This window comes from Ranitomeya imitator, chromosome 5 (genome assembly GCF_032444005.1).
Source record: "Ranitomeya imitator isolate aRanImi1 chromosome 5, aRanImi1.pri, whole genome shotgun sequence".
Classification (NCBI taxonomy): domain Eukaryota; kingdom Metazoa; phylum Chordata; class Amphibia; order Anura; family Dendrobatidae; genus Ranitomeya; species Ranitomeya imitator.
Window position 1 is genome coordinate 685,330,820 of NC_091286.1, and position 72,089 is coordinate 685,402,908.

General features: G+C 45.2%; 1 long non-coding RNA gene across 1 annotated transcript; it reads left to right on the forward strand.

Moving 5' to 3' along the window:
- The first annotated feature begins 31,504 nt into the window (after nt 1-31,504).
- On the forward strand, nt 31,505-54,958 carry LOC138638804 (uncharacterized). Its single transcript, XR_011312549.1, has 3 exons — nt 31,505-31,700; nt 36,369-36,560; nt 54,646-54,958. It is a non-coding gene; the product is annotated as an uncharacterized lncRNA (long non-coding RNA).
- The last annotated feature ends 17,131 nt before the right edge of the window (nt 54,959-72,089 follow it).

Sequence of the window (72,089 nt, forward strand, 5' to 3'; positions counted from 1 at the left end):
CTTGTACATAGGATCAGTATTATAGTAGTTATATTCTTTTACACAGGAGCAGTATTATAGTAGTTATATTCTTGTACATAGGAGCAGTATTATGGTAGTTATATTCTTGTACATAGTGGCAGTATTATAGTAGTTATATTCTTGTACATAGGATCAGTATTATAGTAGTTATATCATTGTACATAGGGGGAGTATTATAGTAGTTATATTCTTGTACATAGGAGCAGTACTATAGTAGTTATATTCTTGTACATAGGAGCAGTATTATAGTAGTTATATTCTTGTACATAGGAGCAGTATTATAGTAGTTATATTCTTGTACATAGGGGCAGTATTATAGTAGTTATATTCTTGTACATAGGGGCAGTATTATAGTAGTTATATTCTTGTATATAGGGGCAGTATTATAGTAGTTATATTCTTGTACATAGGGTCAGTATTATAGTAGTTATATTCTTGTACATAGAGGCAGTATTATAGTAGTTATATTCTTGTACATAGGGGCAGTATTATAGTAGTTATATTCTTGTACATAGAGGCAGTATTATAGTAGTTATATTCTTGTACATAGGGGCAGTATTATAGTAGTTATATTCTTGTACATAGGGTCAGTATTATAGTAGTTATATTCTTGTACATAGAGGCAGTATTATAGTAGTTATATTCTTGTACATAGGGGCAGTATTATAGTAGTTATATTATTGTACATAGACAATTATATAGTAGATAATACTGCCCCTAAGAGTCACTTCCGTCTTTCTGTCCTTCTGTCTCTCTGTCTGTCACGGATATTCATTGGTCGCGGCCTCTGTCTGTCATGGAATCCAAGTCGCTGATTGGTCTCGCCAGCTACCTGTCATGGCTAGCGCCACCAATCAGCGACGGCCACAGTCCGATTAGTCCCTCCCTACTCCCCTGCAGTCGGCACCCGCTCCATACTCACACAGGGTTAATGCCAGCGGTAACGTTACCCGCGTTATGCCGCGGGTAACTCACTCCGTTACCGCCGCTATTAACCCTATGTGACCAAGTTTTTACTATTGATGCTGCCTATGCAGCGTCAATAGTAAAAACATCTAATGTTAAAAATAATTTAAAAAATAACAAATCATTATATATTCACTTTTCGCGATGCTCTGGTGACCGCTCCATGCAAGCGGCAGGTTCCGGTGCCAAAAATTTTATGGGAGAAGGACCTGCCATGACGTTTATTTTTTTAACCTGTGACATACGTGGCTGGGCAATATACTACGTGCCTGGGCAATATACTACGTGGCTGGGCAATATACTACGTGGCTGGGCAATATACTACGTGGCTGGGCAATATACTACGTGGCTGGGCAATATACTACGTGGCTGGGCAATATACTACGTGACTGGGCAATATACTACGTGGCTGGGCAATATACTACGTGGCTGGGCAATATACTACGTGACTGGGCAATATACTACGTGACTGGGCAATGTACTACGTGGCTGGGTAATATACTACGTCGCTGGGCAATATACTACGTGGCTCTGTGCTGTATACTACGTCACTGGGCAATATACTACGTGGCTGGGCAATATACTACGTGGCTGGGCAATATACTACGTGGCTGGGCAATATACTACTTCTCTGGGCAATATAGTACGTGGCTGGGCAATATACTACGTGGCTGTGCAATATACTACGTGGCTGGGCAATATACTACATCGCTGGGCAATATACTACGTCGCTGGGCAATATACTACGTGACTGGGCAATATACTACGTGGCTGTGCAATATACTACGTGGCTGGGAAATATGCTATGAGGACATACATATTCTAGAATACCCGATGCATTAGAATCGGGCCACCATCTAGTAGTAGTTATATTCTTGAACATAGGGGGCAGGATTATAGTAGTTACTAGATGATGGCCCGATTCTAACGCATCGGGTATTCTAGAATATGTATGTCCACGTAGTATATTGCCCAGCCACGTAGTATATTGCCCAGTCACGTATGTCACGGGTTAAAAAATAAACATATACTCACCTTCCGATCCGAGGGCCCCTTGTAGTTCTGTCGCCAGCTTCCGGTCCCAGGGTGTGATGACGTCGCGGTCACATGACCGTGACGTCATGGAAGGTCCTTGTCGCATACCATGCTTAGCACCGGAACGTCGCGAAGAGCGGGAAAGGCGCCAGAGGGTGAGTATATGATGATTTTTTATTTTTTTTTAATTATTTTTAACATTAGATCTTTTTACTATTGATGCTGCATAGGCAGCGTCAATAGTAAAAACTTGGTCACACAGGGTTAATAGCGGCGGTAACGGAGTGAGTTACCAGCGGCATAACGTGGTCCGTTACCGCCAGCATTAACCCTGTGTGAGCGGTGACTGCGGGGAGTATGCGGATGCCGGGCAGTGTCTGCGGGGAGGAAGAAGCGGCCATTTTCTTCCGGACTGTGCGCGTCGCTGATTGCTCGTGGCTGTTTTGCCGCGACCAATCAGCGACTTGGATTCCATGACAGACAGAGACCAATGAGGGGCAATATTATAGAAGTTATATTCTTGCACATACTGTAGGAGCAGTATTATAGTAGTTATATTCTTGTACATAGGGGCAGTATTATAGTAGTTATATTCTTGTACATAGGGGCAGTATTATAGTAGTTATATTCTTGTACATAGGAGCAGTATTATAGTAGTTACAGTGGGGCAAAAAAGTATTTAGTCAGTCAGCAATAGTGCAAGTTTCACCACTTAAAAAGATGAGAGGCGTCTGTAATTTACATCGTAGGTAGACCTCAACTATGAGAGACAAACTGAGAAAAAAAAATCCAGAAAATCACATTGTCTGTCTGTTTTTTTAACATTTTTTTGGCATATTATGGTGGAAAATAAGTATTTGGTCAGAAACAAAATTTCATCTCAATACTTTGTAATATATCCTTTGTTGGCAATGACAGAGGTCAAACGTTTTCTGTAAGTCTTCACAAGGTTGCCACACACTGTTGTTGGTATGTTGGCCCATTCCTCCATGCAGATCTCCTCTAGAGCAGTGATGTTTTTGGCTTTTCGCTTGGCAACACGGACTTTCAACTCCCTCCAAAGGTTTTCTATAGGGTTGAGATCTGGAGACTGGCTAGGCCACTCCAGGACCTTGAAATGCTTCTTACGAAGCCACTCCTTCGTTGCCCTGGCGGTGTGCTTTGGATCATTGTCATGTTGAAAGACCCAGCCACGTTTCATCTTCAATGCCCTTGCTGATGGAAGGAGGTTTGCACTCAAAATCTCACGATACATGGCCCCATTCATTCTTTCATGTACCCGGATCAGTCGTCCTGGCCCCTTTGCAGAGAAACAGCCCCAAAGCATGATGTTTCAACCACCATGCTTTACAGTAGGTATGGTGTTTGATGGATGCAACTCAGTATTCTTTTTCCTCCAAACACGACAAGTTGTGTTTTTACCAAACCGTTCCAGTTTGGTTTCATCAGACCATAGGACATTCTCCCAAAACTCCTCTGGATCATCCAAATGCTCTCTAGCAAACTTCAGACGGGCCCGGACATGTACTGGCTTAAGCAGTGGGACACGTCTGGCACTGCAGGATCTGAGTCCATGGTGGCGTAATGTGTTACTTATGGTAGGCCTTGTTACATTGGTCCCAGCTCTCTGCAGTTCATTCACTAGGTCCCCCCGCATGGTTCTGGGATTTTTGCTCACCGTTCTTGTGATCATTCTGACCCCACGGGGTGGGATTTTGCGTGGAGCCCTGTTGTGAATTCTGTGGCTGAATTCACTCCTGTGGTCACAAGTGGTACTGCAGCTTCTGAGCTTCCTCCCTCAGGTGTTCTGGTGAGCTCGTTAACTGCTTCATTACTTAACTCCGCCTGATGCTGCTATCCTTGCTCCTTGTCAATGTTTCAGTGTTGGATCTGAGCTTCTCCTGATTGTTCCTGTGACCTGCTGCTCTGTATAGCTAAGTGCTTTTTGCTTTTTTGTTGCTTTTTTTCTGTCCAGCTTGTCTTTTGTTTTGCTGGAAGCTCTGAGACGCAAAGGGTGTACCGCCGTGTCGTTAGTTCGGCACGGTGGGTTTTTTTGCCCCCTTTGCGTGGTTTTGCTTTAGGGTTTTTTGTAGACTGCAAAGTTCGCTTTACTGTCCTCGCTCTGTCCTAGAATATCGGGCCCCACTTTGCTGAATCTATTTCATCCCTACGTTTTGTCTTTTCATCTTACTCACAGTCATTATATGTGGGGGGCTGCCTTTTCCTTTGGGGAATTTCTCTGGGGCAAGTCAGGCCTATTTTTCTATCTTCAGGCTAGCTAGTTTCTTAGGCTGTGCCGAGTTGCCTAGGTAGTTGTTAGGCGCAATCCACAGCCGCTTTTAGTTGTGTTTAGGATAGGATCAGGTGTGCAGTCTACAGAGTTTCCACGTCTCAGAGCTCGTTCTTGTATTTTTGGGTATTTGTCAGATCACTGTGTGCGCTCTGATCGCTAAGCACACTGTGTTTCTGGATTGCCTTCATAACACCTGTCATTAGCAAACATAACAGTACAAGGAGCCCAAACTAATGATTCTCAATAGAGGGAAAGAAAAAGTTCTGACATCATTTTTTTTTTTTTTTCTGCTCTGTGTTCACTTTTTTCTTTCCCCTAGACATTTGGGTGATTCTGGACACAGGTGTGGACATGGATATTCAGGGTCTGTGCTCTTCAATGGATAATCTCGTTATAAATGTACAAAAAATTCAAGATACTATTGATCAGAAATCTATGTTAGAACCAAGAATTCCTATTCCTGATTTGTTTTTTGGAGATAGAACTAAGTTTCTAAGTTTCAAAAATAATTGTAAGCTATTTCTGGCCTTGAAACCTCATTCTTCTGGTAATCCTATTCAACAGGTTTTGATTATTATTTCTTTTTTGCGCGGCGACCCTCAAGACTGGGCATTTTCTCTTGCGCCAGGAGACCCTGCATTGAGTAGTGTCGATGCGTTTTTCCTGGCGCTCGGATTGCTGTACGATGAGCCTAATTCAGTGGATCAGGCTGAGAAAAATTTGCTGGCTTTGTGCCAGGGTCAGGATGATATAGAAGTATATTGTCAGAAATTTAGGATATGGTCAGTACTCACTCAGTGGAATGAACCTGTGCTGGCAGCTTTGTTCAGAAAGGGTCTCTCTGAGGCTCTTAAGGATGTCATGGTGGGATTTCCTATGCCTGCTGGTTTGAATGAGTCTTTGGCCATTCAGATCGGTCGACGCTTGCGCGAGCGTAAATCTGTGCACCATTTGGCGGTACTGCCTGAGGTTAAACCTGAGCCTATGCAGTGCGATAGGACTATGACTAGAGTTGAACGGCAGGAATACAGACGTCTGAATGGTCTGTGTTTCTACTGTGGTGATTCCACTCATGCTATTTCTGATTGTCCTAAGCGCACTAAGCGGTCCGCTAGGTCTGCCGTCATTGGTACTGTACAGTCCAAATTCCTTCTGTCCATTACCTTGATATGCTCTTTGTCGTCGTTTTCTGTCATGGCGTTTGTGGATTCGGGCGCTGCCCTGAATCTGATGGATTTGGATTATGCTAAACGTTGTGGGTTTTTCTTGGAGCCTTTGCGGTGTCCTATTCCATTGAGAGGAATTGATGCTACACCTTTGGCCAAGAATAAACCTCAATACTGGGCCCAGCTGACCATGTGCATGGCTCCTGCACATCAGGAAGTTATTCGCTTTCTGGTGTTGCATAATCTGCATGATGTGGTCGTGTTGGGGTTGCCATGGCTACAAACCCATAATCCAGTATTGGATTGGAATTCCATGTCGGTATCCAGCTGGGGTTGTCAGGGGGTACATGGTGATGTTCCATTTTTGTCGATTTCGTCATCCACCCCTTCTGAGGTCCCAGAGTTCTTGTCTGATTATCAGGATGTATTTGAAGAGCCCAAGTCCGATGCTCTACCTCCGCATAGGGATTGTGATTGTGCTATCAATTTGATTCCTGGTAGTAAATTCCCTAAAGGTCGATTATTTAATTTATCCGTGCCCGAACACGCCGCTATGCGCAGTTATGTGAAGGAATCCCTGGAGAAGGGACATATTCGCCCATCGTCATCACCACTGGGAGCAGGGTTCTTCTTTGTAGCCAAGAAGGATGGTTCGCTGAGACCGTGTATTGATTACCGCCTTCTTAATAAGATCACTGTTAAATTTCAGTATCCCTTGCCATTGTTATCTGACTTGTTTGCTCGGATTAAGGGGGCTAGTTGGTTCACTAAGATAGATCTTCGTGGTGCGTATAATCTGGTGAGAATCAGGCAAGGAGATGAATGGAAAACTGCATTCAATACGCCCGAGGGTCATTTTGAGTATCTAGTGATGCCGTTCGGACTTGCCAATGCTCCATCTGTGTTTCAGTCTTTTATGCATGACATCTTCTGTGAGTATCTGGATAAATTCCTGATTGTTTACTTGGATGACATTTTGATCTTCTCAGATGATTGGGAGTCTCATGTGAAGCAGGTCAGAATGGTTTTTCAGGTCCTGCGTGCTAACTCTTTGTTTGTGAAGGGATCAAAGTGTCTCTTCGGTGTGCAGAAAGTTTCATTTTTGGGGTTCATCTTTACCCCTTCTACTATCGAGATGGATCCAGTTAAGGTCCAAGCCATCCAGGATTGGATTCAGCCGACATCTCTGAAAAGTCTGCAAAAGTTCCTGGGCTTTGCTAATTTTTATCGTCGCTTCATCTGTAATTTTTCTAGCATTGCCAAACCATTGACCGATTTGACCAAGAAGGGTGCTGATTTGGTTAATTGGTCTTCTGCTGCTGTGGAAGCTTTTCAGGAGTTGAAGCGTCGTTTTTGTTCTGCCCCTGTGTTGTGTCAGCCAGATGTTTCTCTTCCGTTCCTGGTCGAGGTTGATGCTTCTGAGATTGGAGCAGGGGCGGTTTTGTCACAGAGAGGTTCTGATTGCTCAGTGATGAAACCATGTGCTTTCTTTTCCAGGAAGTTTTCGCCCGCTGAGCGTAATTATGATGTGGGCAATCGAGAGTTGCTGGCCATGAAGTGGGCATTCGAGGAGTGGCGTCATTGGCTTGAAGGAGCTAAGCATCGCGTGGTGGTATTGACTGATCATAAGAACTTGACTTATCTCGAGTCTGCCAAGCGCTTGAATCCTAGACAGGCCCGTTGGTCGTTATTTTTTGCCCGCTTCGACTTTGTGATTTCGTACCTTCCGGGCTCTAAAAATGTGAAGGCGGATGCTCTGTCTAGGAGTTTTGTGCCCGACTCTCCGGGTTTATCTGAGCCAGCGGGTATCCTCAAGGAAGGAGTCATTGTGTCTGCCATCTCCCCTGATTTGCGGCGGGTGCTGCAAAAATTTCAGGCGAATAAACCTGATCGTTGTCCAGCAGAGAAACTGTTCGTCCCTGATAGGTGGACTAATAAACTTATCTCTGAACTTCATTGTTCGGTGTTGGCTCGTCATCCTGGAATCTTTGGTACCAGAGAGTTAGTGGCTAGATCCTTCTGGTGGCCATCTCTGTCACGGGATGTACGTACTTTTGTGCAGTCCTGTGGGATTTGTGCTAGGGCTAAGCCCTGCTGTTCTCGTGCCAGTGGGTTGCTTTTGCCCTTGCCGGTCCCAAAGAGGCCTTGGACACATATTTCGATGGATTTCATTTCTGACCTTCCCGTTTCTCAAAAGATGTCAGTCATTTGGGTGGTCTGTGATCGCTTTTCTAAAATGGTCCATCTGGTGCCCTTGGCTAAATTGCCTTCCTCCTCTGATTTGGTACCTTTGTTCTTTCAGCATGTGGTTCGGTTGCATGGCATTCCTGAGAATATTGTTTCTGACAGAGGTTCCCAGTTTGTTTCAAGGTTTTGGCGAGCCTTTTGTGGTAGGATGGGCATTGACCTATCCTTTTCCTCGGCTTTCCATCCTCAGACTAATGGCCAGACCGAACGAACCAATCAGACCTTGGAAACATATCTGAGATGTTTTGTTTCTGCAGACCAGGATGATTGGGTGTCCTTTTTGCCGTTGGCTGAGTTCGCCCTTAATAATCGGGCCAGCTCGGCTACCTTGGTTTCTCCATTTTTTTGCAATTCTGGGTTCCATCCTCGTTTCTCTTCAGGACAGGTTGAGTCTTCGGACTGTCCTGGTGTGGATTCTGTGGTGGATAGGTTGCAGCAGATCTGGACTCAGGTAGTGGACAATTTGATCTTGTCCCAGGAGAAAGCTCAACTTTTTGCTAATCGCAGACGCCGTGTGGGTCCCCGACTTCGTGTTGGGGATCTGGTTTGGTTATCTTCTCGTCATATTCCTATGAAGGTTTCCTCTCCTAAATTTAAACCTCGTTTTATTGGTCCGTATAGGATTTCTGAGGTTCTCAATCCTGTGTCTTTTCGTTTGACCCTCCCAGACTCCTTTTCCATACATAATGTATTCCATAGGTCGTTGTTGCGGAGATACGTGGCACCTATGGTTCCATCTGTTGAGCCTCCTGCCCCGGTTTTGGTGGAGGGGGAATTGGAGTATATTGTGGAGAAGATTTTGGATTCTTGTGTTTCTAGACGGAAACTCCAGTATCTGGTTAAATGGAAGGGTTATGCTCAGGAAGATAATTCCTGGGTTTTTGCCTCTGATGTTCATGCTTCCGATCTTGTTCGTGCCTTTCATGCGGCTCATCCTGGTCGGCCTGGGGGCTCTGGTGAGGGTTCGGTGACCCCTCCTCAAGGGGGGGGTACTGTTGTGAATTCTGTGGCTGAATTCACTCCTGTGGTCACAAGTGGTACTGCAGCTTCTGAGCTTCCTCCCTCAGGTGTTCTGGTGAGCTCGTTAACTGCTTCATTACTTAACTCCGCCTGATGCTGCTATCCTTGCTCCTTGTCAATGTTTCAGTGTTGGATCTGAGCTTCTCCTGATTGTTCCTGTGACCTGCTGCTCTGTATAGCTAAGTGCTTTTTGCTTTTTTGTTGCTTTTTTTCTGTCCAGCTTGTCTTTTGTTTTGCTGGAAGCTCTGAGACGCAAAGGGTGTACCGCCGTGCCGTTAGTTCGGCACGGTGGGTTTTTTTTGCCCCCTTTGCGTGGTTTTGCTTTAGGGTTTTTTGTAGACTGCAAAGTTCGCTTTACTGTCCTCGCTCTGTCCTAGAATATCGGGCCCCACTTTGCTGAATCTATTTCATCCCTACGTTTTGTCTTTTCATCTTACTCACAGTCATTATATGTGGGGGGCTGCCTTTTCCTTTGGGGAATTTCTCTGGGGCAAGTCAGGCCTATTTTTCTATCTTCAGGCTAGCTAGTTTCTTAGGCTGTGCCGAGTTGCCTAGGTAGTTGTTAGGCGCAATCCACAGCCGCTTTTAGTTGTGTTTAGGATAGGATCAGGTGTGCAGTCTACAGAGTTTCCACGTCTCAGAGCTCGTTCTTGTATTTTTGGGTATTTGTCAGATCACTGTGTGCGCTCTGATCGCTAAGCACACTGTGTTTCTGGATTGCCTTCATAACACCTGTCATTAGCAAACATAACAGAGCCCCAGATCGAGGGAGATTATCAGTGGTCTTGTATGTCTTCCATTTTCTAATTATTGCTCCCACTGTTGATTTCTTCACTCCAAGCTGGTTGGCTATTGCAGATTCAGTCTTCCCAGCCTGGTGCAGGGCTACAATTTTGTTTCTGGTGTCCTTTGACAGCTCTTTGGTCTTCACCATAGTGGAGTTTGGAGTCAGACTGTTTGAGGGTGTGCACATGTGTCTTTTTATACTGATAACAAGTTTAAACAGGTGCCATTACTACAGGTAATGAGTGGAGGAAAGAGGAGACTCTTAAAGAAGAAGTTACAGGTCTGTGAGAGCCAGAAATCTTGATTGTTTGTTTCTGACCAAATACTTATTTTCCACCATAATATGCAAATAAAATGATAAAAAAACAGACAATGTGATTTTCTGGATTTTTTTTTCTCAGTTTGTCTCCCATAGTTGAGGTCTACCTATGATGTAAATTACAGACGCCTCTCATCTTTTTAAGTGGTGGAACTTGCACTATTGCTGACTGACTAAATTCTTTTTTGCCCCACTGTATATTCTTGTACATAGGAGCAGTATTATAGTAGTTATATTCTTGTACATAGGGGCAGTATTATAGTAGTTATATTCTTGTACATGGGAGCAGTATTATAGTAGTTATAATCTTGTACATAGGGGGCAGTATTACAGTAGTTATACTCTTGTTCATAGGAGCAGTATTATAGTAGTTATACTCTTGTACATAGGGGCAGTATTATAGTAGTTATATTCTTGCACATAGGGGCAGTATCACAGTAGTTATATTCTTGCACATAGGAGCAGCATTATAGTAGTTATATTCTTGTACATAGGAGCAGTATTATAGTAGTTATATTCTTGTACATAGGGGCAGTATTATAGTAGTTATATTCTTGTACATAGGGGCAGTATTATAGTAGCTATATTCTTGTATATAGGGGCAGTATTATAGTAGTTATATTCTTGTACATATGAGCAGTATTATAGTAGTTATATTCTTGTACATAGGGGCAGTATTATAGTAGTTATATTCTTGTACATGGGAGCAGTATTATAGTAGTTATACTCTTGTTCATAGGAGCAGTAATATAGTAGTTATACTCTTGTACATAGGGGGCAGTATTACAGTAGTTATACTCTTGTTCATAGGAGCAGTAATATAGTAGTTATACTCTTGTACATAGGGGCAGTATTATAGTAGTTATACTCTTGCACATAGGGGCAGTATCACAGTAGTTATATTCTTGCACATAGGAGCAGCATTATAGTAGTTATATTCTTGTACATAGGAGCAGTATTATAGTAGTTATATTCTTGTATATAGGGGGCAGTATTATAGTAGTTATATTCTTGTATATAGGGGGCAGTATTATAGTAGTTATATTCTTGTACATGGGAGCAGTATTATAGTAGTTATATTCTTGTACATAGGGGGCAGTATTACAGTAGTTATATTCTTGTACATGGGAGCAGTATTATAGTAGTTATATTCTTGTACATAGGGGGCAGTATTACAGTAGTTATACTCTTGTTCATAGGAGCAGTATTATAGTAGTTATACTCTTGTACATAGGGGCAGTATTATAGTAGTTATACTCTTGCACATAGGAGCAGCATTATAGTAGTTATATTCTTGTACATAGGAGCAGTATTATAGTAGTTATATTCTTGTATATAGGGGGCAGTATTATAGTAGTTATATTCTTGTATATAGGGGGCAGTATTATAGTAGTTATATTCTTGTACATGGGAGCAGTATTATAGTAGTTATATTCTTGTACATAGGGGGCAGTATTACAGTAGTTATACTCTTGTTCATAGGAGCAGTATTATAGTAGTTATACTCTTGTACATAGGGGCAGTATTATAGTAGTTATACTCTTGCACATAGGGGCAGTATCACAGTAGTTATATTCTTGCACATAGGAGCAGCATTATAGTAGTTATATTCTTGTACATAGGAGCAGTATTATAGTAGTTATATTCTTGTATATAGGGGGCAGTATTATAGTAGTTATATTCTTGTATATAGGGGGCAGTATTATAGTAGTTATATTCTTGTACATGGGAGCAGCATTATAGTAGTTATATTCTTGTACATAGGAGCAGTATTATAGTAGTTATATTCTTGTACATAGGGGCAGTATTATAGTAGTTATATTCTTGTACATAGGGGCAGTATTATAGTAGCTATATTCTTGTATATAGGGGCAGTATTATAGTAGTTATATTCTTGTACATAGGGGGCAGTATTACAGTAGTTATACTCTTGTTCATAGGAGCAGTATTATAGTAGTTATACTCTTGTACATAGGGGCAGTATTATAGTAGTTATATTCTTGCACATAGGGGCAGTATCACAGTAGTTATATTCTTGCACATAGGAGCAGCATTATAGTAGTTATATTCTTGTACATAGGAGCAGTATTATAGTAGTTATATTCTTGTACATAGGGGCAGTATTATAGTAGTTATATTCTTGTACATAGGGGCAGTATTATAGTAGCTATATTCTTGTATATAGGGGCAGTATTATAGTAGTTATATTCTTGTACATATGAGCAGTATTATAGTAGTTATATTCTTGTATATAGGGGCAGTATTATAGTAGTTATATTCTTGTATATAGGGGCAGTATTATAGTAGTTATATTCTTGTATATAGGAGCAGCATTATAGTAGTTATATTCTTGTACATAGGAGCAGTATTATAGTAGTTATATTCTTGTACATAGGGGCAGTATTATAGTAGTTATATTCTTGTACATAGGGGCAGTATTATAGTAGCTATATTCTTGTATATAGGGGGCAGTATTATAGTAGTTATATTCTTGTACATAGGGGCAGTATTATAGTAGCTATATTCTTGTATATAGGGGCAGTATTATAGTAGTTATATTCTTGTACATATGAGCAGTATTATAGTAGTTATATTCTTGTATATAGGGGCAGTATTATAGTAGTTATATTCTTGTACATAGGAGCAGTATTATAGTAGTTATATTCTTGTATATAGGGGCAGTATTATAGTAGTTATATTCTTGTACATAGGAGCAGTATTATAGTAGTTATATTCTTGTACATAGGGGCAGTATTATAGTAGTTATATTCTTGTACATAGGGGCAGTATTATAGTAGTTATATTCTTGTACATAGGAGCAGTATTATAGTAGTTATATTCTTGTACATAGGAGCAGTATAATAGTAGTTATATTCTTGTATATAGGGGCTGTTTTATAGTAGTTTTCTTTTTGAACATGTGGGGTTGTATAATATGTACAGTTTAGTTCTTGGAGGATAGTTTGGCAGTAGTTACATTTTTATCCATGGAGGTAGTCAGGTATTTTGGGTAGGTAGGTAAATTGAATCATCAGGCCCAATATTTGCATTTTTGGTTAATATTATTCAGTTTTGTAGGATCCGTTTTACTATGCTATGATGAAGACAGGTTCTGTGAACATTTAGTGTCTTCCACAATAATCCCTGGCAGTGCAGAGTAAAGCCATTAAATGTCATGGCTGCTGGACGGAGAAAGCACAGGTCACCGTTTCGCATCATACCTGAAGAATACAAAGTGAGCACAGACATTCCCTATTCATTCTGTATAAGAAAATGTGAATGGTTATAAATATAGCCTCAGTATAATGCACACGGGAACGTCGGGGAATTATTCCAGGGATCGTTTTAAAAGCTTCACGACAATAAAAACGATTTTTAAAGAAATCAGTAAGTAGAATATTGACATTTATTTTGCTCAGTTAACCATAAAATGGCCAGCCGGCTGGATCTTATGTGATTTACGCTCCACAGACCGAATGACATCGTGGGAATAACCTGCTTACAAATATGGAGGATAGCTGACTTCTAGGGTCGTCCACTGAAAAGTGTCTCAGTGACAGGTCAGAAAATGACCATATGGGATGGGTCCGTGAGCTGCGATTTCCCCAAAGGCCAGGCATTCATGGTTCACAGGACTTGGTAATGAGCAAAAAGCGCTTTGGGAAAATCCAGAACTGAGATTTTCCGAATATTCTTTGCTGATGACATATTTTCAATTTCACATTTGCAATTTGTTAACCTAATCTTAAGTCAAACAATGATAAAATGTTCTGCTTTGCAACAGACTGTAAAGTGTGATAGTCTTGTTTTCAGTACGCAAATTATACTGACATCTAGTGGCCAATATGACATTTGCAATATCCTAAAATGTCATTTAAATTCAGGATTTTTAATTAATTATCGTGAAGTGAAAATAAAATTGGCCATCACTTTATGATCAGTGGTGGCCAGAACTCTACTACACCACAATTCTGAAAATGAAGGGACCGCAACGCCAATTTAGCTCAGCATCGTCTTCTGAGTTTTCCTGCATTGCTTCCACCAAGCTGTGCAGGGAACTACAGCATGGCCAAATTCAAGTGCGTGCCTGGGGCCCCAATGTGCAAAAAATGCAAAGTCATCCTCTGTATATTATATGGATGATGGTGGCCTTTGCAGGAGCTGGAAGTCGCTTGTATACTGCTTTTGGCTACTTACATATAATTTCATGCTTATCAGTGATGGTAAGCAGCATAGGAATCGGGAGGAAGTAAATGTACTACGTATGTATTTTTTGAAATTCTGTGCCCTTTTTTCTCCACACATACTTGTGATCATTGTGGCCAAAGAGTTCTATTTCACCTCATCAGTCCACAGGATTTGTTTCCAGAATGCATCAGGCTTGTTTAGACGTTCTTTTACATACTTCTGACGCTGAATTGTATGGTGAAGACGCAGGAGAGGTTTTCTTTTGATGACTCTTCCATGAAGGCCATATTTGTACAGGTGTCTCTGAACAGTAGAACAATGTTCCACAACTCAAGAGTCTTCTAAACTTTTCTGCAGGTCTTTTGCAGTCAGGCGGAGATTCTGATTTGCCTCTCCTGCAAGCAGCTCTCACTGAAATTTTGCTTGGTCTTCCAGATTTTATCTTGACCTCCACTGTTCCTGATAACTGTCATTTCTTAATTTTGTACTGAGGTAAGGGCAACTTGAAAACACTTTGCTATCTTCTTACAACCCTCTCTTGCTTTCTGGGCCTCCACCATTTTCATTTGCAGAGTTCTAGACAGCTCCTTAGAAGAACCCACGGCTGCTGTTTTTTGGCACAAGGTTAGAGGAGACTGGGTTTTTTTAAAGCTGGGAAATCTGCATCACTTGGCCTTTCCTAACGATGAGAGTGAACAAGACATAACACTAACAGGCTAATTAAGGTCTAAAACCTTGGTCAAAGTTATCCGAGCACACAAATCTACAAGGGTGCCCAAACTTTTGCATCAGACTATTTTCCTTTTGGTAATTTTGAAAATTTTGAGGTTGAAGGGTATTTTATTTTGCTTTTGAATCCCTCCTGTGCTATATATGCTCTTACTCTGTGGGGTCGGGGGACTCTTTAATTCCAGAATTTAGCTGTGCGGAGCGGCCCCTCTGTGGCACATTAGCCATGGTAACACCTTATTACCCATCACCTGTGATAAATGATCAGTCCCTGTAAATCCTTCACCTCTCGCAGGATCTTAAGCAACACAGAACAAAGGAGAATGGCAGAAATTAAATATTTCATTAACGAGGTGAATGGCTGCATTGATTTCTTCTCTGCCTCCATTCAGTGTTCAGGCAATTAAACTTTCATGATCGGAGCTCTCCTTGCTGCCTGTCACCCTCCGCTGTGAGCGCTGGGCTGGAGGACGACTGGACGGTGTTCTGTGCAGCCACTTAATGGCAGGAAAATTATTTTCCAGGTGTTAGTGGTTCCCTTAAAGAAAACCATTTTGTAGTGGACAGACATGACTGTAATGACGCTGTAATACTGATTACATTGATGCCTTTGGTGAAGAAATTTGCTTTGTTGTTCTTTGTTAATAATCACCATTTCAAGTTTTATGCTAATTAAATTTTGGTGCACAGGGGCCGGACTGTGCACGGTGTCTTATCCTCTCTGTCTGTGGTCCCCGACCCCTCCGCCTGCCTTCCGTCTGATTCCTCAGCCCCTCCGCCTGCCTCCGGTCTATGATTCCTCAGCCCCTCCGTCTGCCTTAGGTCTGTGATCCCCTACCCCTCCGCCTGCCTTAGGTCTGTGATTCCCGGCTCCTCTGCCTGCCTCTGGTCTATGATCCCCGACCCCTCCGCCTGCCTTAGGTCTGTGATTCCCGGCTCCTCTGCCTGCCTTAGGTCTGTGATCCCCGACCCCTCCGCCTGCCTTAGGTCTGTGATTCCCGGCTCCTCTGCCTGCCTCTGGTCTATGATCCCCGACCCCTCCGCCTGCCTTAGGTCTGTGATCCCCAGCCCCTCCGCCTGCCTCCAGTCTATGATTCCCCAGCCCCTCCGCCTGCCTTAGGTCTGTGATTCCCGGCTCCTCCGCCTGCCTCCAGTCTATGATTCCCCAGCCCCTCCGCCTGCCTTAGGTCTGTGATCCCCGGCTCCTCTGCCTGCCTCCGGTCTGTGATCCCCGACCCCTCCGCCTGCCTTAGGTTTGTGATTCCCGGCTCCTCCGCCTGCCTCCAGTCTATGATTCCCCAGCCCTTCCGCCTGCCTTAGGTCTGTGATCCCTGGCTCCTCTGCCTGCCTCCGGTCTGTGATCCCCGACCCTTCTGCCTGCCTCCGGTCTGTGATTCCCGGCTCCTCCGCCTGCCTCCGGTCTATGATCCCCGACCCCTCCACCTGCCTCCGGTCTGTGATCCCCGACCCCTCCGCCTGCCTTAGGTCTGTGATTCCCGGCTCCTCCGCCTGCCTCCAGTCTATGATTCCCCAGCCCCTCCGCCTGCCTTAGGTCTGTGATCCCCGGCTCCTCTGCCTGCCTCCGGTCTGTGATCCCTGACTCCTCTGCCTGCCTCCGGTCTGTGATCCCCGACCCTTCTGCCTGCCTCCGGTCTGTGATTCCCGGCTCCTCCACCTGCCTCCGGTCTATGATCCCCGACCCCTCCGCCTGCCTCCGGTCTGTGGTCCCCGACCCCTCCGCCTGCCTTCCGTCTGATTCCTCAGCCCCTCCGCCTGCCTCCGGTCTATGATTCCTCAGCCCCTCCGTCTGCCTTAGGTCTGTGATCCCCTACCCCTCCGCCTGCCTTAGGTCTGTGATTCCCGGCTCCTCTGCCTGCCTCTGGTCTATGATCCCCGACCCCTCCGCCTGCCTTAGGTCTGTGATTCCCGGCTCCTCTGCCTGCCTTAGGTCTGTGATCCCCGACCCCTCCGCCTGCCTTAGGTCTGTGATTCCCGGCTCCTCTGCCTGCCTCTGGTCTATGATCCCCGACCCCTCCGCCTGCCTTAGGTCTGTGATCCCCAGCCCCTCCGCCTGCCTCCAGTCTATGATTCCCCAGCCCCTCCGCCTGCCTTAGGTCTGTGATCCCCGGCTCCTCTGCCTGCCTCCGGTCTGTGATCCCCGACCCCTCCGCCTGCCTTAGGTCTGTGATTCCCGGCTCCTCCGCCTGCCTCCAGTCTATGATTCCCCAGCCCCTTCGCCTGCCTTAGGTCTGTGATTCCCGCCTCCTCTGCCTGCCTCCAGTATGTGATTCCTGGCTCCTTCGCCTGCCTCCGGTCTATGATCCCCGACCCCTCCGCCTGCCTTAGGTCTGTGATTCCCGGCTCCTCCGCCTGCCTCCAGTCTATGATTCCCCAGCCCCTCCGCCTGCCTTAGGTCTGTGATTCCCGGCTCCTCCGCCTGCCTCCAGTCTATGATTCCCCAGCCCCTCCGCCTGCCTTAGGTCTGTGATCCCCGGCTCCTCTGCCTGCCTCCGGTCTGTGATCCCCGACCCCTCCGCCTGCCTTAGGTTTGTGATTCCCGGCTCCTCCGCCTGCCTCCAGTCTATGATTCCCCAGCCCTTCCGCCTGCCTTAGGTCTGTGATCCCTGGCTCCTCTGCCTGCCTCCGGTCTGTGATCCCCGACCCTTCTGCCTGCCTCCGGTCTGTGATTCCCGGCTCCTCCGCCTGCCTCCGGTCTATGATCCCCGACCCCTCCACCTGCCTCCGGTCTGTGATCCCCGACCCCTCCGCCTGCCTTAGGTCTGTGATTCCCGGCTCCTCCGCCTGCCTCCAGTCTATGATTCCCCAGCCCCTCCGCCTGCCTTAGGTCTGTGATCCCCGGCTCCTCTGCCTGCCTCCGGTCTGTGATCCCTGACTCCTCTGCCTGCCTCCGGTCTGTGATCCCCGACCCTTCTGCCTGCCTCCGGTCTGTGATTCCCGGCTCCTCCACCTGCCTCCGGTCTATGATCCCCGACCCCTCCGCCTGCCTCCGGTCTGTGATCCCCAGCCCCTCCGCCTGCCTTAGGTCTGTGATCCCCGGCTCCTCTGCCTGCCTCCGGTCTGTGATCCCCGACCCTTCCGCCTGCCTCCGGTCTGTGAATCCCGGCTCCTCCGCCTGCCTTAGGTCTGTGATTCCCGGCTCCTCTGCCTGCCTCCGGTCTATGATCCCCGACCCCTCCGCCTGCCTCCAGTCTATGATTCCCCAGCCCCTCCGCCTGCCTTAGGTCTGTGATCCTCGACCCCTCCGCCTGCCTCCGGTCTGTGATCCCCGACCCCTCCGCCTGCCTCCGGTCTGTGATCCCCGTCCCCTCCGCCTGCCTTAGGTCTGTGATTCCCGGCTCCTCTGCCTGCCTCCAGTCTATGATCCCTGTTATGACCTAGTGGTCAGGACAACAATGGACCTAGTGGTTAAGAGCACACGGAATGACCTGATAGGTACTGATAATATAGGACGAGCTCTGGGACGTGGGAACTCTGCTGACCGCAATCCCTAATCCTATCACACACACTAGAAATAGCCGTGGAGCGCTCCTGACGCTCCCTATGCGCCTCGTCACAGCCTAAGAAACTAGCTAGCCCTGAAGATAGAAAAATAAGCCTACCTTGCCTCAGAGAAATTCCCCAAAGGAAAAGGCAGCCAACCACAAATAATGACTGTGAGTAAAGATGAAAATACAAACACAGAGATGAAATAGATTTAGCAAAATGAGGCCCAACTTACTGAACAGACCGAGGATAGGAAAGGTAGCTTTGCGGTCAGCACAAAAACCTACAAAAAGACCACGCAGAGGGCGCAAAAAGACCCTCCGCACCGACTCACGGTGCGGAGGCGCTCCCTCTGCGTCCCAGAGCTTCCAGCAAGCAAGACAACAAAATATAGCAAGCTGGACAGAAAAATAGCAAACCAGAGAAAAACAAACAGGCACTTAGCTTCTGCTGGGAAGACAGGTCACAAGAACGATCCAGGAGTGAACAAGACCTATACTGGAACATTGACTGGTGGCATGGAGCAAAGATCTAAGTGGAGTTAAATAGAGCAGCAGCTAACGACTTAACCTCGTCACCTGTGGAAGGAAACTCAGAAACACCCACCAGAGGAATTCCATGGACAGAACCAGCCGAAGTACCACTCATGACCACAGGAGGGAGCCCGACAACAGAATTCACAACAGATCCCCGACCCCTCCGCCTGCCTTAGGTCTGTGATTCCCGGCTCCTCTGCCTGCCTCCGGTCTGTGATCCCCGACCCCTCCGCCTGCCTTAGGTCTGTGATCCCCGACCCCTCCGCCTGCCTTAGGTCTGTGATCCCCGACCCCTCCGCCTGCCTCCGGTCTGTGATCCCCCGACCCCTCCGCCTGCCTCCGGTCTGTGATCCCCCGACCCCTCCGCCTGCCTCCGGTCTGTGATCCCCGACCCCTCCGCCTGCCTCCGGTCTGTGATTCCCGACCCCTCCGCCTGCCTCCAGTATGTGATTCCCCAGCCTCTCCACCTGCTTCTCTCTTTTTTCTTTACTTTTTACCTTTCTTTTCTCTTTCCTTCTTTCCCCTCTCTTTCTTTTTTTCTCTTTTTTTCCGCTCATTCTTTTTTTTCTCTTTCTTTCCTCTCTTTCTTTCTTTTTTTCTGTTTCTTTCTTCTTTTTTTATCTTTCTTTCTTTCCTTACACAGACTCTACAAAAGGAAAGCAATTTTTAAGATTATTCAATCATTAATGAATTCTATTATACTTATATGATGAGTGAACGTGCTCGCCACTGTTTGTTACTCGCCCAAGTATCGGGGCACTCGGGGTACTCGGCGAGCAGCGAGCATTTCCAGGATTATTCGGCGGTAACTGCAGTCTCCACCCCGCGTTTTTGGCAGACTTTAGAAACCCAATCACGGTGCAGGGATTGTCTGCCAAGCAATGAAACGCCGCAGTCATCTTTGTTGTAGTCGTGCAGTGATTGGCTGCATCCCGAGTATAAGAGACCTGGCGCCGCCCTGCTCGCAGCATTCTGTTCCTGTTTCAGCGAGAGTAGGGAGAGCGGCTGCCCAGATAAGGTCAGAATCGTGGTTTTAGAGTTAGTGTAGGTCTGCATCTCTCACATCCACAACTCATGAGAAACCAACAGTCCTTTTTAGGGCTAATTCGTGGGTTCCGATATTGCAGCGCTAGGCAGGCAGGGCACGGCATATCCACATCAGTGCAAGGCCTGCAGGCACTAAGTGCGTACATTGCTCCCACTGCATCCCTCCAAAAGCTCCATAACTGTCTGCTGCTGCTTATTTACTGTCTATATACTTTATTTCTTTTTCCAAAAAAAAAAAAAAAAAAAATATGCAGTCTGTTCTGTCAGACTGAGGCCTGTTGAAAAGTGATAGTTTGTCAGGCATTCGTAGCATAGTTGTATGTGCTACCCTTGTGCCACCCCTTTTTTTTTTTTTGTGGTGTTTTAAATTCACTGAAAAAGGCCTCATATATCTCAGTGGCTCCTGTCTGCTTCCTGGCAGGAACCCTCTGGACTGACCTCCCTACAGACCACCAGTTATATCTATAATATAACGCTGGGAGCGTCACTCTGTCCGAAGCCTTTATAGACTGCGCAGGCGCAAGCGCCGGCGCAGTCTGGCCCCCACAGAGTGACGCTCCCAGGAGATCGCGGTATGCGTAAGCACTGAACGCATACCGCGATCTCCACCGGAGAGTCAGGGACCGTGGACGCGCCAGGAGGGAGGGTAAGTATATTCACCTGTCCTCCGTTCCAGCGCTGCGTGCGGCTCCGTCTCCCAGCTCCTCTGCTGTGACAGAGGAGCCGGAGTGTGTGTTCAAGAAAATGGCGCCGGAAAGCGCGGACTGCGCAGGCGCCGATTCCTGCTGCCGGAATCGGCGCCTGCGCAGTCCGTGCTTTCCGGCGCCATTTTCTTGAAGACACACTCCGGCTCCACTGCAGGTGTGTCTTCAAGAAAATGGCGCCGGAGAGCGCGGACTGTGCAGGCGCCGATTCCTGCTGCCGGAATCGGCGCCTGCGCAGTCCGCGCTTTCTGGCGCCATTTTCTTGAAGACACACCTGCAGTGGAGCCGGACGATAGGCGAGTATGGTTTTTTTTTTTTATATGGCAGCAGCATACGGGGGCATACACACTGGAGCGTCTTATGGGGGGCATATAATACAATAGTGGCGCAGGATGGGAGCAGCACATGACAGAACGGGCGCAGGATGGCAGCAGCACATGACAGAACGGGCGCAGGATGGCAGAAGCGCATGACAGAACGGGCGCAGGATGGCAGCAGCACATGACAGAACGGGCGCAGGATGGCAGCAGCACATGACAGAACGGGCGCAGGATGGCAGCAGCACATGACAGAACGGGCGCAGGATGGCAGCAGCACATGACAGAACGGGCGCAGGATGGCAGCAACGCATGACAGAACGGGCGCAGGATGGCAGCAGCACATGACAGAACGGGCGCAGGATGGCAGCAGCACATGACAGAACGGGCGCAGGATGGCAGCAGCACATGACAGAACGGGCGCAGGATGGCAGCAGCACATGACAGAACGGGCGCAGGATGGCAGCAGCACATGACAGAACGGGCGCAGGATGGCAGCAACGCATGACATAACGGGCGCAGGATGGCAGCAGGATGGGAGCAGCACATGACAGAACGGGCGCAGGATGGCAGCAGCGCATGACAGAACGGGCGCAGGATGGCAGCAGCACATGACAGAACGGGCGCAGGATGGCAGCAGCACATGACAGAACGGGCGCAGGATGGCAGCAGCACATGACAGAACGGGCGCAGGATGGCAGCAGCGCAAGACAGAACGGGCGCAGGATGGCAGCAGGATGGCAGCAGCGCATGACAGAACGGGCGCAGGATGGCAGCAGGATGGCAGCAGCGCATGACAGAACGGGCGCAGGATGGCAGCAGCACATGACAGAACGGGCGCAGGATGGCAGCAGCACATGACAGAACGGGCGCAGGATGGCAGCAGCGCATGACAGAACGGGCGCAGGATGGCAGCAGGATGGGAGCAGCACATGACAGAACGGGCGCAGGATGGCAGCAGGATGGCAGCAGCGCATGACAGAACGGGCGCAGGATGGCAGCAGCACATGACAGAACGGGCGCAGGATGGCAGCAGCACATGACAGAACGGGCGCAGGATGGCAGCAGCACATGACAGAACGGGCGCAGGATGGCAGCAGCACATGACAGAACGGGCGCAGGATGGCAGCAGCACATGACAGAACGGGCGCAGGATGGCAGCAGCACATGACAGAACGGGCGCAGGATGGCAGCAGGATGGGAGCAGCACATGACAGAACGGGCGCAGGATGGCAGCAGGATGGCAGCAGCGCATGACAGAACGGGCGCAGGATGGCAGCAGCACATGACAGAACGGGCGCAGGATGGCAGCAGCACATGACAGAACGGGCGCAGGATGGCAGCAGCACATGACAGAACGGGCGCAGGATGGCAGCAGGATGGGAGCAGTACATGACAGAATGGGCGCAGGATGGCAGCAGCGCATGACATAATGGGCGCAGGATGTCAGCAGGATGGGAGCAGCACATGACAGAACGGGCGCAGGATGGCAGCAGCACATGACAGAACGGGCGCAGGATGGCAGCAGCGCATGACATAATGGGCGCAGGATGGCAGCAGGATGGGAGCAGCACATGACAGAACGGGCGCAGGATGGCAGCAGCGCATGACAGAACGGGCGCAGGATGGCAGCAGCGCATGAAAGAACGGGCGCAGGATGGCAGCAGCGCATGACAATGGGCGCAGGATGGCAGCAGGATGGGAGCAGCACATGACAGAACGGGCGCAGGATGGCAGCAGGATGGCAGCAGCGCATGACAGAACGGGCGCAGGATGGCAGCAGCACATGACAGAACGGGCGCAGGATGGCAGCAGCACATGACAGAACGGGCGCAGGATGGCAGCAGCACATGACAGAACGGGCGCAGGATGGCAGCAGCACATGACAGAACGGGCGCAGGATGGCAGCAGCACATGACAGAACGGGCGCAGGATGGCAGCAGCACATGACAGAACGGGCGCAGGATGGCAGCAGGATGGGAGCAGCACATGACAGAACGGGCGCAGGATGGCAGCAGGATGGCAGCAGCGCATGACAGAACGGGCGCAGGATGGCAGCAGCACATGACAGAACGGGCGCAGGATGGCAGCAGCACATGACAGAACGGGCGCAGGATGGCAGCAGCACATGACAGAACGGGCGCAGGATGGCAGCAGGATGGGAGCAGTACATGACAGAATGGGCGCAGGATGGCAGCAGCGCATGACATAATGGGCGCAGGATGTCAGCAGGATGGGAGCAGCACATGACAGAACGGGCGCAGGATGGCAGCAGCACATGACAGAACGGGCGCAGGATGGCAGCAGCGCATGACATAATGGGCGCAGGATGGCAGCAGGATGGCAGCAGCGCATGACAGAACGGGCGCAGGATGGCAGCAGCGCATGAAAGAACGGGCGCAGGATGGCAGCAGCGCATGACAATGGGCGCAGGATGGCAGCAGGATGGGAGCAGCACATGACAGAACGGGCGCAGGATGGCAGCAGGATGGCAGCAGCGCATGACAGAACGGGCGCTGGATGGCAGCAGCACATGACAGCACGGGCGCAGGATGGCAGCAGCACATGACAGAACGGGCGCAGGATGGCAGCAGCACATGACAGAACGGGCGCAGGATGGCAGCAGCGCATGACATAATGGGCGCAGGATGGCAGCAGGATGGGAGCAGCACATGACAGAACGGGCGCAGGATGGCAGCAGCGCATGACAGAACGGGCGCAGGATGGCAGCAGCGCATGAAAGAACGGGCGCAGGATGGCAGCAGCACATGACAGAACGGGCGCAGGATGTCAGCAGCACATGACAGAACGGGCGCAGGATGGCAGCAGCACATGATGGAGACCATATACCAATATAAATGCTCGCCACCCGGGCGTAGAACGGGCTCAATAGCTAGTATATATATATATATATGGGGAGTCACCTAGTAAATACGATCAAAAGCTCCCCCTGGTGGCCTGGAGTGTGAATGCGTTGCATGTTTGTGGTACCTGGTTGCAGTTATCCCTTCTTGCCTTCAAGCGTAACATCAGTCTCCCCGTGGGGAAAGCAATGCTACTGTAACGACCAGGACCCTGGGGCGCCACATGTACTTATTAAGCTGTGTATGTTAACACATACAAACGTGTACGCACTCACACTATTCAATCATACTATTCCTTGAATTTTGCAGTTTGCAATAAAATTGCCTTGTATTGCAAGTATTTGCCTTTTCTAAAGCCGTATGTGAACCTTAGTGTTAAAAACATGTCAAATAAAATTGCAAAATTCTCCTGTAAATAATTGTGCAAAGAGGGAACCATCATACCATTAAAAAATACGAGTGAATTTTCCTGGGCCCATCCAGTCTGTGGGTTCCAAGGCCTAATGGGGGGCATATGACTATGCAATGGCTCGCCTTCCTGCCAATGTATAAAACAATGGAGTACGCAGTACAAAATGCATATTGTGAAGTGGATTTTCCTGGGCCCATCCAGTATGTGGGTTCAAAGGCTTATTGGGGTGCATATGAATTGGTAGCAGGGCAATGGAACACTTTTTCAGGAGTCCCCCCTGGACATCTTATGATGGGTATTGTGGTGCATTGTAATTCTTGGCAGCCCATCCACTCACAGCTTAGGAGAACCACTGCTTCAAAATGGCCCTTTAAGAAGAATAATGCCATCTGATGCACCAGTAAAAATAGGCTCTGTGACTTTAAGAGTCCCTCCTTCATAAATTAACTCCTTAGTGACAGAGCCAATTTGGTACTTAATGACCGGGCCAAATTTTACAATTCTGACCACCGTCACTTTATGAGGTTATAACTCTGGAACGCTTTAACGGATCCCGCTGAATCTGAGATTGTTTTTTCGTGACCTATTGTACTGCATGTAAGTGGTAACTTTTCTTCGATATTACTTGCGATTATTTATGGGGAAAAAACGGAAATATGGCGAAAATTTTAAAAATTTTGCAATTTTCAAAATTTGTATTTTTATGCCCTTAAATCAGAGAGATATGTCACACAAAATACTTAATAAATAACATTTCCCACATATCTACTTTACATCAGCACAATTTTGGAAACAAAATTTTTTTTTGTTAGGGAGTTATAAGGGTTAAAAGTTGACCAGCAATTTCTCATTTTTACAACACCATTTTTATTTAGGGACCACATCACATTTGAAGTCACTTTGAGGGGTCTATATGATAGAGAATAACCAAGTGTGACACCATTCTAAAAACTGCACCCCTCAAGGTTCTCAAAACCACATTCAAGAAGTTTATTAACCCTTCAGGTGTTTCACAGCTATTTTTTGAATGTTTTAAAAAAAAAATGAACATTTAACTTTTTTTCACAAAAAATTTACTTCAGCTTCAATTTGTTTTAGTTTACCAAGGGTAACAGGAGAAATTGGACCCCAAAAGTTGTTGTACAATTTGTCCTGAGTATGCCGATACCTCATATGTGGGGGTAAACCACTGTTTGGGCGCATGGCAGAGCTCGGAAGGGAAGGAGCGCCGTTTGACTTTTCAATGCAAAATTGACTGGAATTGAGATCGGACGCCATGTCGCGTTTGGAGAGCCACTGATGTGCCTAAACATTGAAACCCCCCACAAGTGACACCATTTTGAAAAGAAGATCCCCCAAGGAACTTATCTAGATGTGTTGTGAAAACTTTGAACCTCCAAGTGCTTCACTACAGTTTATAACGCAGAGCCGTGAAAATAAAAATTCTTTTTTTTCCACAAAAATTATTTTTTAGCCCCCAGTTTTGCATTTTCTCAATGGTAACAGGAGAAATTGGACCCCAAAATTTATTTTCCAGTTTGTTCTGAGTATGCTGATACCCCGTATGTGGGGGGAACCACCGTTTGGGCGCATGGCAGAGCTCGGAAGGGAAGGAGTGTCATTTGGAATGCAGACTTAGATGGATTGGTCTGCAGGTGTCACATTGCATTTGCAGAGCCCCTAATGTACCTAAACAGTAGAAACCCCCCACAAGTGACCCCATATTGGAAAATAGACCCCCCAAGGAACTTATCTAGATGTGTTGTGAGAACTTTGAATCCCCAAGTGTTTCGCTACAGTTTATAACACAGAGCCGTGAAAATAAAAAAATCCTTTTTTTTCCACAAAAATATTTTTTTAGAACCCAGTTTTGTATTTTCCCAAGGGTAACAGGAGAAATTGGACCCAAAAAGTTGTTGTCCAATTTGTCCTGAGTACGCTGATACCCCATATGTTGGGGTAAACCCCTGTTTGGGCACACAGGAGAGCTCGGAAGGGAAGGAGCACTGTTTTACTTTTTCAACGCAGAATTGGCTGGAATTGAGATCGGACGCCATGTTGCGTTTGGAGAGCCCCTGATGTGCCTAAACAGCGGAAACCCCCAGCTCTAACTGAAACCCTAACCCAAACACACCCCTAACCCTAATCCCAACCATAACCCTAACCACACCTCTAACCCTAATCCCAACCGTAAATGTAATCCAAACACTAACTTTAGCCCCAACCCTAACCCTAAATTTAGCCGCAACCCTAACCCTAACGGGAAAATGGAAATAAATACATTTTTCTAAATTTTATTATTTTTCCCTAACTGAGGAGATGATGAAGGGGGTTTGATTTACTTTTATAGCATTTTTTTTTGGTGGATTTTTATGATTGGCAGCCATCACACGCTAAAAGACCCTTTTTATTGCAAAAAATAGTTTTGTGTCTCCACATTTTGAGAGCTATAATTTTTCCATATGTTGGTTCACAGAGTCATGTGAGGTCTTTTTTTTTTTGCGGGATGAGTTGATGTTTTTATTGGTACCATTTTCGGGCACGTGACTTTTTTTGATCGCTTTTTATTCCGATTTTTGTGAGGTAGAATGAGCAAAAACCAGCTATTCATGAATTTCTTTTGGGGAGGGGGCGCTTATAACATTCCATGTTTGGTAAAATTGATAAAGCAATTTTATTATTCAGGTCAGTACGATTACAGCGATACCTCATTTATATCTTTTTTTATGTTTTGGCGCTTTTATACGATAAAAACTATTTTATATGTAAAATAATTATTTTTGCATCGCTTTATTCTGTGGACTATAACTTTTTTATTTTTTCCTTGATGAGGCTGTATGGTAGCTCGTTTTTTGCGGGACAAGATGACGTTTTCAGCGGTACCATGGTTATTTATATCCGTCTTTTTGATCACGTGTTATTCCACTTTTTGTTTGGCGGTAGGATAATAAAGCGTCATTTTTTCCTAGTTTTTTTTTTTTACGGTGATCACTGAAGGGGGTTAACTAGGGGGACAGTTTTATAGGTCGGGTTGTTACGGACGCGGCAATACTAAATATGTGTACTTTTATTGTTTTTTTTATTTAGATAAAGAAATGTATTTATTGGAACAATATATTTTTTTTTTAGGAATTTTTTTTTTTTAACTTTTTTACTTTGTCCCAGAGGGGGGACATGAGTTTATAGGGTCAGATTGCTGATCTGACACTTTTCTGTGCACTGTGTCAGATCAGCGATCACACAGGCACAGCAGGGAGGCTTCCCAACACCTGCTCTGAGCAGGCTCTTGGAAGCCACCTCCCTGTAGGACCTCCATTTTGGATCCAGGCCTGCTGCAGGGAGGAGGAGGTAAGAGACCCTCGGAGCAACGCGATCACATCGCATTGCTCCGAGGGTCTCAGGAAAGCACGCAGGGAGCCCCCTCCCTGCGCGATGCTTCCCTATAATGCCGGAACACTGTGATCATCTTTGATCGCAGTGTGTCGGGGTTTAATGTGCCAGGACTGGTCCGTGACCGCTCCTGACACATACTGCCAGATGTCAGCTGCGATAGTCAGCTGTCACCCGGCCCCGATCGGCTGCGCTTCCCCCGTGAGCGCGGCTGATCGGTGATGACGTACTATCCCGTCAGTGGTCATACGGGCCCATACCACCTCGACGGGATAGTACGTCCTATGTCAGAAAGGGGTTAAAGCTAAAAAAACGCTTCAAAAACGCAGCGTCTGAACTAAGCCTTAGTGGGGGAGGAAATTTTCGGTCTGGGGTTAAATATTTGGCTTTACGGGCAAGTCATTAACCTGCAAAGGATGTACCTTGACATATTTCCAAGCAAAACCAGTTTTGGTTTCGTTTTCATGTGTTTTTTTGTGGCACTGGCAAAAATGGCATGAATCTCGGAAAAAAATGATTAAGGCTGTGAACTAGGAGTCAGGAATGCTTCCAGGGGTGATCCCCATGAGGTCCCTGTGTCATTTGAGCAGTGTTTCCATCATTTTCAGACGTTTTTAGATCTTAAAAGGTCCCCCGGGGGGATTGTGGTAAAAATACTTGGGTCTCCCATAGACTTACATTGGGCTCGTTGTTCTGGCCGAGTACCCGAGTATTCCAATTTGCTCGAGCCGAGCAACGAGCACCCGAGCATTTTAGTGCTCGCCCATCGCTAATACTTGCCCAGTATATACCTTGCTTCTCTTGTGCTTCCCTTTGGGTTTTTGCTTACTTGGATACAGAAGTGATGTTCTATCTAAGCATTTGACCTCTGCAGGCAATCACTGACCAACAGGAATACCAGAGCCACGAGGAATATAAACGGTAGAGATAGTTGTTTTTTTTTTACCCAGTAACTTTTCTACCCTCCCATTCTACAACCACAGACATTAATATGGAGTCGTCCCCATTCCAGAAAGATTGACGTCCACGACCTGAGCTGTGCTGCGGCCATATTGGATCAGTTTCGGGGGGCTGATACTAGTTTGCCTCTTGCTGTTAGGTGTTACTACTGTTCACAGATGTTTTCTTTGCTCTCGATCACTTGGAGTAAGCGTGGCCTTGCTTTATCATTCTAACGGCTTTTTTTTTTTACAGGGACTATTTTTAGGAAGGTCATTAAAATGTAGATGAGAGGAAATCTGATTATACGAAGGCTGCGGTGAGAACAGGTGGCTGCTCAGCCGAGGAGAGCAAGTCAATTACTAAGGCAGAAGTATTTTGGAAAGGTCTAAAAGTCAAAAATGCCAAAAATAGAACTGGGCTGAAGATATCAGATATTAGAACCCGTGTGTGTCTACTATCTCCAAACCCCCTATAGATAGGACTCGGAGTGGAATTTATTGGATAACAACATGGATGCTACTAAGAAGGAAAAGTGGTGGACTGATGGAAATCTCAGGATGGAGACTTTACTGATCTGCAAAGGATAAAAAAATGGAAACAATTTGGATTTATTTAGTCTGCAGTATGAGTTTTGCCACCCCACACCATAATCCGGGACTTGAAGTTCTCAGCTCTTCTTCTTCGTGGCATTGCCCACGTGGTCTTATCAGATTTGAAGAATTGGCGAGCAGTGATCTAGCCATTACATATCAAGCCTAAGGCAGCAAACGACGTCTACACGAACCATCACATCACATTTGCAAGACATCGGGCCACGAGCCAGATATCCGGCTATAGGTGTCCAATGACCTCACGCTGCCATTCTCAAAGGCCATTATAGTGCTGAGCAACATGGCAATGGAGGCTGGTATGGAGGTCTGTCCTTGTAGTAATGAGTCTGCTTTTGTCTTAAAAACTTCATTGATAGCAGCTGAGGCTGGAAGTACCGGGGATTTCTCGTGGCTCACACTCCAGACTGAAGAAATCCTAAGGTTTTGAGAATGTTGTTTCCATTTTTCCATCATTTGCAGATCAATGACGACTCCATCCTGTGATTCTCATCACTCCACGACTTTTCCTTCTTGGTGTCGTAATGTTAATATTGAACAGTTTATTGTTCTCTACTCCACAGTAATGTCTAAATACTCCTTGAACAACATGTGCACCTTGAAATGTTCTGTACAGTTATCCAACTCACTTTTCACAATATACATCTCTGACTTCCAACCCCACTAATCTACTTAAACTGTCTTCACCAAAGTCTTTAACGATCAGCGATCTGTCAAAGCTAAACAACAATCCATTCTCTTCCTTCTATACTTGTCTTCTGTCTGTTACTCACCTGTCCCGGCTCCAGTACTGGGCCTTGATGCCTTCTTCTCTTCAGCTCCAGCTAGATGTCTAATTATATCATGCTACTCCTTTTTTTCCAAGTTCAGTCCAGCTTCTGTAAGTGTTGTTCACAACCACTATTCCCCCATCAAGGTACCGCATCTGTGCTGCAAGATTCTGATTGTATGTGTCTGTGCTATTAAGCATGTGCTTGCTTCAAGATCCTGATTGTTTATGTCTCTGCTATTAACCATGTGCTTGCTACAAGTACCTGATTGCATACGTCTCTGCTATTAACCATATTCCTTTTGGAAGTTCCTGGTTGCATGCATCTCTGCTAATAGCCATGTGCCTGCAGCAATTTCTGAATTTACTTTGAATTACTGTTCCTGTGTGTTTCCGCACACCTGGCACTGATACAGTTAGGGTGGTCCTGGTCCTCACTGATCCACATTTTAAATGCCAAGGCCCACTCAGCTGCACCATCACCTCTTATCCATGCTGCTCACCTTGATCTACACCTTAGAGCAGAGGTCTCAAACTGCATTCCTCGAGGGCCGCAAACAGGTCATGTTTTCAGGATTTCCTTGTTTTGCACAGGTGAAAATTTAACCACCTGCACAGATAATGATTCCAGCACCTTGTGCAATGCTAAGGAAATCTTGAAAACACGCATGGTTTGAGGCCCTCGAGAAATGCAGTTTGAGACCCCTGCCTTAGAAGATCCAAATCTCCAGGTGATCCCTTGACATCTACATTACTCTTGCTAGACCTTTCCTCTGCCTTCTACCTTACACTCTGTGCTCTTCCTTCAAGACCTATCCTCATCCTTATACATTATTTCGTGCTCCTCCTACCAGACCATTCCTCTGCCTTCTACATTTCGCTGTGCTCCTACTATTAAACCTGTCTTCCTTCTTATACATTACCATGTACCCCTCCTTACAGAACTGTCAGTTACCTTTTGTATTATTTTATGCTCCTCCTTCTAGACCTGTCCTCCATCTTTTACATTACTCTATGCACCATCTAGACTGTTACGCCCACAGGGCATGGGGAAATATAGTGGACTCACTAGACCACTGATGGAGCAGTGGCAGCTGTATACCCGGTACACAAGAGACAGGAGAATGTCTTCAAAATGCAAAGGTATTTAATTAAATGAAGTTTTAAACAAACAGAAAGAGGTGCCTGAGAGAAGAACCCTCTGGACCACAACACTGAACCACGTAGTGGAGCACCGGGCAAGGTGTACCCCTATACAGGGATTCCCCCGTCACAACACCAGATGGCCTAAATGCCGCAGTACCCGGACCAGAGGGACGACCCGTACAGACCATATAAACAAGACGGTGGAATTCAAGCGCTATCAGTGAAGAGGATCCTGGAAGCTCTGTGTAGTTTCGGAAAGGCTGATCCAGCCGGTAGCAATATCAGGATAGTTCTGTGAGGAGCAGCTCAATCAGCCTGGAGTGGAAACCGGGGAGTCCAGAAGGATCCAGAATAGGGAACTGCCAGCGGAGGATACTGAGGAGACAGAGGGATTAGAAAACCAAAAGTAAACTACACTTTGCAGAGCAGAGCACAGCAGAGTGTGGACTGAGCAGAGGGCCATAAACAATAGAGTGAACACATTGTCCAGGCACCTCCCATAATGGGAGGATGCCTTTTATGCACAGAGCATCATAGCACAGAGAGCCTTAATAGAGAACAGGTGTTCTGCTGTTTTAAGTATGTGCAGGAAGCGGGGCGCGCCTCCTAAGATCATTACCAGGAGACCTGCCAAGAGGATGCAGGTTCTTAGCAGAGAAAGGAGCCGCTGATCGTCTGGAGCCACGGACAGGGTGAGTAGTACCAGTGGAGCTGTGTGAAAGGTGCCGGTCTCCCTTCACAGCAGAGACCGAACCCGCAGCTGAGGGCATGATATAGACTTGTCCTCTACGTTTTACATTACTCCAGCTTTTCCTTTTACACGTCCTTAGTTCTCTACGATACTCTGCTCTCCTTCAAGACCTGTTTTACAATTTCTACATTACTACGTGCTTATCCTTCTAGACCTATTTTTTGCCTTCTACATTATTCTGTGTTACTCATTCTAACCCTGTTGTATGTCTTTTACATTAATAACTGCTCCTCCTTCTAGATCTACCCTCCTGCTACATTACTTTGTGCACCTCCTTCTAGACCTCTTGCTCACATTGTATATTACTCCATGCTAATCCTTCTAGAACTGTCCCCATCTTCTAATTACTGTGTCTTCTTTCATTTAGACTTAGGCTATATTCACACTTAGCGGTTTTTACCGCGGAACCGCCGCGATTTTGATGCTGCGGGTCCGCAGCAGTTTCCATAGCGTTTACAGTAACATGTAAACCCTATGGAAACCGCAAACCGCTGTGCACATGCTGCGGGAAAAACCGCGCGGGAACGCAGCGGTTTACAACCCGCAGCATGTCACTTCTTTGTGCAGAATCGCTGCGATTCTGCACCCATAGGAATACATTGAACCGCTTACTTCCCGCATGGGGCTGTGCCCACGTTGCGGGAAGTAAGCGGATAATGTGCGGGTGGTACCCGGGGTGGAGGAGAGGAGACTCTCCTCCAGGCCCTGGGAACCATATTTGGGGTTAAAAAATAAAAAATCTGGTTATACTCACCCTCTGATGTCCGGAGCTCCTGGGCGCTGCACGCGGCCGTCCGGTCAGAGTTGCTGTGCGACCAGGACCTGCGGTGACGTCGCGGTCACATGACCGCGACGTCACGAAGGGTCCTTCTCCCACAGCATCTTAGGAACCGGACCGCCGGGTGCAGCGCCCAGGAGATCCGGACATCAGAGGGTGAGTATAACCAATTTTTATTATTTTTAACATTACTATTGATGCTGCATATTGCTGCATATGCAGCATCAATAGTATAGGTGGAAACCCGCAGCGGAAAACGCGGAACAAACCGCGATAAATCTGCAGGGAGAACCGCAGTTGTTTTGCCCTGCAGATTTATCAAATCCGCTGCGGGAGAACCCGCAGGGACCCGACGCAAGGTGTGAACATAGCCTTATACCCTGCCTTCTACATTACTCTGTACTCCTCCTTCTAGACCAGCCTTCTTCTTTCTAAATTACTCTTTGCTCCTCCTTATAGACTTGTCCTCTACCTTCTACATTACTTTGTGCATGTAATTCTAGACCCGTCCTCTTCCTTCTACTTTACTCTATGCTCCTTCTTATAGATGTGTCCTCTACCTCCTACATTACTATGTGCATCTTCTTCTAAACTTGTCCGCTACCTCCTACATTACGCTGTGCTACTCCTTCTAGATTCATCCTCTACCTTCTACACTTGTCATTGGTCTGTTTTCTAAATATATTCTCTGCATTCTACATTACTCTGTCTCCTACTTCTAGACCTCTACCTTCTGCATTGCTCCATACCCCTCCTTCAAGACCATTCTTTTATCATGTACATTACTCTGTGCACCCTCTATACTTGTCCATCGCCTTCTACATTACTTTGTCCTCCTCCTTTTAAACTTTTCCCTTGCCTTACACATAGATGGCCACTCCCTAATGTTCCAAAGTGTCTCCTTTTTTGCCGTCACACACTTGACCTGGATCTCCACATACCTCAATAATCTTTTGTTTAGTTTCTCCCAGTCCTACAACACCTCCATGTCTTGCCCTCTCCCTGTTGATTTCCCTCAAGGTTCTCTCCTGGGAGCGCTAGTTGTCTCTATCTAGATCTTTAGCATGCTATATCTTACTGAATCCCAACCTTCCAAAACCACTCTTATGCTGACGACACTCAAATTTATTTCTTTGGCCACGTTGTCATCTCTGTGGAGTCCTAAATTTCTGAGTGTCTTTCCTCTAAAACTTAGCGTGAGAAAAACTGAATTCATTATTATGTCTTCATCTCAACTGCTCTTCAATTTCCAAGTCCACTCTTTCAGTCTTGTAACGTGGTGCGGGACAGTAACTGTGGGCAAGGTGCTCGTCTCTTATGCCCTGGCACTGTACGTATATGAAGGTGGAGGTCTTGGCTGGGTGTGGTGACTTGTGCTGTGGGAACATTATGCCCTTTCACGCTGCATGTAATCAATGACTATGGTTGGCCAGGATCAGATCTTTGACAGTTCAATGAGGGAGACCATGAGTCAAAAATAAAGTTATTACTAAACGATAACTTGGTGGGAATTATATATAGTAGATAGCGGGTACACAACTTTAGGAATGTTTTCTTTACAATACGGAGCATTTTCCACATACAATTTCAATTCCATCCTCTTTATTCACTGGTTCTCTGTCTTCACCATTCTTCTCTACTTCACCACAACCCCAGCTCAGTGCTGCAGTCCAGTTAGCAAAACTCCTTTGCTCAATCTGCTGTTCCACGTCTTCTTTGCCCTCTAGGGAACTATATTGCCAGTATAGCGGGTACTTATCTTCTCTGTCCCTGATGCTCTGGAACTCCAGCCCACTATACTCTCTTCATCTCATGTTCTCGGTCACATCATGGCCCTTTATCTCTTGGAGTTATAAACTGTGGGCCATACTCCTAGATGTGCTCTCCCTCGATCCATCTACAATTGACCACTTGACCACTCAGCCTTTTGGTCACGGCTCTCCTACTTTTCGTTAGGATCTCGCTAGCCTCTGTCTTTGTCTCATCTCACGTTATGGACACACCAGTCATGCGTCACTCCTCAGACCAGAACTTAGGTCTTCTTTCTACGCATACGGAGTCCTTTCTGATGTTCTGACCGGACACTGTTTTTGTCCCTTCATCTTAGCTCCTCCAATACTGGGCTAATCTCAATCGTTAAATAACCCTAACAGTCAACACACAATGCCAACATTATTAACACATTACACCATAAAACAATACAATTGTTCTTCACGAGGCAACGTGGGCAATATGTCCATCTTCATACAAGCTCTTGCCATTTCTTAAATTTGCTTTTTTATTTTTTGTAAAATGCCAATAAGACAAAAATAGACGGCACTATCTGAATAGCTGAGACATCCAAAAGTTATTCTCTCAGGTGTTTTACGACCAAATTATTATCAGCCATGCTGCATGATCATGGTGCTCTTCCAGAAAACAACAATGTAATGCACTTCTATTTGTGAAGAAAAGAAGAAGGCACTCACCGATCTTAAACTTCCAACTCTTTATTGTGAAATCTTCATTTAAAATTCATGGCCGGGAGAGTGAGGAATGGAGCTGTTGTGAGCAGGGATAGACGACGGCCGTTTCGCGCTGTGCTTGCGCTTCCACGGGTCCCGGCCATGAATTTTAAATGAAGATTTCACAATAAAGAGTTGGAAGTTTTAGATCGGTGAGTGCCTTCTTCTTTTCTTCACAAATAGAAGTTTTTTTATTTTTTGACTATTCCAAAATATTCCAGTACATGCCTTTATCATCCTCCATTTTGACTACTATGACATCATCTCTGGTGGCCTCACCTAAAACTCTGGCGCCCCTCCAGTCCATCCTTAACTCCAAAGACTGGTTAATCCAAAGTTCTCCCCTCATACCTTTACTCTGTCGATTCTTGGTTACAAATTGTCGAGATAATCGAAAATAGTAGCACAACCTACCGGTACCCTTCAGATATATCTGCCTTAACCTTTTGCTTCTTCTTCCAGTCCTCATGAAAAATTTTGAATATTTCTCTTGTGTGTCCCCCAAACTTTGTACTTCACTACCCCAACGCACATAACTCCCGCTACCGCCATCAACCATTCTGTTCCAGAAATAATCTATCAAACAATCTCATAATCCAACACTTTCCAGCTATTTCTATTTTTGCAAACTGAGATCAAAGAAGCCCATACAATCTTCGTACCTTTACTACTTCCCAGCAGAAGATCTAACGCCTGTCTACAAGGCAAGTAAGAAAAACCACATCCCTCTGTTCACTCCTGAGCTCACAGTAAAACCTCATTAAACTTCTATCAATTGGGCTTGGATGAACCGGCGTCAGTCATTTTGGCCTTGTTCTCCACATGTAACATATTCTACAGAACCACAACTGACATCACGATTCCCGGAAGATCTCAGATGTGTGAAATTCACAGAGAGTACGTGTGGGCACAGTGTGACTATAATGATCTCCTTACATCTCGTCCAGCTCTGAGACTCTAAGGTTTTCTCCGGTTTAAGGTCTCTGCTGTGGAGAAAAGGTGAAGTCAACCTCACAGGATGGAGGGCTACTCTTAAGTGTTATATCCGCCTTAATACATTTTAAGGTTCCTTGGGCTGTTTTGAAAAGGAAGACGAGATGACTTAAACCTTATGACTCACTCCACACTCTCTGAGAGAATTCTAAGACAAATTTTTTTTTACAAAGTTGGAATTTTAAAGTTGTAGGAAAAGTTTTACAATCAATTGATTTTTCATCTTTTAACACCATTTTGTCTTTGGTTCCAAAATCAGAACGGAATACAATATTGTTACATGGTGGGGTTCCAGGTGCCCGGATAGAGTTTCTAACCATAGTATTTTTTGCAGAGTTGGTTCAAAAGGAGCCTGATTCAGCGGCCACATCGGTATCTGCTAGACCAAAGCGCTGCAAGCCTCTTCTCATTTGCTGGAGACTCTTTTGATTAGTTGACCTACGAAGATTCATTGTGCATTGTGCCGCAGTGTAATAACATCACGGAACTTACTAATCATAAGAAGAAGCACCACAGATGCTGGCAGGTAATAATCGGAGATTCGAAAGGCTCCAATTCAGGTTCTGCACATCATTTTGCTAAATTAATAATTTGTATTAGAATTTTGCAATTTTTTAATCTATCCACATCCTCAGCGATTCTACTACTGAGAGCTATCTGATGGAGACAGAAGGGCAACTGTGGCCGAAAGAGAACATTTTTGGCTGACATAGGGGCATATTGAAAGATGAAAGAAATGTATGTTACAGGGGCTATTTGTTTGGCCAAATGTGAGTGACCAGGGGCATCTGTAGGTGACCGAAGCCATTAAAGCTGACCGAGATATTTGTGGCTTATAAGGAGGCATGCAGACTGAGAGCGGGCTATTGTAGGTGAAATAGTGGGCAACAAGTGGACATCTGTGATTGATAGAGTGGCACTATGGCTGACAGGCAGTATTGTTGTCGAAGTTGGGGAGTAATCTGCAGCTGACATGAGGGCAATTTATGGCTGACGAGGGGGCTCTGATGTAACACCCCAGGTAACCGGTTGTTACAGTGATGTTGCCTTCCTTTCGGGGAGGGCGATATCATGCTTGGAGGCAAGGGGGTTTCCTTTACCAGGTAAGGCACCCACATACAACACATTCTGAATCTAGTCAAGAAGGGGGAGTTCAGGACCCGGATTCAGGGGAGCTTCCCTCAGCTTTAAGTATTCTGGTCTGGAGAAGGAGTTAGTTCAGTTAGGGAGAGACACTGAGGAGTGAAGAGCAGACGGCGGAGCCGTGCAGCCAGGCTTGGAGCTGCAGCTCCGGGCTATGAGGAGAAACCCGAGGGGGTGAAAGTGGTGGAGCCAAAGAGGGAAGGAGCACAGTGGAGAAAGCAAGGGGCTCAGAGGGGAACTGTGACCGGGCACCTTCAGAGCCACAGCGCAGGAACCAGGCACCGGGAGCCCGAGGCTTTGTTGTACTCTAGGACACATAGCAGAACCGGAGGGCATTAGACTGTACGTTACTTGCCCACACCAAGTCTGAGGTGAAGCAGTATCTTAAGAGCCCGGGTCATGATAGAGACCCTGTAAAACGGCTCACACTGCCCACCATGAAGGCACCAGCCCCACGACAGGAGAAGAAAGGAGTACCTTTCCAGCAAGCTTCAGGCAGCAGGGACTTCACACATTAGCGCAAGTAGGAAAGGCTTACGGACCTCACCTGGAAAAGGGAATTTGCCTATTGCCTCCAAGCCGGCGGGACCACATCACCACCTGTGCCTGGTACCCTGGACTGTGGACTGCTACCACCAGTAAACCAGGTAAAGACTTTAGAACTATGTGTCCTCCATTTATTTGTCGGCATGCACCACCCTTGCCCACACACCTTGGAGCCCTGGGGAACCCGCTTCACCTGTGGGAAGCGTCTCCATCTTGCTGCAGCAACATCACCCCACAGGACCCCTTTAAGCAGTGTCAGTCCCACTGACCAAGAACCACAGGTGGCGTCATGAATAAACTTTATTACCAAATGACCTTTAAAGACTTTTCCCCTTTTAAGTGAGCGCCCAGGGTCATGGACCGGGTCGCAGCCACTGTGACATCCCCTTTAAGAACGACCGGACCCGGTACCGAGTATCCCCATTGCCCTGATGGGCGACTCACTGAAGCTTACTGGGAATATTGTGGATGACACGTGGGGCAATTTATTTTTTTACAATAGGGCCTCTCTGATTGACAGGGGACATCTGTGGAAAGTAGAGGGGGATCAAGACTGATGATGGGATTGTGTCAGACATGGGGTGAATTCTGTGGCTAACATGGGCAGTAATCTATGGCTGACTATGGGGCATTGTGGCCCACAAAGGGACATATGTGGTTCAATGGAGGGACCATGGGTATTGCAGCAGAAATGGGGGGCAATTTGTGGCTGATATGGAGGTTATTGAGGCTGATGGGGTATCATTTTACGATGTCAGGGTTGATCTATGGCTGGCAAGGAGGCATCTATGGTTATCAGTGGTTCAAAAGATGTCATCCTTGGCAAGCAGAGGGATGTAAGATGTTTCTGAAGAAATGGGGGCAATTTGGGGCTGATATGAGGGCTATTGAGGCTGGCGGGGTATTGTTTGAAGTGAGGGTTGATCTATGGCTGGAAAGGGGGCATCTTTGGTTAGAAGGGGGCATCAGTGGTTTAAAAGAGGGCATAACTGGCTAGCAGAGGGATAGAAGGTGTTTTTGAAGAAATGGGGCCAAATTGGGGCTGATATTGAGGTTATTGAGGCTGGCGGGGTATTGTGTTTGATGTGAGGGTTGATCTATGGCTGGAAAGGGGGCATCTTTGGTTCGAAGGGGGCATCAGTGGTTTAAAAGAGGGCATCCCTGGCTAGACAGAAGCTGTTTCTAAATAAATGGGGACAACTTGGGGCTGATATTGGGGCTATTAAAATTGGCGAGGTATTGTGTCTGACATGGAGGTCAATCTATGGCTGACAAGGGGGAATCTGTGGTTGGAATGGAACATCTATGATTGTAAATGGAAACATCCTTCCGTTACCCAAATCTTCTCCCATTTTCATCCCTCCGAACTCTGGAAACGCCACCGCCCCTCGCCCACAACCGCTGCTGCTGTACTTAGCTTTGTAAAGTTTGTGCCCCTCGCCCCCTCTTATTCCGTCTCCACTGATTGTTTAAGAGACTCTGTGCAACAATGAGATTCTGTTCTTCTTCTCTTCTCTATCTCTTAATATAATTATCAGCCTTTGCTAAATGTTCAGGATTAGCGCAATCAGCGCTCAGCGTGATGCCTCATTGTGGACCGCAGGACACGAGCGTCGAGGAGACGTGGCGTCTGCTCCCATTCGCCTCTTAGCGCATATGTGGCTTTTACGACACAATTTTCTGTGCTCCTTAAATTATTCCTGCAAGGAAATCACACATCCAGGGACGGCCGAAGTCAGAAAGTGTCAGAGTCAGAGCCGAAGTCTAATACCAGGCAGGACACAATGGCGGGATCCAGGCGATATAATAGAGGGGCAGGTTTAATTACCCCCTCCCCCGGTCTAATGCATTTCCCCAAGGGTCCGAAACGCACTCATCTCCGCTGCATTAATATCCCGGTGAATGACCAACATCTCAATTTGCCTAAATCTCGCTGTGACATTAATTGGAGCGTAGAAAGCGTCTCTTTGTTGAGTTCAGAAATGGATCTTAAGACCATGGAAATCTTTTCTGGAGCCTCGAGATTTAGTCCCGAGGGCCCCAAATACAAAGGCATCTAGGATTGTGGGAAAAGACGAATTGAATGACATGTGGTCCTCCTACTCTTCTACAGCGCCCATTCACCCCGAGCCTGGAGATGCTGGACACATAGGGAGTACACACAATGCGGAGATGTACGGCGCCACATGGGCGCCGCTTATCTCTGATCAGCTGAAGTCACCAGTCAACTTCTGATTCACAGAAAATAAGTTCTTCAGTAACCTCAGCAGCTGCAGAACATTAATTTAATAACCCAAGTGCTGAAGAACATCAATATGCATGTACACACCTCAGCTGCTGCAGAACCTCATAACACGCATCTTAGCTACTGCAGAACATTAATATAATAACTCAACTGCTGCACAAGTGCACACTTAAGCTGCTGCAGAACCTCATAATACACATCTGAGCTGCTGAAAGGCTCATAAACACCTCGGCTGATACAGAACATCATTATACACACCTCAGTTGCTGCAGAAAATCATAGTGCACACCTCAGCTGCTGCAGAACCTCATAATATACACCTCAGCTGCTTCAGAACTTCATAATGCACACCTCAGCTACTGCAGAAAATCATAGCGCACACATCAGCTGCTGCAGAATCTCATGATGCACACCAACTGCTTCAGCACCTCGAAATACACACCTCAGCCTCTGCAGAACATATTAATATGCACCTCAGCTGCTGCAGCACCTCATAATGCACACCTTAGCTGCTTCAAAACTTCATAATATACACCCCAGATGTTGTAGAATATCATAATACACACCTCAGCTGCTGCAGAACCTCATTAAGCACACCAGCAGCTTCAGCACCTCATAATACACACCTCAGCTGCTGCAGAACATCTTAACTGCACCTCAGCTGTATAATTTAAAAAGAGAAAACACAGTAGTTTGACAATAAATGGCGTTACCCAACCACTAACCATGAGTGGAGGAAAAGTTTTGGTGTTATCATTCATATTCTCTGAAAAAAGGACAAGAAAGAAACCACCGGAGCAATAGGCGGAGGATGGGCATGACTTTGGGGAGGGCGGATCTTTAACTCCTGCAGTTTTTGTGTGTATAGCGGTGAAGATTTTAAGCAAGAGTGATGTTGCTTTAAGACTGAAGGATATGTTTGCGCCTGGTGTGTCACTGTGAGGAGGGTGGGGCTTATATAAGTGAGGTTAGGCTACTTTCATACTTCCGTCGGTACGGGCCCGTCGCAATGCGTCGGGCCGACGTACCGACGGACGTTGTGAAATAACTGCACGACGTGGGCAGCGGATGCAGTTTTTCAACGCATCTGCTGCCCATTCTGCAGCCCGGGGAGGAGAGGGTGGAGTTTTGGCCGCGCATGCGCGGTCGAAAATGGCGGACGCGACTGTGGAGACCAGACTGAACCAAAGGATCCATTTTGTCTCCCAGATGAAATCTGCTTCTGCACAGCAAACTTGACATTTCCTTTTATAGAAGTAATCACGCGCGCATTTCTCCTTGATATTGTAGCCTTTCACCCACATACCAGATATTGTAACTTTTCACTAGTATAGATTTGCTTTGTAAGTGATTATGAAATATGAGCGCTTGTGCGCATGTCTGTAAATGCCTAACTTCTTACTATATAAAGAAGGGGCAGCGCCCAGTGAGGCAGGCGTGCTCCAGGGCTACCCCTGTTTATGAACACACAACCTTTGTGCTGCGTGTCATTTACTTGGATTCCTCAATCCAGGAAGCCAGGGACGGAAGAGGACTCAACATTTCTTGGTGCCCGAAACAGGGACCCGAGGCGAGAGTGTCTACTCGAGATTCACCTGCGGATACGGACAACGGAGATCTGGGATAATGGACGGCAAATGAACTGAAAAACCTGGCCAGGTAAGAGACATTATTAGTTCTCTTTTATCTGCCCTGTATTATCCGAAAGATCTCTACGAGCCGTGTCACGCTGGGTTAGTCTAGTAGTGAGTAGATACCTATAAAACTCGGGTTACCATATTGTATAGATTTATGAGTCCTGTCCCTGGCAGTGTGTGAACAAGTGTGAAGGTTGTGGCATGTTATGAAAGAAGGATAAAAGTACGTAGAACAATAAGCCGAAATTGTTAGGACAAGTCTTATTAGTGAAGTCAGCCTAACTGGGTCATGTGGTTGCGTCCTTTCGGGGAGACCTCCGCCCATGCTTGACTCTCTTTGAGAAACTTGTTCCTTCATTTTTGGATAAGAGTTTGATAGAATGAGCCCAGGACACGGGTCCATGAGCCTGGGACAAGTATGATAACAGAGACGGAGAGTTTGGTGATCTGTTTGGTGTTGCTGATCCTGTTTGCGTGCATTGTAGGAATCAAGTTTATTCTGCACATTAGAAAGAACGGAGCAAATCAGCCCTTCAATATCTTAGCTCCCTAGGAAAGAAGACAACGAGACATCACTCTAGTGAGGTGATTGTCCAAACGTCACCTAGGATAAGTGTAGCTATTATTGAAAAGAAAAATGGGAAATAAACAGACAAAATCCGTCTTAGGACAAGTAGAAGCAAAAGATATCATACAGGAAATATGTGGAAAGACAGTCAGAAGGCAGATCAGAAGGGGAAGAGAAAAATTGGGAATTTCAGAAGCACTTATGTTTAGCACTGAATGGGAAAGACTGAGTAAAGAACGAGGTGGAATTATCAAAGACAATGGGTGGGAAGAAATCATACACTGTATGATAAAGGTCTCAAAAACAGCTAAAGAGGAGAATTGGAAGTATGATCCAGACACTTCCAAATGGAGTATGGGTACGGGAAAATGTTGTGCCACGACTCATTCAGTTCCTCCTCCTTACCTAGATCCGAATGTTCAACCATTTGTATCTTCTGAAGGAGGACAAACCAAACCAAATTTATATCCTGGGTTAAATGGGGTGGAAGGATGGGTGTGCAAAAATTGTGGCCAGCAGAATCCAGACTGGAGAACTGAATGTTCTGCCTGTGGGGCCCCCAGAGGTCATCAATTGTTAGCTCCTGTTAGGATAGTACCGAAACCCTTCAGAGAAACTGGTGTAGATGGAGCAATGGCAACTAGATATCACCAAACCCGACAATACTTCCCTTGGTCCCCCGCTGAAGGAATGTCTCTTCTACATAATGCACCAGATCCTACCCAGTACCCAGTTAGATTCGCACAGTATATACAGCAAATTATGCAGACTCATGCAGGAGTCTGGGCAGATGGAGAGGAATTATGTAGAATGAAAATGACTCCTGGTCTCTTCCAGGAACTGCTAACACATCTACAGGGACACAGGCCACAGGTGGGACAGGAGCTACAAGAGGGACAAGCGGGACAAGGTGCCTTACAAACGATAGAATCAGGAACACAATTTGTAGACCATTTAATAGTTTTCATGAGGCAGAAACAGAGGCAGAGAGGAACAACGGGAGTGGTGGCTCAGAGACCTGGACAATCGGTAGATGAATATTATCTAGGGGTAGAGAATAATTTTAGAGATGAAGGAATAGATCTAACCGCTCCAGGAATGATGAGGTTAATTACAAAAACCTTTATAGATGGATTGTCTCCAAAAGTAAAGGAAAAACTTAAGGCTGCAACTCCTGATTGGAGAACCTTGGAAGACCCACACTTGGCCAGGCAAAAAGCCGTAGGGATAGAGTTGGATTTAAGAGAAAATCATAAGCCTGTCAGAATAGCGCAAGCAAACACAACAGGTGGAAGGGCAAGACATAATTTTCCCTGTCATTACTGCAAGAAACCAGGACATTTCCAGAGAGAATGTAGAAAGAAGCAGGCAGACATAAAATCAGGAAAATTTGTACCAAAGAATAAGCCCTCAGACATCCAACAGACATCCATAGTGGATGGTCCCATACCAGATTCAGATTGACTCAATGTGTTACAAACTTCCCTACCAGCTAGAAGACCTATAATACAGGTGAATGTAGGGGGGAGAGAGATTCCATTCTTGATAGATACAGGTGCAACTTCCTCAATTTTGAATCAAGATTTTCTTCCAAACCCGGAAGATATTTCACAACAAACAACTTTTGCTGAGGGTTATGATGGGGTAATTCGAACACTGCCATATACTGTGCCCCTAGAGGTCTCATTAGGACCTAAATGTTTTGCATCCAGATTTTTGTATGCCAGAGGTGCCCCAACATGTTTGTTGGGAACTGATGTCTTGAAGAAATTAGAAGCTAACATCAATTTTAGGGAAGATGGCACAGTTATACTGACTATCCCTGATGATGCAGAAATATTAGAACAATATGTTAGAATTCAGGCTTTTGAGGATTATGCTGAAGAAAAAGAGTACACCACAGATCTAGACCTCTCAATGGTCCCAGAAACACTGTGGGCACAGGGTGACACCGATGTGGGACTATTGCATATCTCTCCTGTAAAACTATCTGTGCAACCAGGAACTGTTCTCCCACAGCTCAGACAATACCCTGTGAGTGCCCAGCAGGAACTAGCGATTACAAAACAGATAGAGGGATATAAAGAGAAAGGAGTTTTGGTAGAGATACAATCACCTGCTAACACTCCTCTGTATCCAGTCAAGAAGAGAACTCTTGATAAGGGTTCTATGCCCAAATATCGTATGGTACATGATCTAAGAGAAATAAACAAAGTTCTAGATCCAATCACCCCAGTTGTACCCAATCCTCATACGTTACTATCACAGATACCAGCCAGTTCTCAAGTATTTACTGTAATAGATCTTTCAAATGCATTTTTCTCGGTTCCTTTACACCAAGACAGTTGGCATTTGTTTGCATTTACATTTAAGGGCAAACAGTTGGCGTGGACACGCCTTCCACAGGGAATGATACACTCCCCTACTCTTTATTCAAATGCCCTACAAACAGTCTTTCAGAGGTTTGAACCCGAACCACAGGTAGTAATTTTGCAGTATGTGGATGACCTACTACTTTGCTGCCCAGATCTAGAAACTGCAGAAAGGTCCACTGTGAGTTTACTATGTTTCCTAGAAAAAGAAGGGTGTAAAGTGAATAGACAAAAGCTACAAGTTTGTCAGACCAAAGTGGTCTTTCTAGGTCATTGCATTTCTCAAGGTAAAAAGCATCTTACACCTCAAAGAACTGAAGCAATAAGACAGATGAATGAGCCTAGAAATCATAAACAGCTACGAGCATTTTTAGGAATAGTGTCTCATTGTAGACAATGGATTATACATGCCAGTCAACTAATGCAACCACTGTATGACTGTGTAAAAAGTGAACCTTATTTGTTGACAAAAGAAGGTCAGATTTCGTTCCAACAATTAAAAGATGCCCTTGTTTCAGCTCCAGCGTTAGGGCTACCAGACTACACCAAACCGTTTCAGCTTATGGCTGCAGAAGTTGATTCCCATGCTACAGGAGTTCTTACCCAGAAGCATGCAGGGAAACAAAGACCAATTGCATATCTTTCAGCAAGGTTAGATCCCGTAGCTAGAGCAGCGCCAACCTGTGTACGTGTAGTTGTTGCTGTCTCACTATTGTTGGACAAAGCATCAGAAATTGTCCTAGAGTATCCACTCACAGTTCAAACTACACATGATGTTTATGGGATATTAAACCAGGTCCAACCAAAACACATTTCCATGGCCAGACATTTGCGGCTGCAGTGTTCTTTGTTGCTCCCCTCTACTATCACATTTGCTAGGCTTCAGACTCTCAATATAGCTACACTGCTACCTCTCGAGTCTGAAGGGGGGAATAAGGACACTGATCCACACGCAAATTTTTTCCCTACAGATACACATGATTGTACAGAGCTCATTTTACAAGAAACGGTAGGCTTACCCAATGTATCCGAAACACCACTTCAAAATCCAGATTTAGAGCTGTTTATAGATGGTAGTAGGTTTGCAGATGACACAGGTAACTTCCATACAGGGTATGCAGTTGTGTCAGAATCTGAAACTCTCAAAGCAGAACCACTTCCACCGAAACAGTCTGCACAAGAAGCAGAACTAACAGCATTGATTGAAGCTCTTAAAATAGCTGAGAACCAGACAGCTAATATATACACTGATTCTAGGTATGCACATGGTATTGTGTTTGATTTTGGAGTAATCTGGAGAGCTAGAGGTTACATGACAGCGTCAGGACAACCTGTAAAACATGCTTCTCTGATCAAACAGATCTTAGAAGCTGCACAAGAAACAAAAGAAGTAGCAGTAATCAAGGTAGCTGCACATGTGAGACTCGACACTAGGGAATCTAGGGGAAATGATAGGGCTGATAAAGCAGCCAAAGCAGCAGCAGTCAAACCCTTACAACAGGTCCATACTGTAAACCTCACAGAAAATACTGAAGATAGACTGAGACAAGCACAGGAAGATGCAGGAGAAGAGGAGAGGGACAGGTGGAAAAAGGAAGGGGCAGAAGAACAAGAGGGAATTTGGAAGAAAAATGGACTAATATGTCTACCTAGAGCCTGGTACCCGATAGTAGTTGGTGGACTGCACCACCCTACTCATGTGTCTGCAAATGCAATGACACTACTGGCAAAGCAAGTCTGGTTGGCTCCAGGTTTTGGCAACTACGCAAGAGACTATTGTGCTGCATGCGCTATATGCCTGACACATAATCCCGGACAGACAGCAAAGACCCCTATGAAGCACCACGTCCGACCTCTCTACCCGTTTCAACGGTTGCAGATAGACTTTATCCAGCTGCCAAAGAGTAATGGGTATGAGTATGTGTTGGTGTGTGTGGACATGTTCTCGGGGTGGCCAGAGGCCTATCCAGTTCGGAAGGCTTCAGCTAAAAACACTGCTGTAAAGCTAGTTACCGAACTGGTGCCCCGTTATGGTCTCCCTGAAGTGATCGAGTCAGATAGGGGTACTCATTTCACTGGAGAAATATTTCAAAATGTACTAAAAATGTTGGGTGTTGAAAGTCAGTTACACACTCCGTACCATCCTCAAAGTTCTGGTAAGGTGGAACGCATGAATGGAACTTTAAAATTAAAAATACAGAAAGCCATGGCTGAAACAGGAAAGCCTTGGACAGAATGCCTTCCACTGGCCCTTTACTCAATACGCAATACCCCAAGGGGTAAGACTAAACTGTCTCCATATGAAATTTTGTTTGGCAGGACTGCCAATTTAGGATGTTATTTTCCACAGCAACTTGTGTTAAATATTGAGTCATTGACTTCTTATGTGCAAAATCTTCAGAAACAATTAACTAAGGTGCATGCACAAGTTTTTGCTTCCCTTCCAGATCCTGACAACACAGAAGGAAGTCACAAGTTGGAACCAGGTGATCAAGTCTATGTAAAAAGACACACCAGAAAGGCTCTAGAACCAAGGTTTGACGGACCCTTCCAAGTCCTGTTGACAACACCTACATCAGTCAAGCTTGAAGGAAAGGCATCGTGGATACATGCAAGCCATTGCAAAAAAGCAGTATAAACTCATGATATTGATGTTAATAATGTTAACCACAACGAAGGCATGGGAAAGACTAAATTCTTTAGCCCCTTTGAACAATAGATTCGTACAACATCATAGAAAATTAGTGCACGACTTGTTAAACAATACACAAACCCTGACAGATTGTTGGATCTGTACCCATTCGCCGGTATCAGCCACAAGTATACCTTTTCTAGCAGTTCCCGTATCAGCAGAAGAAATATTCGCTTGGCCTAATTGTTCAGACAACCTGGCCAACAACCAAACTGGTAATACTAGACTATGGAATACTACAATCGCCATACCAATTGTGGGATGGGTAGAATTTCCTTGGTGGCAGGGTAATCTCTCAGGGAGTAGTACACATCTACAATATTTGGCCTATAAGGGTGGAGCCTGGGTCCCTAGGAATAAGACTGGATTAACTAATTTAGGACAGGTCCCCACAGAAAATCTACAGCTCAGTTTCAGTACAACCGCCCCTCCCTCTGATGCTTTCAAACCTGTAGTATTGGAAAGATACATACATAATAGAAAATGGGAACATTCTGAGTTGTTCCCCCAAGGTGATGCAGACAGTTGTACAAGTAAGCTGGGGAACCTGGTTTGTAATGAATCCAATGAGTATGTCAACGGAATGCCTGTATGTGGGAATCCCGCAGCCGGGTACTGTAGCCCCTTGGGACAAAAACCCTCTTGGTGTATGCTTCAAAATGTATCTAGTTTTGTGGATTTGGCTCACAGATTGGTATTGCAGCACTCAGCTCTATGGGATCTGCCTGAAGGTACATTTTGGATATGCGGAGAAGGAGCATATAAATGGCTTCCCGTAGGTATAAAGGGTACTTGTACATTAGGACGCCTAACCCCGGCTACTTTCATAATTTCAAATAAACAAGTGAATATGCAAGCCGTGCCCAAGCACACACTGTATAAAAGAGCTGCAGATAACTCACCACGTCCCTCGGGGAGGCCGCATATAGTACAAATGGGAATTCCCAACAAAATTGCTAGTACCATTTTTATTTATCCTATGTTAACACAAATGTGGGATAAATTAGTTAGAGCCACGGATTATCTAGATCAGGGGTCCCCAACTCCAGTCCTCAAGGCCCACCAACATGTCATGGTTTCAGGATTTCCTTAGTCTTGCCCAGGTAATAATTGCATCACCTGTGCAATGCAAAGGAAATCCTGAAAACATGACCTGTTGGTGGGCCTTGAGGACTGGAGTTGGGGACCCCTGATCTAGATGATCAGATCTGGGATATATTGAATATACTAAACACTAGTGTAGCTGTACAGAATCAGCTTATAATAGTCGTCAACCAACATACCCTGGTATTGGATTACCTAACTGCCTCACAAGGGGGTATGTGTCAAATCATTGGACCCACCTGCTGTCATTATATAGACCCGAATAGTACTATGAGTATGACATTTAAATTAAAGGACGTACAACGACTCAGAGATCAGTATGACAAAGACAATGACCAGAATAAGGATAGCTGGTGGTCAGATACCTTTTCTTTTCTTAACCCAGCCAACTGGTTCAGAGGGATCGGTGGGTGGGTTGCCGGGATTATGCAGAGCATAATACATATAGTTATGATTATTGTAATCATATATGTGTTATTCAAGATTGTACTCAAGGGTATCTCAGTATGCACAAATAAATTTTGTGTAATAGATGCAAGAGTATAAAGTTTATTATTGCCGTACTAATTTTCTTTTATATTTTAGTATACTGCCGCATAAAGAAGAAAATGCACAAGCTTCATGCAAAAATTTATGACAAATTATAAAAGAATATGTCAAAGGGGGGAATTGTGGGGACCAGACTGAACCAAAGGATCCATTTTGTCTCCCAGATGAAATCTGCTTCTGCACAGCAAACTTGACATTTCCTTTTATAGAAGTAATCACGCGCGCATTTCTCCTTGATATTGTAGCCTTTCACCCACATACCAGATATTGTAACTTTTCACTAGTATAGATTTGCTTTGTAAGTGATTATGAAATATGAGCGCTTGTGCGCATGTCTGTAAATGCCTAACTTCTTACTATATAAAGAAGGGGCAGCGCCCAGTGAGGCAGGCGTGCTCCGGGGCTACCCCTGTTTATGAACACACAACCTTTGTGCTGCGTGTCATTTACTTGGATTCCTCAATCCAGGAAGCCAGGGACGGAAGAGGACTCAACAGCGACGCACAAATAGTTACATGGAACTTTTTTTGTGCCGATGGTCCGCCAAAACACGACGCATCCGTCACACGAAGGATGCGATGTGTGGCAATCCGTCGCTAATACAAGTGTATGGGGAAAAAACGCATCCTGCAAGCACATTTGCAGGATCCGTTTTTTTTCCCAAACGGATTGCGATGGAGCTCTAAAGACAGAAGTGTGAAAGTAGCCTAACTGTGTCTTTTTCTATGAGGAGGGTGGGGGCTGGTCTCTCTCTGTGAGAGGGTGGGGGTTTGTATAGAGGAGGTAAATTTGTCTTTCTGCCTCTTTCTTTCACCAGATGAAATGGAAAAGACATCACCCGCCCTCCCCCCTGTTGTAATCATGGTCCTAAAATGTTTTAATTATTACTTGTATAATGATGAATGAATTATTTTTATTTATATTTATTGAATTTTTTGTTTTGAATTTGCTATTGCATATCTTTTACAATTTTATCATGACTATAAAGAGTTAACATTGGCATTAACCTTTAGCCCAAGGGAAGGGCAATCCTTCAGCCATGGTTCCCTAGAGGTTTCCTCCACAGGGTTTTTTTCCTCTCCTGGGCCCTGTAGGATGACTCTTTGTGAGTCAGAGGTTTGCCAAGTTTAGTTCCCTTAATGCTTTTGCAGGGACTTTTAGTTTATAAGTTTACAAAAGTGATTTATAAAAAAGTGTCAAATATGACTTGGAATTTATAACCCGTCACAGTTTTGCTGTTTAGGAGTCAGGTGGAAGTTGCGGACAAGTTAAGGTGGACTCATTCTAACTAATAGAGGAGGTAAAAACCTCATGGTGGTGAACAGGCTCGGCTTTGGTGGCCAGCCTCAAGGACGTTGTAATGTTAACGTCAATCAGGGGCAGACTCAGTGGTTAAGCACAGGAGTGAGCATTATAGGGTCATTGGTGCCCTGAAAGTTTACTGGCTATGCTTGAATGGCAAGCCAATGTGTGCCGCCTCTTTTATGTCTGTCTGTCCTGGTGATATATGTCAGACAGCTGGGGATATCGCAGTACTTTTGAATCCCAATGTACTAGCACTTCACCTGACTTGTACTGTGGTTGTTTTAATCCTGTGATTTAAATAAAGCTGTGGCCATTTTGACAACCAAAATAATGCGTTTTGTGTATTTATTCTAGGGCCTAGGTTTACTGTAGTTATGGTGGTTTTAAGATGGAAAAAATTCTGCTGGGGTATGTAAACTTTTGAGCACAGCTGTACATATTAGTCACTCTTTAATCTCCACCTTATGGTTAGTGCTTTGAAGGATCTCGGGGTGAGTTGAGGGTTAAGTTTGGGAATCAGTAGCGGAATATTTCTGTTGTAATCTCTGGCCGTTGGCCTCATCTGTTTGTGGCTAATCCTGATAGTATTACACAAATTCTACAATTTCCAGCACATAGCATATAAATAGAGTGGCGCATCTCCCGGGCGGCACAGCTGGCTCTGCAGACACCGGCCTCTCTCACAGCGGGCCTGGCCTGGGCTTAGTATTGACAGGCCATCACTGAGGCCTGCGCGGGTTGGCATGGTAATGATCCTCACATATCTGGGCCACAGACGACTCTTCTGCCTGACATTTACATTGTAATTCTAAACTCGGCTCCGTCTGCTCAGCAGGAAATTCACACATGGGGATTTAAGAAAAACAAGTGGCTTTGCATGTAATCAGCTATTTAATGTTCCACATAAATATCCGAGCTGCTGTAACATCAGAATATTGAAATGTCACATGAGACGCATATATTAACTCTATGGGATAACAGATGATAGTATGGAATTTTGGGGACATTTTTGAGGTTAGGTGTAAATATTTAAACTCACAAGACACTAATGTGGATGCAAATTATACAGTAAATGCTGCAAAGTGAGATGATATATTTCCTAAATGGGACTGAGCAATTTTTCTTACACGTCCCAGCATGCAGTGCTCCTGTTATTATCCAATAGCTTGCCTCTCCCAAACTGAAAGTCCACCTTCCTTATTATCTCCAACTGTCATGGCGGCGTCAGGGTCTGTGGAATACACGGATTCAGACACTCCCCCTTGTGACTCCATAGGTAGCTATCGTTAGCAGAGAGTGACTTGGTCAGGGATAACCAAGGATCCCTAGCCTGAGGGTCAGTATAGGTGTTCATCTAGGAGACAGGAGAGCAAGAGCAGGGAGAAAAGTAACCACCAGACTTCCTGTAGATTGACAAAAACACCTCCCCCCCCCCCATTTTCTGTATAAAGACAACCATCTGACAGCACTTCCTGCAGAACACAAAGACCCACCCCCATTTTCTGCAAAACACAAAGACCCGACCCCATTTCCTGTAGAACACAATGACCCTCGTTCACTCTCCATAATCTTTGAAAATTCCTGGAGAACAGGAGAAGTCCCATCAGACTGAAGAAGAGCAAATGTTGTTCCTATCTTCAAAAATGGAAAGAAGGTGGACCCAGGGAACTATAGGCCGGTGAGTCTGACTTCTATACCAGGAAAGATCTTTGAACAAATTATTAAACAACATGTTTGTAATTACCTGGATAAGAATGAAGTGATTAACCAGAGTCAGCATGGGTTTGTAACTAATAAGTCATGTCAGACTAACTTAATTTCCTACTATGACAGAATCACTGACTGGGTGGATCAGGGAAATTCTGTAGATATAGTATATCTTGAAATTTACTTCAGTTCCAATTTGTTTTATTTTACCAAGGGTAACAGGAGAAATTGGACAGCGAAATGTGTTGTACAATTTGTCCTGAGTACGCCAATACCCCAAATGTGGGGGTAAACCACTGTTTGAGTGCATGGCAGAGTTCGGAAAGGAAGGAGCACTGTTTGACTTTTCAATGCAAAAGTGGCTGGAATTGAGATCGGATGCCATGTCGCATTTGGAGAGCCCCTGATGTGCCTAAACAGTGGAAACCCCCCACAAGTGACACTTTTTTGGAAAGTAGACCCCCTAAGGAACTTATCTAGATGTGAGGTGAGCACTTTGAACCCCCAAGTGTTTCACAGAAGTTTATAATGTAGAGCCGTAAAAATAAAAAAACATTTTTTTTGCAAAAATGATCTTTTCGCCCCCCCATTTTTTATTTTCCTAAGGGTAACAGGAGAAATTGGACCCCAAAAGTTGTTGTGCAATTTGTCCTGAGTACGCTGATACCCCATATGTGGAGGGGAACCACCATTTAGGCACATGGCAGAGCTCGGAAGGGAAGGAGCGCTGTTTTGGAATGCAGACTTAGATGGAATGATCTGCGGGCATCCTGTTGCATTTGCAGAGCCCCTGATGTACCTAAACAGTAGAAACTCCTTTAACTGACCCCATATTGGAAACTAGACCTCCCAAGGAACTTATGTAGATGTGGTGTGAGAACTTTGAAACTCCAAGTGTTTCACTAAAGTTTATAACGCAGAGCCGCGAAAATAAAAAATCATTTTTTCCCACAAAAATGATATTTTAGCCCCCACTTTTGTATTTTCCCAAGGGTAACTGGAGAAATTGGACCCAAAAATTGTTTTCCAATTTGTCCTGAGTACGCTGATACCCCATAAGTGGGAGAAAACTACTGTTTGGGCACACGTCGGGGCTTGGAAGGAAAGTAGTGGTGTTTTGGAATGCAAACTTTGATGGAATGGTCTGCGGGCGTCATGTTGCGTTTGCAGAGCCCCTGATGTGCTTAAACAGTAGAAACCCCCCACAAGTGACATCATTTTGGAAACTAAACCCCCCAAGGAACTTATCTACATGTGTTGTGAGAACTTTGAACCCCCCAAGTGTTTCACTAAAGTTAATAATGCAGTGCCGTGAAAATAAAAAATACTTTTTTTCCCACAAAAATGATTTTTTTAGCCCCCAAATTTTTATTTTCCCTATGGGTAACAGGAAAATTTGGACTGCAAAAGTTGTTGTCCAATTTGTCCTGAGTACACTGATATCCCATATGTGGGAGTAAACCACTGTTTGGGCGCACAGCAGAGCTCGGTAGGGAAGGAGCGCCGTTTTACTTTTTCAACACAGAATTGGCTGGAATTGAGATCGAATGCCATGTCGCAATTGGAGAGCCTCTGATGTGCCTAAACAGTGGAAACCCCCCAATTCTAACTCCAACCCTAACCCAAACACACCTCTAACCACTCCCCTAACCCAACACACCCCTAACCCCAACACACCCCTAACCAGGGGTGAACCTAGCCACACTGCTGCCTGAGGCGAACTTCAAAACGGTGCCCCCCCAAACACATATACACTACAGCCCCCCTATAGGGCTCCCATCTCAAATACAGTCCCCCCATACATTACATGAGTGATAACTATTGTACATTCTACAATAGGTCTTAAATCAGACAGTACAGTCCTCCATACAGTATTCTGGGCACCACAGTGCTCCATACAGAATAACATGCCCCATATATTGTTCCATACAGTATAATGAGCCCCAAATGATGCTCCATACTGTATAATGGCCACACAGTGCTCCATACTGTATAATGGCCACACATGATGCTCAATACTGTGTAATGGTCACACAGTGCTCCATACTGTATAATGGCCAGACATGATGCTCCATACTGTATAATGGTCACACATGATGCACCATACTGTATAATGGCCACACATGATGCTCAATACTGTATAATGGCCACACATGATGCTCCATACTGTATAATGGCCACACATGATGCTCCATACTGTATAATGGTCACACATGATGCTCCATACTGTATAATGGTCACACATGATGCACCATACTGTATAATGGCCTCACATGATGCTCCATACCGTATAATGGGCCCACATGATGCTCCATTGTCACCACCTCGCAGTCCCGGGCGCCTTCTTTCTCTTCCCCGCCTGCTCTTACCTCTTCTGGTCCTGTCCTTAGCCAGCAGTGTCACGCTCCGGTCGTTCGCCGGCGCTCCGGGGTCCGTCCCTGCAGACATGCTGCCCGGGTCCTTGCTCCCATGTCTGCTGCACTTCCTCCTTTCTCTCCCTCTCCTAGGGAGTGCATAGGGGCGGGCAGGCGAGCTCTCTGGCTTCTTAAAGGGTCAGCCCCTCCCTACTCACTGCCCCTCCTCCCAGCCTATCACCTGGAGGCTGGAGGTATATAAGGATCTCAGTCACTCCTGGACGCCGCCTGGGCAACTTCTATTATCCTGAAGTCTCTGCTCCAGGTCTGGTCTAGCTAGGTTTACCAGTCCAATTTGCCTGTCTTACTCTGTTTACCTTTTTCCCTAGGATTGTGTCTGGTCTTCTCAGCATCCTGAGTCCTGTTTCCAGTGCGGTTCCCTGCAGTCTTCAGCCTGCTTCCAAGTTCCACATTCTTCCCCGTTTTTGTCAGTTCATTTCTTCTCAACCTCCTAGGTCGGTTTAACACAGGTTTCTGTCTCATCGGACCCTCTTTTGGAAGTCAAGGGGAAATCCCTGTATAGGGGTCACTCCTAGCCTTGGACTCCTTAGAGGCACCCTGGTGTTTTGGTCCTGTGGCCTTCCTTTGGGGTGTCTCTCCTAGTATATTTTGTATTTCTTACAATAAAGCTTTTTACCTGCTTCCCTGGTCTGGCTCTCCCTTCCTGGTATCAGCAACTGCAGTATTTGCGGTCCAGTGGGTCTACCCGATTGATCCTTCGGTAGGGCGTGACATCCATACTGTATAATGGCCACACATAGTTACTCCTACACACGCGGCTGCACTCCGTACACCTTGCAAATATGGCTCCACTCCGTACTCACGCGGCTCTGCTCCATACACCTCACACACACCCGGCTCTGCTCCATACACCTCATACACACCTGGCTTTGCTCCATACACCTCATACACATGCAGCTCCTTCCATACACCTCATAAACACCCGGCTCCACTCCATACACCTCATACACATGCGGCTCCGCTCTGTACACCTCGTACACATTCAGCTCCGCTCCATACACCTCGTACACATTCAGCTCCGCTCCATACACCTCGTACACATTCATCTCCGCTCCATACACCTCGTACACACACGGCTCTGCTCCGTACACCTCGTACACATTCAGCTTCGCTCCATACACCTCATACACACACGACTGCGCTCCATACACCTCGTACACACAAGGCTCCACTCCATACACCTCGTACACATTCAGCTCCGCTCCATACACCTCGTACACACACGGCTCCGCTCCATACACCTCATACACACAAGGCTCCACTCCATACACCTCATACACACACGGCTCTGCACCATACACCTCATACACACACCATTGCAACCAACACAGCAGAGTCCTTCAATCCATGGAGGTCTCGATCATGTGACCCCTGACTCCTCCCCTCCTATGACCTCATCACAGGTCCCGTTTGCACAGAGCAGCCAATATGTGGTGTGCTGCTCTGCGGGTGCAGGGATGACCGGCTGATATTGCACACCGTGGGTTATGAGCAGTAGCGCACGCACCGCACTAGTGACAGCAAACGTCAGGGATTATGGAGAGGCGGCACCAGGAGTTCTGGCTGCCGCTCTGCCGCCCCCTGTCTTTCAGTGATGACTGTCGCCTGAAGCAAAGGGCCCAACTTGCCTCATGATAGCGGCGCCCGTGCCCCTAACCCTAATCCCAACCCTAACCATAACCACATTCCTTAAACCTGACACACCTCTAACCCTAATCCCAACTGTAAACGTAATCCAAACCCTAACCCCATCTCTAGCCCCAACCCTAACCCTAACTTTAGCCCCAATCCTAACCCTAACTTTAGCCCCAACCCTAACTTTAGCCCTAACCCTAACCCTAATGGGAAATGGAAATAAATACTTTTTTTTATTTTATTAGTTTTCCCTAACTAAGGGGATGATAAAGGGGGGTTTGATTTACTATTTATAGCGGGTTTTTATAGCGGGTTTTTGTTTGGCAGCTGGCACACACTAAAAGGAGCTTTTTATTGAAAACAATAGTTTTTGCATCATCACATTTTGAGAGCTATAATTTTTCCATATTTTGGCCAACAGAGTCATGTGAGGTCTTCTTTTTTGTGGGAAGAGTTGATGTTTTTATTGGTACAATTTTCGGGCACATGAGATTTTTTGATCGTTTTTTATTATGATTTTTGGGAGGCAGAATGAACAAAAACCAGCAATTCATGAATTTCTTTTGGGTGGGGCATTTATACCGTTCCGCATGTGGTAAAATTGATAAAGCAATTTTATTCTTCGGGTCAGTACGATTATAGCGATACCTCATTTATATTTTTTTATGTTTTGGCGCTTTTATACAATAAAAACTATTTTATATGAAAAATAATTATTTTTGCATCGCTTTATCCTGAGAGCTATAACTTTTTTATTTTTTTGCTGATGATGCTGTATGGCAGCTTGTTTTTTGCGGAACAAGATGACGTTTACAGCGGTACCATGTTTATTTATATCCATCTTTTGATCGCGTGTTATTCCACTTTTTGTTTGGCGGTATGATGATAAAGCATTGTTTTTTGCCTTTTTTTATGGTGTTCACTGAAGGGGTTAACTAGTGGGACAGTTTTATAAGTTGGGTCCTTACTGACGTGGCGATACTAAATATGTGTACTTTTATTGTTTTTTTTTATTTACATAAAGAAATGTATTTTTTGGAAAAATATTTATTTTTCTTTATTTAGGATTTAAAAAAATATATTTTTACACATGTTAATTTTTTTCTTTTTTACATTGTCCCAGGGTGGGGCATCACTGTATAAAGTCAGATCGCTGATCTGACACTATGCAGAGCACGGTGTCAGATCAGCAATCTGACAGGCAGTGTAGGAGGTTTCTCAGCACCTGCTCTCAGCAGGCACTGACAAGCCACCTCCCTGCAGGACCCAGAAAGACCCGGCGGCACTGTTGGAGCAGGGGCCTGCAGGGAGGAAACCTTTGGAACAACGTGATCACATTGCGTTGTTCTGAGGGTCTTAGGGAAGCACGCAGGTAGCCCCCTCCCTGCGCGATGCTTCCTATGCCACCAAAACTCTGTGATCTTGTTTGATTGCAGTGTTCTGGAGGTTAAAGTGCCATGAGCGGTCCGTGACCGCTCCTGGCACATAGTGCCGGGTGTCAGCTATGATAACCAGCTGACACCCGGCCGTGATCAGCCGCGCTCCACCCGGGAGCGCGACTGATCACGTATGACTTACTATCCCATCGATGGTCATATGGGCCCAGGTCACCTCGACAGGATAGTATGTCGGATGTCATAAAGGGGTTAACAGGGAAACATGCAAAGTACTACATCTGGGCAATAAAAATTATAAAAGCATATACAGAATGGGAGGAAACGGGCTAAGCAACAGCACATGTGAAAAAGATTTGGGTTTACTAATAGATGATAAACTGAACATGAATCAATAGTGTGATGAAGTAGCAAAAAAGGCAAATACAATTCTGGAATGTATTAACAGAAGCGTACAGTCTAGATCACGTGAAGTCATTATTGCCCTCTACTCCTCTTCGGTCAGACCTCATCTGGAATACTGTGTCCAATTCTGGGCACCACATTTAAAAAAAGACATCAACAAACTAGAGCAAGTTCAGAGAAAAGCGACCAGAATGGTGGTGACCGGTCTGCAAACCATGTCCTATGAAAAAGGGTTACGGTACATGATTTGGGAATGTTTAGCTTGCAAAAAAGAAGACTGATAGGAGACTTAATAGCTGTCTACAAATAGGTCAAGGGCTGTCACATTGTAGAAGGATCATCTTTATTCTCTTTTGCAAAAGGAAAGACTAGAAGCAATGGGATGAAACTGAATGGGAGGAGACACAGATTAGATATTAGATAAAGCTTTTTGATGTAATGTGCTGCTGCAGTGCAGTATAGTGCAACCTCCACCAGGGGGTGCTGGTTAAGGAAAAAAGGTTGTACACACAGAGCAGCAATACTGAACTACTACACAGGTGTCACAGGTAATGAAAGAGAAGTCAGGCAAGCCAAAATCATACACAGAGAGATCAGCGCAGTACACAGGGGGGTCAGAAGAATGGTTGGGGACAAACAACAAGTCAGAGCCTACCGGGAACGTGGTAACCAAAACGTGAGACGCAAGACGAAGTCGGGATACAAGCCAAAGGTCAGAACAGGTCATAAACGGGTACAGGCAGTCAGAGGCAAAAAGGAACACTAGTATTAGTGAACAGGTCAGGTGCTCAAGCCATGCAACATGAACTATAGCTGACACTGGCCCAAAGGCTGCAGAGGACTTAAATAGCTCAGCCAGCTTCAAAGTGAGGCAGAGGGGATTAACTCCCACATTCACAGTCCAGAAACAAGACAGCTGAACAAAAACTCAGAACTGGTCATGACATTTGACAGTTAGGGTGATCAATGAGTGGAAAAGGCTGCTATAAGAGGTGGTGAGTTCTCCTTCCATGGAAGTCTTCAAACAGAGGCTGGACAGACATCTGTCTGGGATGATTTAGTGAATCCTGCTTTGAGCAGGGGGTTGGACCAGATGACCCAGGAGGTCCCTTCCAACTCTACCATTCTATGATTCCTGTAGAATACAGACCCACTCACAATTCTGGTACAATAACAAAAAGACCCACCCCACATTTCACATAGAAAACAAAAACCTGACCATACTAACTGTAGAACACAAAGACAAACCCTCACATTCTGTAGAGCACAAAGTCATAACCCCACTTCCTGTAGAATAAAAAAGATCTGCCCCCACATCCTGTAGAACACACAGACATGATCCCACTTCCTGTAGAATAAAAGATCCAACCCCACTTCCTGTAGAACACACAGAAGTGACCCCACTTCCTGTAGAATAAAAAGACCTAACCCCACTTCCTGTAGAACACACAGACCTGATCCCACTTCCTGTAGAATAAATAGACCCAACCCCACTTCCTAAAGAACACAAAAAACCCACCCACTCTTCCTACAGAACAAATACTCGACTCCACCTCTTGTGGAACACAAAGACCTGCCATCACGTTCTATGGAACACAAAGAGCTGACCTCACATTCCATAGAACACAAAGACCTGATCTCACATTCCATAGAACATAAAGACTCTAGAACAGAAAGACCCATCACAACTTTCTGCGAATCAGAGAAGACATGAACCACTTCCTGTAGAACACAAACACCCACCCTCACTTTCTGTAGAATACAAAGACCAGCCCCTATACATCTATAAAACAGCCTATATATCCCATAAAACACATATCCACCACCACTTCCTGTAGGACGCTAAGAATCGACCCCACTTCCTGTAGAACACAAAATACACCCTCACTTTCTGTAGATGATAAATACCCACTCACACTTCTTGTAGAACAAAAAGACCTGCCATCATTTTCTGTAAAACACAAAGACTGGCCCCAACTTCCTGAAGGATACATAGACCCAGCACTACATCCTGTAGAGCACAAAAATCTGACCCATCATCTTGTAGAACACAGAGACCCACCTCTATATTCTGTAGAACACAAAAACATGCCCCAACTTCCTGTAGCGAGACAAAGACCCACACCTAGTTCCTGTAGTGCATAAAGATAAACCACATTTCCTGTAGAACACAAAGACACACCCTCCCTTTCTCTCAAAGACTCACACCCACTTCCTCTAGCGCATAAAGTCCCACCCACACTATCTGAAGAAGACAAATACACACTCTCACTTCCTGTAGAACACAAAGCCCCCACATTTCAAGTAGCGCATAAAGATGCACCCACTTCCTGTAGAATAAAAAAAGACAAGCCCTCACTTCCTGTAGAACACAAAGACCCTCCTCCACTTCCTGTAGAACACAAAGAACTGCCCACACTTCCTGTAGAACCTACAGATTTGTCCCTGCTTCCTATATAATAAAAACACTCCACTCCTGCAGAACACAAATACCGGACCCCTGTAGAACACAAAGAGCCTCCTTCACATCCTGTAGAACACAGAACCATCCACACTTCCTGTACAGTGCAAAGACCCACCCCCACTTCCTGTAGATCACAAAGTGCTCCCCACATTTCAAGTAGAGCACAAAGACACACCCTCACATTCTGTAGAGCTCAAAGACCTGACCCCACTTCCTGTAGAATACAAAGACCTGCCCCCCACATCCTGTAGAACACACAGACCGGCCCCCAGCCCCTGTAGAGCACAAAGACACATCCTCACTTTGTGTAAAACACAAAGAACCACCACAACTTTCTGTAGAACAAAGACAGGAACCACTTCCTGTAAAACACAAACATCCGCCCTCACTTTCCATAGAACATAAAGACCAGCCCCTACTTCCTTTGACACAGAGACCCATCTATATATCCTGTAAAACACAGATCCACCCCAACTTCCTGTAGAACGAAAAGACCTGCCATCACTTTCTGTAGAACACAAAGGCTGACCCCACTTCCTCCCCACTTTCCCCACTTTGTAGAGAGACAAAGACCCACACCAAGTTCTTGGAGCACACAAAGACCCACTTCTTGTTGGATACAAAGACTGGCTCCCACTTCCTGTAGAGATATAAAGACCTACCCCCACTTCCTGTAGGATACAAAGACTGGCTCCCACTTCCTGTAGAGATATAAAGACCTACCCCCACTTCCTGCAGGATACAAAGACTGGCTCCCACTTCCTGTAGAGACAAAGACCCAGTCCCACTTCCTATAGAGATACAAAGACCCGTCCTACTTCCTCTAGGATACAAAGACTAGCCCCACTTCCTATAGGATACAATGACCCGCCCCCCACTTCCTGTAATACTTCTCTTCTGCTACAACATATTTACCAACACATTGAAGCTCAGAATTGGAACATTTCCATCCACTAACCTTTTCCCCTCAAAAAAACAACACCCAATTTTGGGTAGAGCTCCAACCTTTTTTTGGCCCGTGTCATGGGATTGTGTAAGGCTATGTTCATATTTGCATTGCGTCGGGCGCAGGTTCGGCGACGCCTAGCGATGCATGCATCATGCGCCCCTATATTTAACATGGGGGCGCATGGACATGCGTTGTCTTGCGTTTTGTGATGCATGCGTCATTTTTGGCGCAAGCATCAGGGCGCAGAGGACGCTGCATGTTGCATTTTTTTTGCATCCAAAATCAAGCCAAAAATGGACGCATGCGTCACAAAACAATGCGTTTTTGCATGCGTTGTGCGTTGCATCGCCGACGCAACGCCCAACAACGCAAATGTGAACGTAGCCTTACTGTGACAAATGGAAAGGCAAAAAAAGTGTTAGTAAAGCTGAGAAAGTGGAAGAGGGATTTGGGGTCTGCTATGACTTCTAGTAAAATGTGTGGGCTTCTCTAGTCTGATTATGAAGAGCAACATTTCATGGAAGGTCAGACTCACGCGCCCGGTCTATGGAGTGTCTGGGGCATATTTTGTTGGTGGTATACTTCTTTCATTATAAGGCCTTGTCAGTGAAATGGTTCACACTGCGCGGACCCATCCTCCATATGTTCTTGTGTGTCTGGTACTTAACAATCTCCCCAATAAACTATTTACCTCTCGCTTCATTTTTGCTTGTATTGCATAAATCTTCTGGTATTGAGGAGACTCAATTATACATTTTTACCTCGATCTGAAATAAATGATGTCCCTCCTCCTCCAAAGAAAAACAAGGCCGGAGCTGTCACTTTAAGCATCAGCTTGTGCCACCATTGTATCTCAGCCTTTGGTATCTTTGGCCATAAAGAGACTTTTGACAAGTGATAGCTGGAAATGCGTTATTTCAAAGCAATCTTGGATCACAGCAGTTTAACCCCTTAGATGCCACTGTCAATCATGACCGCAGCATTTAAGAGGTTTAAATGCCCATCAGTGGACCAACCTCCTTGCAAGTGTCGATGATATCATCCTGGCAGCCGTAGGACTACTGGTGGCCCCATGTCTGCCATGTTTGTATACCTGTGGTTGTGCGGCACAGGACACCTGTAATTTTAAGATACACAGCAATATTATAGTGATACAAGCGATTACGTGTTCAAGTATCTTAGGGGGACCAATACAAATTGTACATTTTTCTTACGAAATACTAAATCTCTTGTCAGCGTCCTCTTCTGGACGACTGACTAGTTGAATGACCCTTATTCTATACACTCACTTCTGGGTTATTTCATCAAGTGGGAGACACATCTTGTAAATTAGTAATTTCTAACAAAAAAAAAATCAATCAAAAATAAAGCTCCATCATCGAATAACAACAGCGAGGAGCAGAAATAAAAAGCAAACAAAAAAGAAATGATGTGAAGTATGCTCTCACAAATTGAATGCAAACATTAGGAAAATCTTTAAAATTGCGAAAATTCAGCCATGCATAATACAAGAGGAAAACAGCGGGAGTCTTTGTAAGTCTTCACTCTAAAAAAAAAAAAAAAAAAAAGTAATTTAAAAAGTAATTTTAAAAATTGATGTTGAAAAGAAAATGCTAAGAACTCGGTGTAATTTCTAGTATTAAGTACATTTGTAATAAGTAGTAACACAGAAAAAAAGAAGAAAAAAAAAGTGAGAGCTTGACAAACGATAAGACGGAAGGAGGCGATTGTTCTCCCTGAGCTATGGGGTCCTTTTCTTGTACTGAAAATATAAAAATAAAATACGGTACATAAAAATTCACATGAATTTGTCATGCTAAATGGAACAGGCTGCATAGGCGGGTGTTATAAAATGTATAAAACTTCCCAATCCAAGGTTTCACTTTCAAGGTATAAAATGTGGATTACTTTTAAGTGTTCGTCCTTAAAGATGACCTGTCCCTTGTCATAAACACCTTTTCCTGGTGTAAATGCCACTGTTCTCCTGAATCCTGCAATGTTTATCTTGTGCTTCTTTTTTTTTTTTTTTCAAAATAGTTGATTTTAATTAATATATCTTGGAATTATAATAACTTCCACAATTCCATCAATTATAATAATATAATAATAATTTTTATTGATATAGCGCCAACATATTCCCTAGCACTTTACATTATAATTCCAAGATCTATTGATTAAAATAAACTTTTGTTCGTGGAAAAACCCCTTTAAGTAAGAGCCTGGCCCAGGAACAGCCAGTGACTGTCAGGAGATTGAATCTGGCCCAAAAATTTACTTACTCACTGTCAATGATGACAGCCTGGGAGGTCACGCAGATCCACCACTGTTTTCTTTTTGTCTCGAACAGCCCTCGGCTGCCTCCTATCGTCCAGACAATTGCCCTTCTGGCCGACGATTAATTATTCCTCTACTAGACCAGTTATTGGGAAACTGAGCGCATGGTTTATACACCTCCGATTCCAACGCATGGAATATATATATATATATATATATATATACTCGGTATGGTCACTGCTAACTCCACGATAACCCAAGAACTACTAGCTGCCACTACCAACCGTTTTCCGGCAGATTGGACTCCATTTTAGGTAGCGTATGGCTTCAGGTGGGCGGTTTACAGAACACACACATCGGGTTTTGTAGGTTGCCTGGAATGGATCAATGACATATTTTTCCTAGATCTATTTAAGGCCCATTAAGACACAAACCTGAGTATTGGAATTGAGACTCTACTCCTAGGTTTGGTGCGTTCTACTATCTGTGCTTTTTGTGTTTGTGTTGTTACTTGCTTTCTTTCCTGCTGGGTTCGACTTCATCTACTCCTGAGATTCCTGAGCGAGCCTAGTCCTCACTGACTACATGCCTTTCCGCTTGGTGCATCAATGCCTGGGGTCCGTGTGCCCACCTGGACCTGAGGGTTAGAGGATCCACCTCACCTTGTGAACCTAACAGTCCTGGTGTAGGAAAGGGAAGCAGTTAAACCGCTTTTCTAATACGCTTACCAGCATTATATGGCTCAAAATCAGGGATTCTATACTTGGTGTTATTAACTCACCTGGTAAGGTGGATTCTCTAAGCCATAAGTCAGAGATCTGCATTGTTCTTGGCAGACCATGGAGTCTGAGGAACAGCCTGGCAGTGGAGTTGTGCATTGAGATAAGCTATACTAAGGAGCCCCTGGAAGTGATAGAGTCCTGGCACTCTAGAAGAGTAGGCGTGATGAAACCATTGACAAACAGGATCTAGAAAAATAGTAGCAAAGCTCAATTCTGGGCAAAAGGAGGTACAGGATCTGGGCTGGAATAAAGATAAGTAGGGTTCTTAAAAAACATTCCTATGTCTGGTGGAGCAAGCATAATTGAGAGCAAGGTTTTTTTTGCAATTTTGGCAGGAAAGCAGAGAAGTGCCTTCCTGGCATTGAGCTTAACCTCTGTGATGGAGCAAGCAATCTGCTCGGTGTTGACCACTGTCCCTGGATGGACAAGGATCCCTTTAACCTCTTGCCTTTCTATATTGTACTGCACAAAGGTAAATAACCTTATCTCTTTATTTTTGAGGTTTTAAAAGTTGGATGCTAAGGAGTAATTAGTATCCCCTCAGTGATACATTTTCATCAACGTGGTGGACATCATTGTATGAGATGTGTTTTACAACGGGGAACGATTACACTGTAGTAATAAACCTCATACTCTTCTCTCAGAGGAGCAATGGAACAAAGCAATAAAACTTCTTAAAAGGTCACCGGATTAATACTACTACTTCCGATCACTCAAGGTGATTGCACAGCGTTTGACGGCTGATGTCTTCTGAAAACCTTAAACGCAAATTAAATGAACCAAGATTATTGAGCTTCATTTGATGTAGAACGTTGAGTTGAGACCAAGACATCAGGTGGGCAAAAAAGTGTCCGATTTGTTCTTGAATCTATAGCATGCCTGCTTTTCAGGACAGTGGAAGTTCTGCTTTTCTGTAGAATTTTCAGTCAGTTTTCGAACATTCTATTGCCACATCTACTAACAAGTTCATGGACCTCCATTGGTTGATGCCGTCCTGTTAACTGGAGGAGACGGTGGTTGTAAAGCATAGTCCACACTTTGGTGGTTATATGAGTTCTGTCCTTTCAACGTGACAAACTTTCTCTTTGAGCTAAAATAAGCCAAATTTAACACATTTTGTACCCATGGATGTGATCATTTTTCATGATAGTCATGTACTATTATAATTGAGAGGAACCTGCATCTTAGAGAGAGTTTATGAAAGGTGTCCTACCAAAATTAATCGGTACTACTATTCAACAGGGAAATTACTACAAAAGTCGATAACCCTATGTGGTCAATAGCTTTCCTTCTATGAACCTTCTGGGCCATTCGTATGTGTCAAAAAATCACATAACAAATTATCACAGTCATCATGGGTTTTTGTAAGACAAAACTATTTTTCCACTCACGAATAAGTGCTCTAGGGACCATTCATTGACCCCAAAAGTCCGACTTTGATGCCGTTATCCAAAAAGAACTCCCTCAAAATCTCATATTCCATTTCATCCATGGTCAAGAATGAGCCCTGCTTCCGACTAAACTCTACCTATGGGCACTTTAGTCACTGGCACCTGACATGGCCAGTCCATGACATACCACCTAAAATAACTGGCCACTTAAAAGGTCACAAGACTCACAACTTGACTGTTTACTAACAAGAGTGTATACCTTCTTAAAGAAGTGAAGGCTTATGAAAAGGCACCCTGGGGTCTTCTACATCCAACCAGTAATTCATTGTATTATCTTATAATTTGCATTTATACCAAAAGTGGGTCACTCCGACCAAACTCCGATATTTATCAAATCTGTAATTCACTAAAATCAGACATTTAGTTCTAAGCAATGATGTTGCCGCCCTGGGCTCAGGCAGAAGCATCCTGCTCCTAGTACACTCCATCTGCTGTGTAATAGGTGACCTAGATGTGAGGCCTGGTTCTATAGCGGTTAATGGTAAGCAGCCATCAGACCAGATAGCTTCACTTATGCAACGGGTCCAGATACTTATACAACGAACTTCATGTTATTTATGGAGAAAGGGATAATAACTAATCAGTAAAACCATACATTTAGAATGACACCCGTCAGGTGAATTACACAGCTTATGTAGTTCTACAGTATATAAAAATAAATGTATATATCAAGGGGGCAGTATTATAGTAGTTATATTCCTGTACATAGGGACAGTATTACAGTAGTTATATTCTTGTACATAGGGGCAGTATTATAGCAGTTATATTCTTGTACACAGGGGCAGTATTATAGCAGTTATATTCTTGTACATAGGGGGGAGTATTATAGTAGTTATATTCTTGCACATAGGAGCAGTATTACAGTAGTTATATTCTTGTATATAGGGGCAGGATTATAGTAGATATATAATGGTGAGTGAGTCTATACTCTTGACTAGTTCTTGTAAGGTTAGGCATTGGTAGTGTGTAAAGTTGCCAAGAGCGGTAGTCATTAGATTGTAACATGTGAGATAGGGAACAAGATTTCTTATTCTTTAATTCCTTGGCGCAACACATCTTCAGCCCTATCATTCGTTCTTCCCGGACTATCCCTATGCCCATTTGCTCCGTTAGCCCCAGGAATTTCCTGGCCAAATCCACAATGCACCCGCGATCCGCTACTTTCCCTTCACATGACTGTGACATCACACAGGTCCTGTCAGCACATGTCGGTGCCGGCTCTGCAGGTGGAGATAAGGTGGACACCCTCCCACCCACTCTATGGTTATCCACATGAAAACCAGCCCATAACACAACTTAGCATGAAACTCAGAGCACGTAGTGTGCTTGAGGAAATTACTCTGGGTTTTACATCACTGACTCTATTAAGCGTAGTGACACATACAGTACAGTCCAAAAGTTTGGACATACCTTCTCATTTAAAGATTTTTCTGTATTTTCATAACTATGAAAATTGTACATTCACACTGAAGGCATCAAAACTATGAATTAACACATGTGGAATTATATACCGTATTTTTCGGACTACAAGACGCACTTTTTCCCCCCCAAAAAATGGGGGGTGCGTCTAATAGTCGCAATGCAGGCTTACCGTGGCGGCAGAGGTGCGGTGGCAGAGGTGCGGTGGCAGAGGTGCAGTGGCAGAGGTGCAGCGGCAGAGGAGGCGCAGTAAGCGGGGTCCCTTTCCCCGGTATGGTGATTCAGCAGCCCGGTAAGCATCAGAGCCGGGTGAATCCTGTTGTTATCGGTGGGCGCGGCCATCTTCCCGAGGCCGCGCGTGCGCAGATGGAGCGCTCTGCTTCCCGGGGCTTCAGGAAAATGGCCGCCGCGATCTCCATCTGCGCACGCGCGGCCTCCCGCGGCCATTTTCCTGAAGCCCCGGGAAGCAGAGGGCTTCATCTGCACACGCGCGGCCTCAGGAAGATGGCCGTGCCCACCGATAACAACAGGATTCACCCGGCTCTGATGCTTACCGGGCTGCTGAATCACCATACCGGGGAAAGGGACCCCGCTTACTGCGCCTCCTCTGCCACCGCACCTCTGCCACCGCACCTCTGCCACCGCACCTCTGCCGCCACGGTAAGCCTGCATTGCCTGCACGGTAAGCCTGGGACCCCTCTCACGCCATACCTCTCACTGCACCTCCTGATCCCAGCACCTCCTCATCCCAGCACCTCCTCATCCCAGCACCTCCTCATCCCAGCACCTCCTCATCCCAGCACCTCCTCATCCCAGCACCTTCTCATCCCAGCACCTCCTCATCCCAGCATCACCCCACCTCTGCCGACACCTTGCCTCCTGTGACCCTGCTCTGCCACCCCTCAGGTAATATACTGTAAATTCGGACAATAAGACGGACCCCCATCTTATAAAAAATATTTTTTTCTGCAATTTTCACCCCAAATTTGGGGTGCGTCTTATGGTCCGGTGCGTCTTATAGTCCGAAAAATACGGTACTTAAGAAAAAAGTGTGAAACAACTGAAAATATGTCTTATATTCTAGGTTCTTCAAAGTAGCCACCTTTTGCTTTGATGACTGCTTTGAACACTCTTGGCATTCTCTTCATGAGCTTCAAGAGGTAGTCACCGGGAATGGTTTTCACTTCACAGGTGTGCCCCTGTCAGGTTTAATGAGTGTGATTTCTTGCCTTATAAATGGGGTTGGGACCATCAGTTGTATTGAGCAGAATTCTGGTGGATACACAACTGATAGTTCTACTGAATAGACTGTTAGCTGTTTTTTTCTTGCCATAATACAAATTCTAAGTAAAGAAAAACAAGTGGCCATCATTACTTTAAGAAATGAAGGTCAGTCAGTCCGAAAAATTGGGAAAACTTTGAAAATGTCCCCAAGTGCTGTTGCAAAAACCATCAAGCGCTACAAAGAAACTGGCTCACATGAGGACCGTTCCAGGAAAGGAAGACAAAGAGTCGCCTCTGCTTCTGAGGATAAGTTTATCCGAGTCACCAGCCTCAGAAATCACAGGTTAACAGCAGATCAGATTAGAGACCAGGTCAATGCCACACAGAGTTCTAGCAGCAGACACATCTCTACAACAACTGTTAAGAGGAGACTTTGTGCAGCAGGCCTTCATGGTAAAATAGCTGCTAGGAAACCACTGCTAAGGACAGGCAACAAGCAGAAGAGACTTGTTTGGGCTAAAGAACACAAGGAATGGACATTAGACCAGTGGAAATCTGTGCTTTGGTCTGATCAGTCCAAATTTGAGATCTTTGGTTCCAACCACCGTGTCTTTGTGCGATGCAGAAAAGGTGAACGGATGGACTCTGCATGCCTGGTTCCCACCATGAAGTATGGAGGAGGAGGTGTGATGGTGTGGGGGTGCTTTGCTGGTGACACTGTTGGGGATTTATTCAAAATTGAAGGCATACTGAACCAGCATGGCTACCACAGAATCTTGCAGCGGCATGCTATTCCATCCGGGTTGCGTTTAGTTGGACCATCACGTATTTTTCAACAGGAAAATGACCTCAAACACCTCCAGGCTGTGTAAGGGCTATTTGACCAAGAAGGAGAGTGATGGGGTGCTACGCCAGATGACCCGGCCTCCACAGTCACCAGACCTGAACCCAATTGAGATGGTTTGGGGTGAGCTAGACCGCAAAGTGAAGGCAAAAGGGCCAACAAGTGCTAAGCATCTCTGGGAACTCCTTCAAGATTGTTGGAAGACCATTCCCGGTGACTACCTCTTGAAGCTCATCAAGAGAATGCCAAGAGTGTGCAAAACAGTCATCAAAGCAAAAGGTGGCTACTTTGAAGAACCTTAGAATATAAGACATAATTTCAGTTGTTTCACACTTTTTTCTTAAGTATATAATTCCACATGTGTTAATTCATAGTTTTGATGCCGTCAGTGTGAATGTACAATTTTCATGGTCATGAAAATACAGAAAAATCTTTAAATGAGGAGGTGTGTCCACACTTTTGGTCTGTACTGTATCTCCCTTCCAGCACTATAACTATATATATATATATATATATATATATATTCAAACTTTAATCCCATTACGCCTGATTGACCTGATTGGTGTCTTCAGAGGTAGGAGCGCAGCAGCACAGTCCACCACTCTTACAAGTGCTCATGCCATGAAGGCGGAAGCGTATGTACTGGACTGTCCAGACATCCTGTATTCATCAATACCCATACCCACCACGCGTCAGTCATTTTACCCTCTGCCGGCACTGAGCGCACAGAAAACATGGCACAGTAGGTGTAATATAATCACGGCTCTTGTCCCTGCGGGGAAGGGACCTGCTGTAAGTAGAGGTTACATTTCCAGCATACGTGACATTGTTCTACCCTGTAATTTGGGACTTGTATTTGCTTGGTGGACCCTAAGCATAGAGAGAACAAGAAAATGCTGAAATTTTTGATTGACCGTTACCTAAATCTTGTTTACTTAAAAATGCAGTGATTCTTGTTAGCACTAGTAAAATACATAAGCAGTATATACATATATAATTACATATGTGCATGTATATATATATATATATATATATATATATATATATACACACTCGAGAGTTTCCAGGAGTTACAGTATTACTTATCTCCAACCTCAGATTTGACCTTCTCTAATGTCCTATATTCACACCGGTCTCAGTCCATCAATGACTAATCAATCTGCAACCGACACGTTTCACGGAGTCTAATCCTTGAAGGGTATCTACATTTATTGGATCTGTCTGAACCTTATCTCTCGGCTTACTGTCTTATTTAGGAGGCATTTGTTACCATGTATAATGCATTACACAAGACACGGAGATACAGCATGATAGATCGCAGCCCACTAATGTATTTATTTCATGATCTATCAGTCTGTCCTCCATCAGGCGGGTTGGTTATCCTTTATCGGGGATCTCATATTGCTCTTCCATTAACCATTGCATGCCGCCCAAGGCAATTTCCGATCAGCTCGAGTTTATATTCCACTGAAGCCTAGAATTACCTATGTATTAATTTTATATCGTTTTATATTTTTGTCTTATGAATAGTTGGCAATTTGCTGCCCAGTTAAAATAAAATTTCTACTTGGCAGGTCCAGTGTAGTCTTAATGGGTCTGATTCTTCTTCATACAGGTGTTCGTTTTTGGAGCCAGTCACCGTCAGCCATTGTTCAGCTTTACTTAGAACTAATGTTTCTGCTACTGGACCACCAGGGAAAATGCAAATATGGATCACTAGATCAGTATGAAAAACAAATCAAAGGTTTTACACCTAGGAAAAGATCACAGATCAATGTTTACTCTATTGGACCACAATTGATTTCTATTTCTACCATTCGATCACCAGGAAGAAGATTAATATTTCCACCACTGAACCACCAGGGAGAATATCAATATGGCTCATTGTATCGGCATGGCAAAAATCAAAATGTTCACCTCAGGACTGCCAGGGAGAAGATCAAAAGTAAATGTTTCCTCCGCTGAACCACTAGAAAGATGAATATTTATACCATTGGATTACCAGGAAGAAGATTAATATGTTCAAAACTGAACCACCAGGGAGGCAAGATATTCCTTGACAGGGGAGCTGGGACTCCAAACATCTATATAACTTGGAATATAGCCAGCAAGGACTGCATATGCAGGAGAGTATAAATAGCTCCTCTCAAAATGAGATAGGACAAACCAAAATAAGGAAGTGAAAACACCTGCATAGAAGTAACACAGCAAAGCAAAGCCAAGAGCACTATCAGCAGTTGGATAGAGACAAAACAGGCTGTGGTCGATCAGTGAGTGAAACCATACCACAGCCAGAGAACACCAGATCGAGTCCCGGAGTCGAGCCATGACAGTACCCCCCTTCTACGAGTGGTCACTGGACCCTCACAAACCCCCCTCCTCTGATGACGCTGCTAGAGCTCTCATATTAGATGATCCGTGTACAGATCATCAGAATTTACCCAGGAGTTATCTTGTGGAACGTAATCCTTCCATTTGACAAGAATCTGCAAACAGTGACTGACCCGCCTGGATCCTAGAACTCGCTCTATTTCATAATCCCTGTTCCCCACCTCAACAATGTCTCGTAGACCAGGTGTCCCTTCAAATTTCTTTAAAAGGGAAGTGTGGAAGGAGTTGTTGATTTTCCAAGCTACAGGCAGTTGAAGCTTAACTATCAAGACGGGATTCAAAATTTTAGCAATACTGTAAGAAGCTACAAATTTGGGAACAAAATTCCTAGAAGCCATCTTAAAACGTAAATTATTTGACGATAGCTACACAAACTCCCCCACCTTGAAGACAACGGCCTTTCTATGCCTATGATTTGCTCCCTTTTTGGCCCGATCACCAAAAAACCCTTCTCGATCTCCCTCCAGACATTTAACAATCAAGAAGAAAATTTCTCTGTTTTTGGTACGGAGGACTGCAA